We start from the raw sequence: 72,089 nt of genomic DNA, 5'->3' as shown, positions 1-72,089 counted from the left end.
CAATGGCAAAAGTTTACTTGCCTGTGGTATTGGTGATATTATTCTATAATTTGAACATTCTGTTGGGTCACTTGTCTCTGGAATGAGTACAAATATGGATCTCTTCCAGTCAGTTGTCTTTCAAATTTCTTGACATAGATGAGTGAGCGCATCAAGTGCTTCATCGGCTCCTTGAAATATTTCAGTTGGTATTCCTTCAATTCTTAGAGTCTTGTTTTTGACTAATGCTGTCACTGCTGCTTGCACTTCCTTTGGTTCTTGCTCATTTGTGACCTCTTAAGCTAGTGGAATATTGGCTAAGTACTTTTGGTACAGTGAGCCCATGCATTCTTTCCATCTTCCTTTCATGCAGCCTGCACCATTCTGTAATTTAACCATATAATCTTTTAATATTGCATTTTGAATCTTGATGTATTTTCTCGATTGCCTTCAATTTAAGATTGGCTGAGCATATTCATCCCTTTTGCTTTTCTAATTCTAGGTCTTGCATATTTTATTATACTGTTTCACTTTGTCTTCTTGAGCTTCCCTTTGAACTTCTCTGATCAGCTCTTGAGTTCACCACTTCTCCCATTTGCTTTAGATACGCTACACAATATCAAGTTTCTGAGTCTCTTCTGGCATCACTTTTGACCTTCCTTTCTTTCTTGTCTTTTTGTTAAAAGACCTTTTCATAGGGAGATAATACAGATATCACATTATTCCAGAGTCCATCACATCAAACAATATTGTACAATTGCCACCACCCACTTTCAAAACATTCCTTTCTTGAACTCCTTGACATCAGATCCCCTTTGCCCTTTGCTCCCCCACCAGACCCCCAGGGATGCTGATTCTACTTGCTGTCTCTGGAGGTTCATCAATGCTGGAGTTCACATGCTGAAAATCAGAAGCCATATAACAGAACCTCAAGAGTGCTACCCAATGACAAAATAGATCACAGATAAGACTTTCCTGTCTTTTTAATGACCTTTTGCTTTCTTCCTGAACGATGCTCTTGATGTCCTCCCACAGTTCATTAGGACCCCTGGCATTAATGTTCAGTGAATATAACATTGTTCTTGGATGTTCTTGAATTTCAAATAGGGTATACTTAAAGGTGAATAAATTTGAGTAATAGTTGGATTTCCTTGAAGGTGAATAGATATAATCCTATCAGAATAAAATTGTAATTCAGGATTGATTTTGCAATGTCCTTTTTGACAATGATTACACTCCATTTCTCTTGATTGTGTTATTTCTGGCATAGTAAATCATATGATTTTCGGATTCAAAATGGCCAATACCAGTCCATTTCAGCTCACTCGTGCCTAGGACATCATTCTTTATATTGCATTTCAGTTTTTACTTCTTCTAATTTTCCTAGATTCATACTTTGCACATTTCAAGTTCTGATCTTTAGCAAACTTTTGCAGCTGTTTCTACATAATCCTGAGTCATGTGCCTGCAGCAAAATGAAGATCCTGAAGGCCCCCTTCACACAGGCTTTACCTGACTCATGTCACCATGGTGGACTCCGCTTAGAGAAATCGGCTTCTCCTCAGTCACTTTTTGAGAACCCTCAGATCCAAGTGGCCTGTCTTCCAGCACGATCTCCTATAATAAATACTCTGCTTCCATTCATTGGACCTGTAGTATCTATGTTTTGAAACCAAGCTTAAGCTTGTCAGGGGTTCCTTCCTCCCTTTGAGGCACTGAGTTCTACTTTGTGTATTCTTAGGATTAGCGGTAGTTATCTAGTGCAACTACAGCTACACAGTTAAATCTTATCTTCTGCCACTGGGATGTTACAAAAGAGAACAAAGACCAGAAGGATCTGCTATTCCCCAAGAAAACAGAGTCAGAATAAGAACAGTTCCTTTGGACCTCACGGGCCTGTGGTGTGAACATCCTAGAATCAATAGTCAGAGAAAAAAAGCCTTTGTCTAAAACCATCACTCTCATTTCAGATTGCTACTCTCCTAAATTGTGAGAAAATAATTCTCTGTATGTCAAAACCATTCCCTTTTGGTAATCATGTTATTGTAACTCCAGATAACTACAACACAAATATTTTAATGCTGAAAATATAAATAACTAAAAATGCAGTCATTTAAGAAGACATTTTCCAAAATAGCTTGATTTTTTTTGTTCTGTATTCAATGGAATATGTAAAGATTTTTACTGTACAAAACCAAAAACTATTCACAAGCTTTATTTTTAAAAATGTAAGAATATGTACATAAACCTATTTAGATAGTGCTTTTCCAAAACAGATTCATTTTTATTCTTTTTTTAAGAAAACAGCACAGGTTGCCTGATCCCTAGAAAGTCCTGTAGGTAAACAAATACTGTAAGATAAAAGCTGCCAGAACACCGAAGATAATTTGCATTCATTGATTGTGTAGAGGTGTTGGACAAAGGCTCATTTTTTAAATAGAGCACAATTCAAAATTATAGACTACACAAATCAATATTTCTTTATAGATGTCAGATGAAGTAATTATCTTGCTTAGCTAATTGCCTTAAAGGGAAATGTCTCACTAAACTAAACCTTTGAGAGTACAAATGAAAAATATATTTTTATTCTCCCCTAACTTTGGAACCAGAAGTCTGAATAACTTAATTTAGACATTCAATGACACCATGTTTATTTTCCAGATCAAATGATCATTTTTTTCCCCATTGTGCATGCGGGTTTATTCAGAATTCAGAACACAGTTTAATTCTGCAAAGAAAGAATGTACATTTATTCTTTGCAAAGGCTTACAAGGGTGTTTTGTAAAGGCACATATGTATGCACTTAGAAGAAATAATTCATAAAGTCAGAGAGGTCGGATGCTTTCTTTTTAAAAATATAATAGAAATAAGATCCACATTGCATCATACCAATAATAACTGTTCAAGCTATATGCTGAAATGTTTGCATTTTAATACTTTTCAAATGACAAAATATCTAAGAATTAAAGGCAGTGCCAAGTAAAGCATTTTTTAAGAAATTCCAGAAATGGTCTTCTACCCTAATATTTAGGTGTCTGAATTTTTTCCTACTACTTGTACATCATGGTCACTATCTGAGCTGTGGAAATATGTGTTTTATTGCCTAGTCAATTCAAACACAAATGGTGAAAAATCATTTTTGTTTAGATTAAGGGCCATGTTTGGCAAAGTAGAGGTTTAAAGTTTGCAAGAGAGGAGCACCTTCAAAGCGATGGATTGACGCATTGGCTACAAAAATGGGCTCAAATATAGCAAAGATTGTAAAACGGGCACAGGCTGCCACAGTGAGTACAGGGAGTCCCTGTGTGTTGGGCCTGCCTTGACAGCAGCTAATCACAACAATGTATTCATCTGCTTCCCAACATTTCTATTTTCTCTGTCTGTGTCTGGGCACAGTCAAAGAAATGGGTATAAGCTGAGAAAATGAATCCCATTAAATTACTGAATGTCAACGGCTATGGTATTTGACTTTGCAACTTTTGAGTGAGCTAAATGAGTAATATTTTCTATTCTGAGTTTGTATAACAAAGGCCACTAATTGAATACAATATCTTTTTCTATGCCAATGGCCTTCTTTTCCATCTGTTTGGCTCATGGCATCCATTGATTGACAGGAAAGGGGGCCGGGGGGTGGGGACAGTCTTATCATTTAGTTATCTCTCTATTTATTTTTCTTTTATTATTTTGTCTTACCTTTAAAGTGCCCTAGAACTCTGTGATAGCTTATCTTTTCTTTCCTTGGCTTGTCTGAAATTCATCTGCAAAACAATCATTGTCCCCAGGTTTTTGTTTTGTTTTTTGGTTTTGGTTTTTTTTTTTAATCTCTCTTCCCCAGACTGAGCAAAATCATTGCCTCTTCCCTGGCACTTTAACTCAGAGGTGAGAGAGATTCACGGGTGACACAAATGGAATTGTTTTGCTACAATAGAGCCTGCTTATTTTTCCTGTTTCTCCTAGACTCCCTTTAATCCTTGTCATGCAGTAAAGCATTTTCAAATAAACAGTTCTGAGTATGTGTGACTGCCAAGTAAATAGTTAAACTTGGGAACCTTCAGAGGGAGATTTGGCAGCTTGCCCAAGGTTCAAAATACTAATATTTCTCTATTGGTTTGGAGATGAAATGCGGTGTGACCTTCTTGGAGGAGTGTCGCTATAATTTCAGATGCTACTAAGGATTCTCCCCCGCACCACCCCCTTTTTTTCTCATTTTCTCACAACCTCAAGAGTCAGCAACACGGTTCCTATAATAAGCCTCCATGACCAATAAATATCTACAGAGAATCAGAACCTTAGCAATTACTATGTTTGAAATTTGGGCACTGGGGTGCCACTAGGCTCCATTGAGAATCTTCTCTGGGGAGAAGAGAAGGCTAAGCAGTGGGGCTTAAAGATGTGTGGGCATACGACTCTTTTATGAGAATAACTTTGAATTATCTAATATTGGAATTTGCTTTCAAATTTTATGAACTATCAATTTAAGGGAAAAACTAATTAGGATCCTTCAGCTTTTGTGTTCCTCTGCTTTCACTGGTCAACCATATGATAATGAATATGAGTTCCATGAGTCTATCTCCATCGAAAATTCTAAGCCTTCAGGGACCATTTCATTCATTCCAGCTTTGTCTCAACCTTTACTGCTTCAAAACTGTCTGTGAATTCCCAGGGGAAAAGGCTCTCACAGCAGACTCCCAAACCTGAAACACTCCATGACTCAGAGTTCTCCTCAAGAACATTACTCAGGCCAGAATGAACAAGGGATGTCTGTTGACTTTAAGAAGTGCTCATGGGCAAATATATATATAGATGCATTTGAAGGTGACCCTGGAATAAAGTTATAGTTAAGCTTGTTGAATTTGGAAAAATCTCCAGCCTTGAATTATCTATTCCATTTACCTGCCACTTGTATTTTGTTCCTTCAGCTCAATAAGTTCTTGTCAAAACAAATAAAAGTAAGCCTAAAATCTTAGCCAAGATAGCCATGATTTATTGCCAATCCTTAATACCTTAGAGTGTGTGTGAAATGGCCCTCCCTACTAATTTCTTTAATGTTGAACACTGAGTATCAAAAGAAGAGTTTAATTGGTCTTAAGGGCATTACTGTTAATATTAGACTGGCGATGATCTTTTTTTTGCCATTTCAAACTGAGATATAATAACAGATTAATAACTTTTTAAAAAATCTCACTTTTCTCATCTGCTTTAACTCTTTAGAATTAGAGCCATGAACACATGCCTTAAAGCATCTATTAGAATGCATCAAACATCTAATCCAGCACTATCTGGAAGATAAACAGTTAATAAATAAATACGGCATATTTTTATTATTTCTCTGTCTCCCCGGAATGGTGACTTTGATAGGGTTTGGCAAGGAGGGACACCTCTGTGGTATGATGGTCTGACATAGTAGACCACCCTTGGTAGCATATCAAAGAGATTTTGGGAATTTTCGCAGTCAGAGGCTTCCACTAGAGAGTTAAACACATGAGCAAGCAGATGAAAGAAAAAGGAAGAAGCAGGTTGGATGCTAGCAGGGGGCGAGGTATTTCCAGGATGGACCCTGAAAGGGACCACTGGTTTACTAGTAAGTATTGTGGAGGGTTTCCTCTGCCTGGAGAAAGTGAAAGTTGAACAAGGATCCATTCCTTCAACAAACATTTATTAAGAATCCATTTTAGTTCGGTCACAAAACTAGACCTTGTGACCACAGCCATAAACAAGCAAATACAGTGGGAGATGGGGTGGCGACTCTGCCCACATTTACATTCTGGAGGAGGAGACGCCAGTTCACTAGGCTAGAAATAAGACTGGTTACAAATGCCTTCTCGGGTTAGAATAATGAGGCAAGATGGGGTAGGCTTTTACTATTCGGAAATATATCAAGGCACCTTCTAAAATGTGAGTACATCTTTATTATGCACTTAAAACACGTAAGGGGCCGTGCCAACCCTTCTATTAAACCATTTAGCTCACACAACAGAGTTATGAGGTCCATGTCATTTTTATCTCAATTATTCCAGAGAGGAAACTGACTCACAGAGAAACTAATTAACTTTCCTGAGGTCACACACCTACTAAATGGCTCGGTCATGATTCAGGTCCGGAAGGTCTGACACCATTACTCTTTACCACCATGATATGCGGTAGAGTTTAAGAGAAATAAGACTGTCCTTTACCAGACTGCTGCCGTCATCGTTTCCCCGCCCCCCCCCCCAAAGTCCATGGAGAATAGTCCATTGGCACATTCCCATTACTCTTTCACCCTATGTGGCCATTACTTTCCGAATCCATAGGGCGTGAATCATTCCAGCAAAATCTGAACCAAAGCTGGCCACCCTTTTGTACCTTACTTAACTCACACATGTTTTTTCTTTTGTTTTATTTCATTACTGAATATAAAATAATGCAGTAATGGGTCTAGTGGCAATATGACTACTTGGAAAGATTAAAAGGGAATAGTTCATTGAAATATTCTAAAATAAGCCCTTAAACCAAATACTTAATGCACTCATATTCTGCCTAGACAATAAAGAATATATTGCACTTAACCGTTTCTACAAATAGAGCCAAACTAATGTTGACTCTCTACTGTAACAATGATTGACACTGAAAGCTAAGAAAAGGGAAAAGACAAAATTCACCTAGATACACCAACTATAGAAACAAAATTGTGAAAACATGATTTTTTTATTTTTAATAATTTGTCACGTTTTAGGTGAAGAATGAGTATTACTCCAAAACTTTACAAAGAACATAAAATCTATGTGTTTTTAAAGACACAAATCACTCATCCTTTTTCTGTGTAGCTATCACAAAGTAAACATTTAGAGGGTTGGCAGAATACGAACATTTAAAAAATAACAATAAGTATACCTTACAAATCCAGTGAATATCATTAATTTGCTTCATGGAAATCAGATCATTTAGACCAAAATTACTAGCTTTGATTTGATTATCCCCATTGTTTTATTATCCAGAGTTTCAGCTTTTTTTTTACATACCTTCAACTGGAAATGAAAACCAAACTGATACTTAAAAAATTATGCATTTTCCTTCTTATTTATTTTTGCCTCATATAATGTGGATTGAATCACAATCTGTCTCCTGCAGCCACCTTGTAATCAGTTACCTCTCACAGGGAGTCTTGGGCTGTTTGATCTTTATAGTAGAGTTTGGCTCTCTTAATCATTTCTGATATTTTAAAATATTCTACTAAAATTTGAGTTTCAAGTATTGGATATAGAATTAAATGATGGTTTCAAGCTTCATCTATATGCAAAGAACAGAATAAGACATTAGAAACCCATTTATAGGAATTGAGTAAAACGGAATCTTATTTGGTACTTTTATTGTTTCAAATGCATAACTACTTTAAGTAGAGAAGTGAATTTAATCTGTCTTAAAGTACTCTTTGCAGTACCACGATTTACTCAAGTACTGTTATTTCCGGTTTTATCTAAAATATAGAATCATCAGTACCTAAGTAAATCATGGCACTGTGAAATAGTCTAGTATAAGATTAAAATCACTTATGTTTGTTCTCTTTGCCTAAAAGAGGTAGCATGCCGTAATGGATTGCTAAGGTAGCGAATCGGAATCAGCAAAACAGAAGAATTCAAGTCTCCTTCTGTTTCTTACTGTATGAGCTTGATGAAAGAACTTAACCAGCGGCGCATGCCATTGCCTACTAGTCCGTAAAAGTGAGGGTAACAATGCCTGCCTCCACTGTGAGGATTAGAAATAAGGCAAACGAGACAACACAGAGTGGATTGCTTCTGTGCCCGGAACTGTGGGGCTAAACAAACGATTCTACCCTGCCCCCAAAGCATCATTTGCATTTTAAAATAAATATAATTAAAAAAATATTTACAGTGGAAACACATTCTGTAACCAAAGAATAAAGGGGGGGGGGTTGCTTTTCCACAATCAGAGAGCACCAAGCCTCATTTGGATCTTAGAGAAAGCATAACTCAAGTTACCATGAAGGTGCATCAGGATTCAGGCCAGCTGGGTTGTATGTATATTTATCACACCTGTGAGTGTATCAGCTGCAGTAGATCTTAATTGGGAGAGTAATGTGATTCACTTTGTTAGTTTCAGCTTCAAGGTGTTTTTCACATCTTGCAAGTGTTAAATTAGTTTAAAATTATATGTACCCTTCAGAGGCTTGAAGAGGAAGAAGAGAGAGGTAGAGAAAAGATAACTGAAAGTCTGGTTTAGGGTATTTTAAAGTATATATTCCAATAACTCCAATGAATTGGGACCAGGGTATTGGCATCTGAATTAAACATGAGCATAGTCTATTAAAAATATTATATGGAAACATCACATATTTAGTAAGAAAAAATAATAGGAAGAATGAAATTGATATTGTGTTATGTAGAAATAATCTGAGCTGAGACAAAGGAAATGAACTGGCATAATAAACATCAGAAGGCTGTATTCCAGCCCAAACCAAGCTGTTATTACCTTAACAGATATACCTTTTTTAAAAAAGGAAGAGAAGCAACAACCCAATATTTCTGTTGTGTTCTATTTTGTTCAAACCAAGCCTTCAAACCACTTCATTTAAGTTCAGTGCCACGCTGAGGACTTGCATTTCCACCACACAGATACTAAACCAGAATTTATAGTTTAACAAGAATTCCAGGTGGTTCTGGGAGATCCCCAGGTGATTCTTTTGATAACATACCTGGGACTCTTGTTAAAATGGAAATTCAGATTCAGCACATCTGGTGTGGAAACAAATTCTCATCAGAGTGTTGAATTGGAATAAACTGATTCAATACTGGCTCAATTAAGAATTGATGTAAAATGTAAGGGGTAACAAAGGATAGCATTAAATGTCTTTATTTGTTGGCTTGATTCTCTTAAAATGTTATTCTTTTCTGAAAATACCAGAAAAGCAAATTTACTGTCATTAGTCCAAGCCGACTCACAGTGACCTCATGTTAGGCGATCAGAAAGCTGAGTCTTTTTCTTGTAGAGCTGCTGGTGTTTCCGCCCAGGACAATTTCTTTAAGACTTCAATCACGCCTTGTCTTAAAACAAGTATCCATCGAAGGGAAGTGTTAACTATCCTGTTTCCCCAAAAGTAAGACATCCCCCCAAAATAAGACCTACTTACAGTTTTACCTCTCACGGAAATATAAGGCATCCCCCCGAAAATAAGACCTCCCCCAAAATAAGGCCCCTCGAAGCCACCGTAACTCTGGACTCTGGACCGTAGTGGCGGGCGCCATCCCACAGCTCACTGTGGGCCACAGCGCAGGCGGAGCAGACAGGAAGTGCAAGGTCTTTCTTAATAAAACAATAAATGTGTACCGTATTCTTCTTCGTGAAAAATAAGACATCCCCTGAAAATAAGACCTAGAGCATCTTTGGGATCAAAAATTAATATGACACTGTCTTATTTTCGGGGAAACAGGGTAAGTCAACATGGCAGAAACACACCAGCCTGTGTGACTCAAGGATTCCAGGTAATAAAAATCTGAGACCAGAGGATTAGCTTGAATTACAGTTAAAATCCAGAACACCTGGTTTGCAGAAGGCTGTGGATAAAAGTGAAAGCCCAAAATCCATTTGCAAAGTCCAAAGGCAAATGACCGGTAAGTCTCCATTCAACTCCCTCAGACAATTGAACAGGTATGCAAATATTTTTTTCTCAGAGTGTACTGGAAAATGAATTACTGCAGATATAAAATTTTATTTTCCATTTTGACCCATTTTAAACTTGTTCTAGGTTTTATTGCTTGCTGCTTTCTTTCATTTTTAAATTTAAATCATTTTATTGGGAGCTCGTACCGCTCTTATTGCTATCCATACATCCATCCATTGGGTCAAGCACATTTGTGCATATGTTGTCATCATTTTTCAGTTTGCTTCTGTTTTGAATTTAAGTTTATCTTTTTTATTTTGTTGCTCGTGTTTTTTGTGGTTGTTCTGTTTTGTATGATTTACTTTATATGAAATCCAGGACGAATGAATCTACAGAGCTAGTAAGTAGATTAATAGTTCAGGAAGGCTATACTGAAGAGTCCTGGTGGCATAGTAATGAAGCATTAGCTGCTAAACTTAGGGTCAGCAGTTTAAAACCATGAGTCTCCTGGGGAGAAAGACCAGGCTTTCTACTGCTGTGAAGAGTTATTGTCTCAGAAACTCAAAGGGGCAGTTCCATTCTGCCCTAGAAAGTCCTCAGCAAATCGAATGGACTAGATGGCAGTGAGTTTGATTTGGTAGGTTTATTTGGGGTGGGAGGTTGATGGGAAATGAGGAGCTAATAGCAATGGATATATAAATAAATACAATGATCTAGAATTGATTATGATGATGATTACACAACTTTTAAAATATATTCTAATCATTGCATTATACATGAAGCAGATGATGATAAACAGTTTAAAAACAAACAACACGACAGCCAAGAGAGGGGACTTAAATAATAAAATATCATTAAAAAAGAACACTTTTACAGGCAGGGTGCAGGTAGCAACAATGAGACATATAACTTTCCTGTAGTTCTTAAATACTTCCCCTCCCCTCACTACCATGACCCCACTTCTACCTTACAAATCTGGCTAGACCAGAGGATGTACATAGGCACAGATAGCAACTGGAAACACAGGGAATCCAGGACAGATGACTCCTCCAGGACCAGTGGTGAGAGTGGCAATGCCTGGAGGGTAGAGAGACTGTGGGGTAGAAAGGGGGAACTGATTACAAGAATCTACTTACATCCTCCTTCCTGGGGGAGGGACAGCAGAGAAGAAGGTGGGGGTGGGGTGGGGGGAGACATCTGACAGTGTAATATATGACAAAATAATAATGTAATATATGACAAAATAAATAATAACTTATGAAAGATGAAGGGTTCATGAGGTAGGGGGGTGGGGAGGGAGAGGGAAAATGAGCAGCAGATATTAAGGGCTCAAGTAGAAGGCAAATGTTTTGAAAATGATGATGGCAACAAATGTACATATGTTCTTGACATAATGGATGGATGTATGGATTGTGATAAGAATTGTACGAGCCCCCAATAAAATGATTCTTTTTTAAAAGAACACCTTTAATATGGCAACTAATACTCCTTGATTGTTTTAAATGCCAGTGTGGTGTTTAATTGAATTATTGTCCTGTACCTGGTCAAAATCTTCATAATCGGATAAGAAATCTGAGACTTGGAGAAAGTGCTTTCCAACCAATGGGTTATAAATTACAACCAACAGGTTACAAGGTACACATGCATGTTGATTTCAATTTGTTTAGAAAATGTGAACAGGGTGTAAGTTGCAGCCATAATATCACATTAACAAGGAAGATTTTTAAGACTGATGCGATTGCCAATATGATGCTTCTTGAGCTTTTGAAAGAAGGATTGCAGTTTCTTGAGATGAAAGTGCAGGTGCAATGAGATATATTAAATTGCTAACTGCATGTGCCCTAAAGGGTTGCTATGGGCTCGAATCTATTCAAAAGCAGTGGTTTTGTTTGGGTTTATTTGATATCACTAATTGTTGTACTAAGAGGAAGATTTCTCACTCCTATTATTACTAGCAAATTGGTGAGTGCTTTGTCTTTTGATTTTTAAGTTAAGATTTGATGGACATACATACAACCAAACATTTACTAATAAAAGAATATTTGCATGTCTGAGTGAAAGTCAATGACATCAGTTTCTTTCTTCAAGTTGCAACATTTTTATGGAAAACCCTTTCTGAATTATTTCCCTATCTCTGTCTCCCCTAAGATTCTCATCTATTAGAATATGGGCTTCAGTGGGGTGTGTGTGTGTACATGCATAGGTATGCATTTTGTTTTGTAGATGAATGTATAAATGTCTATATATATTCTGGAGAGGACAGAGAGTAACAAGTGTTAACATATTTTCAAGTGTCCAGTAAAAAAAAATCAGTTTAGCAACCATAGGGTCCTATGGTTTAGTTCACTGGGTATTGTATGCATTTTATAAGATCTGGAAAGATTTATAAAAATAACAATAAGAATGTACAGATGTGCTTTATACAATTGATGTATGTATATGTATGGACTGTGATAAGAGTTGTCTGAGCCCCTAATAAAATGTTAAAAAATAACAGCAGTGGATTTACCAATTAATTTCAGGGGCCTTGTGTGTCCTCACACATTATGCATCTTAAAACTTCTTTGGAGAGACTAATGAATGACTAGGAAGGACATTCCCCAGATAATTTTGATGCTTATCTAGGATGAAGAACTACTAATTTAAAGTTTCAATTACATCCCACAGAGCTGTCAAGATTGTCCTGTGGCTAAGGTACAATAAGCAAGGGCCTAATAACTCAGTATGTTGTCCTAAAGAGAGGACAAATTTAATGTTAGTTTACAGTTAATTTTTTGTTGTTGTTCTTAACCAACAACTTTTCTATTTTAAAATCAAATTTACCGCAACTCTTGGAGAATCCTTTTCAGTGCCTACAGTTTTGGATGAATTCATAAGACTAAAATCTCCTTAGTATTCGTGTCCAATTGTTTCAACATAATATTAGGCAATAGACACTGCCATTGTAGTCTTAAGGAATAAAACCTTCAGGAAATAAAATATAATCTCTTTAATGTAATTAGCATAATGACACATTAAATGTTCAAGCTGACAAAAGAACAGTCTTATCAGTTTATTCAAATTCTGGGATGAGGTCGCCATCTGTGTTTTTCTCCAGGACATTGAGCATTTTTGCAAAGAATGTTATACTTGAAGTAATAGTTGAAACTGCTCCACCATTTGAAAATCAATTATTAATATGATGCTGTCAGGCTTCTGTAGTGGCGTACCTTGATTCTTGTTTCTCAAGGCTGAAAGAATTCAGGTGGCAGAAACCCTTTTGTAATCCTAGAGACTTTGATGAGGGAAAGGGAAGTTTCAGGTAACACGCTCCAAAACTCTGTGCTGTTTCTGGAAACCATAGAAGGCCACAAGAGGATGGCGCAGAGTTGGTGACTGAACGCGGAAAACCCGTGTGGAAAGAATACTGGAACAGAGTGCTAAACTACGTGTGCGGAACAAGAGCAGGAAAATCCTAGAGGCAAAGGGTGCGAGCGGGCCTTGGTAGCATGGAATGTGAGCGAGAGAACAGAGGAAAAGGGTGTCCGCTATCTGCCCGTGGCTGGCTTTTATTCCCACGGCTGGGAGGCTTGTTTGAAGGTATGGCTGACCTTAGAAGCTGAGTTTCAGTGAACGTGGGTGATGGCATGTGTCTGATGTCTAGTATTGTGTAGGGCCCAGGTTGGGTTTTCCCACAGGCGTCTAGTTAGTGTGCCCGATTTCTTTCTAACCCCTTTAGTGTGGCGTGAACAGCTAATTTTCCTGTAATGTTGGCCTCACGGAAGATAACCTCCCTTTCCCCTAATCTAGTGACCTGTTAATGTCACAAATGAAAACCAGGCTCACTGCCATAAAGTCAATGTCAACACCATTATTAATTAAATGTCCTTCCCACAAAATATAAGAAACAGGGAAAAAAGAATAACGTGTGGGCATGGGTGTTGGGCATATTTAGAACCATGTTTGAATGCAGCAGCCTTAGATACATATACCATTTTAAAGACACCCATAAAAGAGCTATTTTGCATATGACAAGCTGAAAAATTGATGTCATTCCATTTTAAATGAAAATCAGTAAAAATAAGAACCATAGAATTAAAAACAAAATGAACTTGTGTATTTAATCTGATAAACAACCTAATTTTAAAGCTGGTGAAAATGAGGATTAACAGTTTTGTCCAAATCACAGATGCAGGGCGATGGTTGGATAAATATTCATTGTTGTTTGCTTCCAGAGACACGACTCTTGACCTCTTTATTCTCTCTCTGTTCTTGTATCCTTTTCTTGTATCTGTTCTGTACCCACCCCATATGAATTTGTGAAATTATTGCTTCTAACACTGAGATTAGGAACCATTTCTCCCAAGCTACCATTTCTCAAAGTTACTGAATTGACATGCACTTCAAACTCAGAGACCTACTTCTATGGATCAAAGTTTGTGATGTCAAAGGTTTTGATCCTAGAAGCAAGAGACCAGTTTTTCGATGCCAGGTCTGTACCAGAGACACTCCCCAGGTAATGAACTCCTGAATTACGGACAATTCCTTGCCCTTGAATGTTACGTAAAACTGTCCGCACTTTGAAATGATTGATCTAACCTCTTGGCTCTCAAGGACTTCTTGACCACAATCACTTTCACTTGTTTCATGTGCAGGTCAATTCATTAAAGAAGCTGCCAACCTTTTCTAGGCACTAAAGCAAGGCTAAAGCACCACTTCATGACCCTCTCCTGACTTACCTACACATTCAAGTTAAAGACACCATTAGTGACAGGTACCTTAGTCAACTGTGCCTGCCCCTATATCAACAGGGTGGTCTTTTGAGAACTCGCTTGGCTTTGACTTTCAGATACTTGATCTGTAAAACGTCATTAGCTGAAAAGTGATGCCTGGGGAAGCTCAATCTGTATTCAGTGATGAAACAGTTTGAATATTACATGCCTTTCGTAGGGATTTAATATGAACATTAACATAGTAAACTTTTGAAAAATCCTAGAGTGACGCAATTCCTTACCATTGCTTCATCAACCATCTCTGATCATATTGCAACACAAGCTGGGTGTCCACTCATGAAGGGATGCTTTTCTAGTATTAAGTGCAGGATGGGCTAGGTGATTCTAAGTTTCATTTAGCTTTATACATTCTATGACTAAAGCTCAAAGAAGGAGACCTGCAGGGGGAGGGATTCCTGCGACATCTGCTCGTCTTTACGGACAGAAGCAAACGGAACTGGTTGATGCCGATCTTTTCTAAGACATGGCTAATAGAGCAAAGAATTCATCAGATAAATAAGTCTCTGAGATATACAGATATATGGGTGTTGTTTTTGCTCTTGTTAGGTGCCTTCAAGTCAGTTCCTACTCATAGTGACCCTAAGTACAACAGAAAGCAACCACTGCCTGGTAATAACCTTCCTCAAAATCATCCTGCTGCTTGCACCATTGTTGTAGCCATCTGGTCATGAGCCTTCCTCTTTTTTGCTGCCCCTCTGCTTCAGCTAGGAGCATGGCTTTTCCAGGGACTGGTCACTCCTGATAACACTTCCAAAGTATGCAAAATGAAGGCTGGCCAAACTTGCCACCAAGGCACATTCAGGCTGTACTCTTCCCAGCAGGTCTGTTGGTTCTTTTGGCAGGCCATGGTACTTCACTATTCTTCACCAGCACCGTGCTTCAAGCGCATTGATCCTGCCTTGTTTTTTCTCTCTGGGAATACTTTCCCTATTATGTCCAATTGACACCAGCAGATACTTTCCCCTCTTCTTTTTATCCTCCCTCCCTTATGAACCCTTGATAAATTATTAATATTTTCATATTTTACATCATCCACTGTCTTCCTTCCCCCACTTTTCTGTTGTTTGTTACCCTGGTGATGGTTATCCTGGTGATGGTTGTGACTGGTTACACCCCCCCCCCTCGCCCTACTCCCTACCCTCCTGGTATTGCTACTCGCATTATTGGTCCTGAGGAAGACCAGTAGATATCTTTCAGATGCATGTGGCAACTAATAATTATCTCAAAGGACAGCTTTGACTCATATAAAACCCAAAACCAAACTCAGTGCCATGAAGTCAATTTCAATTCATAGCAACCCAATATAGGAGAGTAGAAATCAATCAACCCTCTTCAATTCCCCCGCCTTAATTTAATAGTTTGAATTAAAAAAATATATTTTCACTAGGCTAATTATGATTCACCATTGCTTATTTTTCTTACATACTTTTCCAGGTGACCATTAAGTATTTTGATCCACTCAATTGAGTTATAATTACTCAATGCAAAGGGGGGCAACCCTAATCTACCTACATGTGATACCGCAAGAGAGTAAGTGACAGTGTTGTGCACTCATGTGTTGTCTTGACAACATTTTCCAAGACCAATGGTCCTTGCAGTACCATCCTTGGGAAATGGCTAGAACAGATGTGAGGATGGCAGCACCAGGTGGTGTTTCTTTCTGTTGTACACAGGGGTGCTGTGAGTCGGAACCAACTTGATGGCAAAACAAGGACAACAACAGAACACATGAAACCACGTGCATTTGGATGTGTTGGAGAAACAACTGAAACAACAGATGTGTTCAAAATGCAGATTTATATTTAAATGTTTGAATATTTTTGCAAAATCTCAAATCACTTGTCTTTGTTTTTCCTTTTGGAAAATCTTAATTACCTTATAAAACCACCCTCCACGTAGTCTGTACCACCCCTACCCAGCATTCCCTGTCTTTAAGCCAGGCTTGTTTGGAAGATGACTACCATACTCATTTATATATGTATTTATTCATCCTGCAGGTACTAGTCCATATTAGATTGATCATCTCATTTCCATTTTCCTTCAATTTAACTTTTAAAAAAGCCTTTTTTGTCAGATCCTAAACAGTAAAACCCTTTTCTTCAACGTACAAACACTCTGACATGGAATAGTTGTTGACTCACAGCGACCATATAGGACAGGGTAGACCTGTTCGGTGAATTTCGAAAGCCTCCTCTTGCTCGCTCTTCAACATGCAAGAGTAAATAGAACAGTTTTGCTACCAAATTTCTAGTTCATATATACATGGATTCATTCCAAATGAAATATATTTAAGCGTCAATTTAAACATGTGTTTATACTCAGTGAATGGCTGCAGATAAATTTGCTAATAATATACTTAATCTTTTTATTGTTTCTTTTTAAAATACAAAGTTGTCCAAAGAAAATCTTGGCTTCTAAGCGGATCTGCTAGACTGTAGAAGAGGGCAGGTCAGAAGGACCTAATAACTGTTCTAGGAATTCTGAAAGGCTGTAATCTTGGTATATTTTCTCAAATAATCTAGGAAGATCATGCTCATTCTTCAAAGGTAGTAAGGGCAGGCCTATAAAATTTGGGGCAGTGTGCATGTGTGTGTGTGTGCATCATGCGTGTGTGTGTGTGTGAATCTTAGCCCATCCACCCAACCTAATTTTGCCCCTTCAGAGTTCTTTTTGTTTCAAAACTCAAACAACATAGAAAAGCAACAAAATTTTTGCCCCTCAATTATGCTAAAACTGCTGTTTGGAGTGGTGTAAATAAAAAAGTATTGCTCTCTTCAGGGAAGGGAAAGAAAAATGGAAATACCACTTTTAGAAGTACATAGACCCAGATGGAGGATATGTTGAGAAACAGTAGTTTCCCAGCTATATATTTTTGTTTAATAAAGGTGTCTATGATTTCATAGCATAGGTTATTTTCACTTAACTTCATACTAATTTCAATTATGGATAACTTTATCTCATTTTAGTATTGATTTCATATTCCATATGTTTCAAATACACAGGTTTTTCATTATATTCACATATGTTTAAATGTCTTCAAAAGCATTTTCCTCTCTCACTTTTTTCTATATTGAAATAATTTATATTTCAGATTATCCAGCTGAATCCAGTTTAGATGATTCCAATTCTGTTGGCAACATCATAGTCAGGAACCATTTGAACATATGTCTTCTTCTCTCCGTCAAGCGTGATGTAGGTGCTGACCTTGTCTATCTCAATGTCATAGAACTTCTTCAGAGCCTGGTGCCTTTTGACTTGAATATCCCCTTTGAGCACATGTGTGTAATAATCTTGGGTCTTCTCCATGGCTTATTCAGCTATCAGGGGGAACTTGATGATGGCATAATGGTCAAACTTGGGTTGTTTGGGGTGCTTTTCAGGGGATAGATGGGCTGAATTTGTGGCCTCAGTGTCTCGGGCCACTGGAAGATGGACAACATTCGTATATTCTTATTTCTGTGCCTGGGGACACTTTTCTTCATGACCTTCTTAGCCTCAACGCCTTTGCTTTGGCTTCTATTTTGGAAGGACCACAGGGACCTTCTTCGTCTTTGATGCCACCTTCATATAAAAGGCTTCTTTCACTGGTTTTTAAGGAATTGGGATCTAGACACATATATATATATGTCTACATACATATGTTAATTATCTGTATGATATCATGATTATCTGGATGCATGTCTGCTTCATATACAAGAATAATAAGAATGTTTCTTTAAGAAATATAGATGTCTTAGGTTAATATAAGTGATGTTTTACTTTAAACAATCAATTTTAATTTCCTTAATAAGTATGACAACTTATCATATTTACTTTGTTGGTTTCTTTAAAACTCGAATGTGTGTTACTTGAAAGTAAAGACTGTGTGAGCCCAAATTATAGTAGAGTTTATTTTCTGATCATGCTGTTGTTCTAACCGCCCTATCTTGTGAAATAGACCCCAATTATCTTGAAAGTTCAGTCTAGTGAGAGCAGTGCTACTCAAAACATGTTTTTTAAAGAACAGTGTTCAGAAACCCCAGGCAGCAGTTCTTGTGTGCAACACACGGGATCACCAGGAACCCAAATCAAAAACATGGCAACTGGTTTGATTTGCTGGTTTGCATTACTTTTCTTCTTATTTTACAGTGAAACCATTATTCGACCATTTTTTCAGAGAATTTGATTACCAAGTGTCAAATTGCCACCTAATTTTGCCTATATTACACATGATTAGACTTCCACTAAAATAGGTCATCAGCTCACACTCTAAACATTCTTTAATAATGATAATATAGAAACCCTAGACTGCAAACATTCCAAGTGATATTCAAGATGAGATCAAAGTTGTCAAATCTACCATCTTGCCTACGTTGGATAAATCATGATGTGTGTGTGTGTGTGTGTGTGTGTGTGTGTGTGTGTTTACGGAAAAATATCACTACCAGGTTTCATGATCTAGGTCAACAAAAGTAATTGTAGAATGGTTACTATGGATATAAATCAATAGTGCAGTGGCCAGTCTAGTGGCAATCCTGATCCCGACATAGATAATTTCTGCTACTGCTTTTCACCAGTTCAATGCTGGTACATGGTGCCGCCTCTGACTAATTCATGAGTCCAGAGAGATTTGATTCATGCTCCCAGTCTTTGCATTGAAGCACACTGTGATCATGATTGTCTGGGACTGAAGCATGAATTACCGAAGAATTAATCAGTTTGGCAAAAGTGCTAACAACCCTCCAGAATCGGGATGTTTTCAAGAGTCTTACCTAGCACATAGTTTTAAGATGAAGTTTAACCCTGGTGCTGGATTGGAACATTGCCATCAGTCGTTCAAGGGTTAATGGGAACTCAGATACATGTATTTTAATATTGCATCATGTGTATTTCTATAGGACTTAGCATCTTATTATAGAACGTCACGTACACTCTTGGCCAGCCATATGTCTTCCAGTCGCTTCCTCCGCCACGTCCTCTTTTTCATTTCCTCAGGCTTCTACCTATCTTTAAATATATGAATGGCCTGATAGCTTTTATTCTGGTGATTTTTAAAAAAAAAGCTTAGCCACTCCCTCCAAAATAAGTTTGAGTCCTAACGGCAAACAGCTGGATACTGTCCTCTGGAATGCCTCTTTCATGCTATAAAGTGGCAAAGCACTAGGGAGAATGTTCAGAAATACAGGACACAGAAATATTTTGAGAAGTGTTGTTCTCACCACTTTGAAAATAATTGGAGCCTAGTTCACAGGAGTAGGCTGTTAGAACAAAAATATGACTAGAAAGGAAACCCTACGAATATCCTAACTCATGTAGTTCTCATTTTCAAGTGTTAGCAATCAGATCTGAAAGTCAGTCCACTAAAGTGCAAACAGGCGTCTCTGGGTAATGTCAACATTCATTCCCTTGACTGCTCATTGAAGGGTGTGAGTCTCCAATCGGAGCCATCGGCTTCTTAGAAGAAGGGACTGGCATCTGAAAGCTCACCAACTTCAAAACTCAGTGGGCCAGTTGTACTTTGCGATGCATGATGAGGCAGAATCAACTTGGTGGCACGTGATTTGGTTCAGTTTGAGTTTTTGTTTTGTTATTGTTTTGCTGGACTCAATCACTGTTCTTAAAATTTGACTACAACGTATGAAATTGTCACTGAACTTTCGGTAAATTGACCATCACCTGCCACTCTGCACTTTTGTGGTTGCAGATGACATAGAAACCGGGAGTAAAAGAATTTACTGGTAAGCTGCGACATGAGATCATAGTTTTCAAATCTACTGACTTGTCCCAGTTGGATCTACCACATCCTTTGAAGTTCTCTCTTTCTTTTGTTTTGGGCACAATTTCACTCTTAGGTTGTGATATTGCATCGTCATATCCCAAAATAAGAAAGGCTTAAATACATAGACAAAGATCACCACTGAATTGGCTCCCACTTCAATGGTTTTGAAATCAACAGTAGCAGAACTGAAAGCAGCATAGTGGGCATTTATGTCTCCCCATTTTTTACTTAGTCATTCTCCTAGAGTTGAGATCAGTTATTGTACTCTATGCTTTCTCTAGTGTCCACTCGCAGGGGGTCCCCCAAACTCCCTCCCACATACACACGTTCGTGTAAAAGGGGACAAAAGACACTTTTTGGGAATTTTCTTTGTTGTGATTTTACCCCTTTCATGACTTATTTTCGGATTGACTATTTTTCATTGCCCCTCCTTATTTCCCAGGAATGTCTGACTGTCCTTCTAAGATTGATTGGTGTGTTCTTGGGGCAGTCCACGGCGCTTTCGATAGTCTCAGCCAGCACCATGCGGCAAATGCATGCATTCTCCCGTGGCTGTTTTTGTTTACTGTCCGATTTTCACTGCTTACAGACCATTGAAAGTGCTATGTCCTGAGTTAGGCATTCCTTAGTCCTGAAAGTAGCATCCTTGCTTTTCACCACTTTTTAAAAGTTCTTGTCAAGTAGATTTGCCCAAAGCAGCGTGTCGTTTGCTTTCTTGACTGCTGCTTCTCTAATCACTGATTGGGACCCACGCACAAGGAAATCCTTGAAAATGTCAGTTTTTTCCTCCAATTATCGGGCTGTAACCTGTCAGTCCAGTTGCGAGGATTTGGGTTTTCTTTACATTGAGCTCTAATCCATATTGAAGGCTGCCATCCCTGATCGCCAGCAACAGCGCCTGTTGGAGTCTGAGCATTCAGTAAGCGCGGTAAACTGGGCGTTACTCGGGCTTACATGCTAATCTGCAGTGCGGTGTTTCACATGGTTTTCTTCCTGCCGGGCCTTATTTATGACCTTCCTTCTTATGTTAATCTCCAGGCACTGTGTGTTCCCAGGTCTAAAAATTTACTTTGCACTTCAGATGTTAGCATCTCCATTGTATGTGATATCTTAATGAGGGTTCCCTAGTAAAACATAGTCAGTGAGATAGATGTATGGATTTGAAAAGGTAGGTAACTATACACTAAAATGTGTGTGTGCCTTAGTATGTGTGTATGTATGTATGTATGTATCTAAATATTTACTGCAAAGAATTGTCTCATGTGATTTGTGGAGGTAGTTGTAGGAGCTCATGCTGGTAAATCCAAAATCCATAGGGTAAGCTAGAGGCTGGAAACTTCCAAAAAATTCTGTCAGAAACTCTTTAATAAAGGCAATGAGAATGGTGCAATGAGGGATTTGCCAAAATATCTATTTATAGTCTGGCAGCAGAGCACACACCTATTCATCTTAAGGCCTACAATTGATGATTGTTTTACATTATGTGATATTACATTAGGTTACATTCTGGAAAATAACTATACTACCTTAAATTAACTATGAAATTATTATATTGTATTACATTACATTAGTACTTGTTTACGGTTAACTGACTTAGTCACATGTAACTAGATTAAATCAGTTTGCCCAAACAACTGGAGCGATAGCCTAGCTAATTTGGTCCATGAAATTAATTATCTCATATGGTTTCCACGTACTTGTTCCATTTCTGAATAGGTTTGATTTGAAATGCTGATTGCAATGAAGGTTTTGACTCTGTATAATTCAAATGCACTCATTTCCTTAGTGTAATCCATCCTTTGAATTATCAGATAATTCTTTGTTAGTACATTTGACACAATGTTCTCCAAAGCCATAATAAGATCATTGTAAGTCTCTTAGCTTTTAACTCTCACCACTATAGGCTACCATCTCTCTCATAACAACTAGATCATTCCGGCCCAAAGTGATGGTTAAAGTTCCATTAGACCTTTTTCATCACAAGATGAAATAAATGGCTGGAAAATCTGTATTAATTCCCTGTAATGATACCCTTAGAACTCACATCTCGCACTCCTGTTGACATCCAATTGGTGATGATTTATTTATACAAGAAAGAAAATAGCATGGGGACTACTAAAATTTAGACTTAATTTCAATTTTCTATAAAATGACCCCTAATAGTGGTCATTATTTTTTAAAGGAATAAGAGACTAAATATTGGGGGACAAGACGGCATTTAGTGTCAGTATGTCACTCTATAAAACTCAGTTTCATGGCATAGGTCAGAATCCTGTAGTTATTTTTTTCTTTTTATTTATTTTCCCTATTTAAGAGCTTTACACAGTCAGAATGGCATCAGCATAGAACTTTGTCCTACAGGATCTGAGATGTCCAAATCCTCGTCTTCTATCTCTCCAGTATCTTCTCAGCTTGATTTAGTGTGTTCGGCCAGGTTGACTAGAGGAACAAATCCAGTAACTCTGATCTGTGTAGGAAAGAGCTTATATCAAGATGCTTTTGACATCAAGAAAACATCCCAGCCCAGTCCCACTCAAGTTCATAAGTCTGATATTAATCCAGAAGTCCCTCTTCAGACTCACATAGTCACACACAATGATGCAGAATGCAGGCATATTGTACTAGTGGGTGCAAAGTCTTGTGGATCCAATGACGGTGGATTTGCCTCCAGGACTCTGGCAGGTCCCAGTATGGCAAACCAGCAGGAAGAGGAAGGCAGAGAAAAAAGGGAGATTCCCAGGACTCTTCTTATGAGAAGGCCATGACCATAAGGAGTTACCATCAGGCATTTACCTGATTGACAGGTTAAATACTATGGCATACACTATTTCATATCGTCAAGTTTACATGAGATCACCACATTTAGGTATGTTTTTATGTCTCCAATAAGTCTTTACATTATTTGTTAGGTGAAAGTTCAGTAGTTCAGTGAATTAAAAAAAAAAAACTACCAAGTTTCTCAGTCATCCAAGAAAAAAACATCTTTCTTGGTCTCTTATGCTATTTTGAATTTGAATCAGCAGTGTATGAGAATTGAAGTGGTTTCGCATGCTCAACTAAGCATTGTCAGCTTTTCAATGTTAGCCACTCTCATGGGAATATAGCAGTATCTTGTAGGTTTTAGTTAGCACTTGCTCGTTGAGAAACGATGAACATACATTTCATGCACCTAGCCATTTCTATAAGTTTTCTGTTTAATATCTGTTCAAAGTTTTTAACCTATCCTGATTGGAGTTTTAATGTTATTTTATGATTGGGTTGTAAGAATTCTTTATATGTTCTAGGTAAGTACATGTTCAGCAACATGTATTGTGTATTCTCTGGCTGCCTTTTATGAATGATTTTTTTCAAGAAAAAAATATTTCAAATTTTGATAAAATGCAATTTATTATTTTTTCTCTTATGGTTTATGGTTTGGGTCCTGAAAAAACTTGCCCACACTCAAGTCACAAACATTTATGTTCTCTTGTAACTGTGTTATAATTTCAGCTGTTAATGTGTTATCTATTTTATATATATTTTTTATTTATGGTGACATTGATGATTACTTTCATTTTTCCTTTTAGGTATCCAATTGTCCCAGTACTATTTGTGAAAAGACTTTTCTTTCTCCAATAGCTGCTTTGGCATCTTCGTAAAAAATATCAATTGTCCGAATACAAGGGGTCTTCAAAAAATTGGTGGAAATTGTCATTACCTCTTAATTCCATTTTGCCACAAACTTTTTGAAGCCTCTTCATATGTGCAATTGTATATCTGCACTCTACTTCCTCATTGATGTGTATGCCTGTCCTCGTGCCAGGAGTGCACGACTGTGTAACTGTAGATGTCCTGATAACCGTGCTGTAACTGCCATAAGCCTAAGGTCACCGCGTACCAGCACCAACATTTTTTCTTTATTTCCCCTGGTAATTACCTTCGTTTTCTTTGGTTCTTGACTTTCCATGTTGGTTTTCCAAGCTATTAGAATAAACCTACTTCATTTTCATTATGACCAAGCTCGTTTGAACTATTAATATAAGGGAAATTGCCATAGTAACAATACTGAGTCTTCCAATCCATTTTCATGGCATATCTTTCTATATTTATGCATTTGAATTTTTTCTCAACAATACAGTCTAACTTTCCCTTAGAATTCTTGCATATATGTTAATATTATGTGTAACTAAGTATTTTAAGTTTTTGAATAATATTGTAATTAGAAATGTTTACTTTATTCCCCCATCTTGTGCTGCTAATTTATATTGTATGAACACTCAGTTATTTTAGCTTATTAAAATTGTTCCTAAAACCCTGCTAAATGCAATTGTTTGAGGTAATTATTTCTTAGATTCCTTGGACAGTGCTGTTTAAAGAGTCATGTCATCTGCTGATGTAGAAATTTTACTTCTTCCTTCCTGAACCTTGTGTCTTTCCCTTTCTGTGCTTTATTACAATGATTAGGACCTCTAATTTGATGTCTTGTTTTTATCTCAGGGGGGAACTAATCAATATTTCACTACTAAATATGGTTTTCAGCTGCAGTTTTTTAAAGCAACTTTATAAGGATATGAAAGTAGTATTGTATTAGAATATAATTTGAATGCTCATCCATCAAAATCAGAGATTGAATTTTCTTCCACTATTTCTGCATCTATTGACTTAATCGCATATATTTCTGCCTTACTCTGTTAATATGCCAAATTACAGTGACTTTTGTTTGTTAACCCTTGTATTCAGTGGATTAACTCTCCTTTATCATGAGAGAATATGCTAAAGTTTTATTACTAATTCTTGCCTTTGTGTCTGACAGGGATATTAATCTGTTCAATTCTTTCTTTGTCTTTCCTATTTTTTGTTTAATGTCTGACAGGGGTGGGTATCACAATTATTTATGGATCCATAACATAAGCTGGTAAATTCACTCCCTATGCATTTTCTCAAAACATTTATACAATTTCAAATGTTTCTTTACCTGAATATGTGTTGAGTGTGTTTTTATTGTTGAAGAGTATTTTTGTTGGACATGGTTGAGAGGTTTTTGTTTTGTCTTGCCTTTCAGGGGTCTAAGAATATTGAATCAGTATCTTATCGCTACCATTTTGTTCAAAGGTGACAGCGACTCAAATAATTATTCTCTTTAATATATATTTTTATTCTGGGAGTTTTCTAGATGCTCTCGTTCTTTGTAGCTAATTGGCTTTGTTTAGCATATAGTATTCTTCATATTAAATCTACGTGTAGATGGCTGAATTCCTTAAAATATATCAATTTGATTATCAACAAATTTACCAACATTTAAGCAATTTTTTCTTCAATATTTTTCTCTCTCCTCTCCTTTTGGAGCTCCAGTTACATGTGTATTAGACTCAAGTGTTCTCATTTCTTTCTCTTTATTTCCCTTTGTTGTTGGTGTTGTTGTTGCTTTTAGGTTTCTTGAAGTCAGTTTCAACTCACAGCCACCCAGAAACAACAGAAAGAAGTACTTCTCAGTTTGACCCTTTCTCACCATTGCTATGAGTTAGAATTGACTCAGTGACAGTGTGTGTTTCATTACTATTTTTGCAGCAACAATGTTAATACATCTTGTTAAGTGTCTTCCTCTTTTTTTTGACGGCTACACTCTGTCAAGCATGATGTTCTTCCACAGGGATTAGCCCCTCCGAATAGCATGTGCAAGTTATGTACAATAAAGTCTTTCCATCCTTGTATCTAAAGAATGTACTGGCTGAGTGAAGGGCCTGCAAGATTCCTGGAAAGGTGAAGTTAAAAGATGCTGATGTAATGACATGAACTTTTGGAAGCCCCTTTAATTCTTCCAATAGAGTCCCCCACTCTCCCTTTCTTCTGGCAGCCCATGTTATATTTACTAGTCCTTATTAATAACATGTTTTAAAGACATCAATTTTCTCCAATCTTCACATATTTTTGCATTCCCAAATATATGAAATGATTGAAACTGCTATGACTTAGGTATATGTCAGTCTTCAAAGTGAAATCTTGCTTTTTAATACTTTAAGGAAATGATTTTTTTTTTGCCTTAGTTTTCCCCAATAAAATACATCCTTGATTACTTCACTACTGCTTCAATGAGCCCTTGATTTTGGATCAAAGTAACATGAAATACTTGATAACTTCAATCTTTCTTCCATGTATCATAATATTATCTCTTGCTCCGGTTGTGAAGATTTTGGCTTTCTTTACATTAAATCATAATGAACCTTGAAGGCTGTCCTCTTTGATTCTTATCAGCAAGTTCCTCAAGTGCTCTCAGCATTCAGCAAGCAAGGGTTTATCCTCGATACCACGGATCATCAATGCCCCTGACGCTGCATTCACCTTCCTGGTTGGCTTACCAGATAGATTAAGGATGTAAAAGAAAACCACCCTCGCCCCTTTCTAATTTTAAATCACATGGTGTCCCTTTGCTCTATTTGTATAACTGCCTCCTGGTCTATCTACATATAGGCTCCATATGAGCACAATTAAGTATTCTGGAATTCCCATTCTTTGCAATATCATTCAGAGTTTCTTATGCTACACTTAGTTGAATGCATTTGCATAGTGAATGAACTACAGGAAAACATCATAATTGCAATTTTTTGTTTCCAGCCAAGACCCATCTCTAAGTAATGATCTCTTTATTTCCACATCCTCCTCTGAATCAACCTTGAACTTTGAAACTTCCCTGTTGATAAACTGCTGAAATTGTTTTTAACTATTTACAGTAAAATGGTACTTTTGCATGATATTAATTGTTCAATTATTTCAGAGCTTTATTGGGCTCATCATATACTCCTTCAAGATTTCAGCTAAAGGTTTGAATTCTTCTCTTCAGTTCTTAACATCTTGAGCAATGTCAACATCTTTGCGAGTTTCATTACAATACTTTGCTTAGTTTTCCATGGTCACCCATTGAAATTATCTGTTCAGCTCTTTTGCTTCCTTGCTACCTCCTCTTTATATAGGTTTTCAAGAGCAAATTTTAATCTCTCCTTTCATTCATTTTCCTATTTTCTTTCTTTCCTGCCTTTTTAAGAACTTTTTGTATACCTCATATGTGATATTCTTGATGTAATCTCACAACTTACCTGGTCTTTGGTAGATAGTGTCCAATGCATTCAATCTATTAATACAGTCTCTAAATTCAAGAAGAATATTCTTAAGGTCATATTTTGACAATTTCGAGCTTGTTTTAATTTTCCTCTTGATTCTGTGTATGACTAATTGTCTCCTAACCTGTTGGCCCCATAAATTGTCCCCCTGCTCTGAAATTATCCCCTAACCTGTTCTGAGTGATATGAAGTTTGTCTATTATTTCTTTCCACAAGGATAGTCTATTTGATTCCTGTTATAGCATCCAGCAAGGTTAAGGTACACAGTTGTTTATATTTTTGAAGTAAAGGAAAGGTATCCTGTTATTGAACCTAGTTAATAAATCTATTTTTTAACTTAGTGTATTTTTATTATTCTAAAATTTCTATTTTTTATTTTCTACTTATCATCTGACATTTCCTATCTTTTATCCATTATAAGCCTATTTCCTTTAACTTAAAAGTTATAGTACTACTGTCTACTTTAAAATCTTTGAACAATCAGGATTTGAGTCAAGTAGCATTGTTTTCTACATCTTTTCACTGGAAAGGTAGGTCACAGAGGTTAATTTACATTAAGGGAAAGATTATATCCTAAATTGGAGATGGACCAAAAATTAGCAGGGATGGAAAACAGCAAAATCAATTGTAAAATTTGATAATTTTTAAGTTGTTGAATGCAAAATGATGACCTGGTATTTAAGCCCCCATATAACACACAATAAAATATATATTAATTAAGTTGGATTTCCATATGTCAATTAAGAAAACTGGACTTTATGAATGCAAGATGATTTTATTTGTAGTCCTTCAAAATATATTTGTTTGTTTCACCAGTATACCAGTTAAACTCAAACTGTGAAATCCATGAAACCAAACCCAAACTAGGGCCATTCAGCTTATTCTAAATCATGTTGCTGTTGTTGTGATTGCTACCTGTTAGGTGCTGTGCAAGCTGTTCTAATCCACAGTGACCCTGTGCAGAACAGGAGGAAACACTGTCCAATCCTGTGCCAACCTCACGACTCTTCCTATGGCCAAGCCCATGTTTACAGCCGCTGTGTCAATGCATCTTGTGGAGGGGTGGGACCTGTTGTCAGGTGCTTTCATATAGCAGCCCTCTATGTAAATGAAGGGAACACCACTCAGTCCGGCACCCTCCTTACAGTAATTGTCGTCTTTGAGTCCATGATGGCAGCCACTGTGTCAATCCATCCTATTGTGGGTCTTCTTTTTTTTTTCTTCACTGACATTCCATTTCCCCTAGCAGGATGTCCTTTCCTAGTGACTGGTCTTTCCTAGTGACATGTCCAAAGTACCTGAAATAAAGTCTTGCCATCGTTGCTTCTCAGGATCAGTCTGGCTGTTCTTCTCCCATGACAGATTTGTTTGTCTTTCTGTCAGTCCAAGGTACTTTGGAGCAATTGAAAATACCATGGCGTGGGTCAGGCACACCTTAGTCTTCAAAGCAATCTCTTTGTTCTCCAACACTTTAAAGAGATCTTGTACAGCGAATTTGCCTAAAACAGCACGCTGCTTGATTTCTTGAATGTTGCTTTCCTGAGCATTGGTTGGGGACCCAAGCAAAGCTTCCATCTCTTTTCCATGTATCATAATGTTGTCTTTTGGTCCAGTAGTAAGGATTTTTGTCTTCTTTATATTGGATTGCAATTCATACTGCAGGCTGCACTCTGATCTTCATCATCAAGTACTTCCAGTCTTCTTCCCTTTCAACAAGTAAGGTGTGTCATCTGGATATTTCAGGCTAATAAGTCATCCCCCAGTCTGCCTGTTGTTTTCCTATAGTCCAGTGACTAGGATTAGCTTCTCAGCAAACAGATCTTTTATAAAATCTCTTTATTCATGTTCCTAATATGTTTTTAAGGAGATTCCCCTTGGCAGAATTAATACCTCTCTTAACCTCTCAATTATACTTTCACTATGACAATGATAAAGCATCCTTGGTGGTGTAATCAGCTAAGGATGGGCCTGCTCACCGCAAGTGCTGTAGTGGGAAACCACTACGTGGTCCCCAGAAGAAAAAGAATACTATCTTCTCCCATAAAGAGGTACAGCCTTGGAAACCCTATAGGGTAGATCTATATACATCAGAATGAACTCCATGGCAGGGATTTAGAGCAACTATAAGGAGTCCTCATGCCACCGTGGTTAAAATGCTCAGCTGCCAACCAAAAGGGCAGCAATGAGAGCCTACCAGTCACTGTAAAGGAGAAAGATGTATGGCCTTGGAAACTTTACAGGTCTGCTCTACAGGGGTGCTATGAGTGAAAATCAACTTGGCAGCAATGGGTTTCGATTTGAGCTCGTAATTATCATATTACATTATAACATGCTCCTTATGTTTTATTACCCTTATTTTTTAGCACAATGGGGGCAGGGACAGTATCTTATTTTCTCTTTCCTGAGACCCAGGCACAGAATTTTCCTCTTGCTCATTTCAGGAATGAATACATGATTGAATGGCCAGGCAAATTTTGGGTGATTTTTCTTTTGAGTGTGACATCAGGTAGTGCTGATAAAACTACTCAACATGATGAATATGGCATTCCTGGCAGTTATAGTTCCTGTAACCATACAGATTAGACACAAATACTACTCCAGAGACTTGCAGCTTTGCATAGTTACTATATCATGACTGTCAACTTCCTCAAAGACAAACTGACCTTTCTTAATCAGTGCATCATTTGGAATAGGTCGCATTGGAGTTTCCTGACAACTGTTAAGCTTGAAAACCAGAAATCTGCACATAAAGATTCCCTTGTGTGGACAGGCCATGATTTCCACCTTCCACATGCTTGTCATTAGTAGTACTTTGCTGACCCTGCACATCTTCTTTAACACGCGAGAATGCCATCATTAGCAGTTGCTGGATGACTGTCTTCAGGATTTATGGTGATCTTCACAGGCTGTGGAGTTAAAGGCGGGGAAGGAGCTTCCCGTAGGACCACAAGCACATTATGGCACCACCTTCAGTGCCAGCATATGTCCGAGGGCGCATTTCATATGGCAATGGCTGTCTTGAAACAGATTGCTCTGTCACTTAGAAGACACAGCTTTCTTTTAATGAAACATATTTGGTTTTTTTCAAGTGAGAAAAGAAATTAAAATGGCAAACAGAAATAAAAAAGAAAGACAAAGAAATTTGGCTTGAGTTTCACATTGGCAATGGTCTCATAGATTGAGCTAGACCACTGGATTCATTTGACTTGCTCAAGATACGAATGTTATAGGGTGTTGATGATCTGTGATACAAGCTTTTTTCCTTAAAAATGTGAAGCATGCAAACAGATGACGCATTTATTCATTCACTTCCTCCTACTCATGTAACTATTAGTTTCAATACATCACATCTGGGTAATGCTATTACTTCAGCCATTTTGATAGCTTAGTAAAAATTATGAAAACATCAGTTATTTTGATGTTTGCATTTAATCTTTGTGGACATGTCATACATACATACTTAAAATGGATATTTAAAAATTATAAAATTGCCAAATTACCTAGGAACTGAGTAATAGGGCAATTGTTTTTGAGGTAGTGTGTGTGTGTGTGTGTGTGTGTGTGTGTGTGTGTTAAAACCTCTATATTAAGTCTTAAGTAGGATTTATGGCCAGGTTGCTCATTATAGAGCAGAGAAAACAATGAAAATGTGTTGCAGGATCATGATTGGTCACAGATCAACTCATCAGTGTTGTAGGAAGGACTATGGCATCAGGAAACGGACCATCGGGATAAGTACAGTATTACAGATGAGAAAAGTTGACAGGATTGGTTCTAGGGTACCCTCACTACCTTTATCAGAGTACAATCATGACCATGTGTTTCTGACACCCCAATTTTCATTAAGGGCATGTCTGGTCTAGACTACTCCTTGACAAGCCTAGATTGTTTCTCCCTGGACTGGCTAGGTGAATCTTAATCTGTGTTAAGGATACTGGACTTGAGGTCAAGGCTTTTACATCACTGATATATCATTAGAAAGAGGTCAACATAAACTGACCTTGTGTCAAGCATCCAAATTGGAGTTAACATTCCCATTAAGAACCAAATGCTGAAAATTTAATCTGCAATTAGAACTTAAACTTCTGAAATGCAAATGCTGGGAATTTAAGCTCTAATGCATCCTCTCTCTGATCATGGGTTTTTAATAAAAATCATTTGATCACACTGAGATTGGTGTCCTTTCATCTACATAGATCCCTGCATGACTCCTTAAGTTGGCTGCTTGATTTAGGACAAGCCTATATGGCCCCAGATACTATTGTTTCTGCCAAGACCCAGGTAATATTCCTTCTGACGAGAAGAGACCATCTGATTCCTCCGTGTCATCTTGCTGTAGCCTTGTTTCTCCAATGATCACCTAGTGTGGTTTGTTTTTTGCTGTTTCCTTTCAGATATGCACTCATAGACCAGTCTGCCAAAATGTCCAAATAGAACTGATATCATGGGGCCCCAATATTGATTTAAAAGATTATTTTAAATACATTTAAAGGTCTCTGACAACTATCACGATGCTGGCTAAGAATCATAAAAGAAAACTAAGACACAGGGGATATCAGAGGAATATGATTTGAGTATTAACAACAATTAGCATACCACTTCCCTATTGTCTTTTATTTAAAAAAAGTCAAAATATTTCAATTATTATCCCTTACATTTTTAAATTATTTTTATTTTGTTTTATTATTCTTATTTTTACATTTTATTTTGCTCTACCTTTTACCTATTTACTTATAAGGTAAATCTGTTCTGCTGAACTATAATTTTTTAAAAAGAGATTCTGAGGTTCTTTGGTTGAACTTGGAATATTTGCTCATGAGGATCGAGGACTGCAGCTTTCAGTATAACTCAATGTAAAGAAAATCAAAATCCTCACAACTTGACTAATAGATAACATCATGATAAACAGAAAAAAATTGATGTGCCAAGGATGTTGTGTTGCTTGAATCCACAATCAATGTTCAGGGACACAGCATTTTAAGAGATCAAATGACACACTGTATTGGGTAAGTCTGTCTCACAAGATTTCTTTAAAGTGTTGAAAAGCAAAGATTTTTCTTTAAGGACCAAGGTGCCTACTTCATGGTATGTTCAATTGCCTCGTATGCATTGATAGATGCACACTGAATAATTAACATTGAAGAAGAATGGATGTATTTGAATTAGGGTGCTGGTGAAAGATACTAAAAAAAATCATGGACTGCTAAAAAAATAAGCAAATCTATTTGGAAGAAGTATAGCCTGAAAGAGTGCTCCTTAGAGGTACGTATAGTGGGAATTCATCTCACATGCATTGGATATGTTGTCAGGAGAGAGTAGTCTCTGGAGAAGGGCATCGTGCTTGGTAGAGGAACAGCAGAAAAGTAGAAGGTCATGGCCAAGATGGATTGACACAGTGGCTGCAACAATGAGCTCACACTTGACAGCAGCTGTGGGGCAGTGTTTCATTCTGCTGGACACAGGCTCACTGTGAGTCAGGACTGACTCAACAGCACTCCATGACAACAATATCACTTATAAAGTATTGCCACTGATACTGAGTTTTGTGCGCTGCTAAACTCAAGGTCAACAGTTCAAACCCACTAGCTGCTCCACAGGAGAAATGTGAGACTGTTTGCTTCTGTAAAAGTTTATAGTCTCGGAAACTTTATGGAACTGTCTTGGTTTTGGTTTTTTTTGTGTGTGTTTCAGATACTTTTTATTTCTTCAAATTTATTTATTTATTAGGAGTGACTGAAATAAAAAAATAGAATTGAGTCCCATCATCATCATGGAAATGGCTATAAGAGAAAACTGGTCAGATGAATATTATTCCTTCCCATTTTCAACCAGTAGGTAGTTGCCATTGATCTAGACAGCCAACCGTCTGCCAAGAATGCTTGAGATATGTTATATAATACAACATGCCCATTCACGGGGGACACCCACTAGGAAATAACCTATGTGTACTTCTTGATTTCATCGTACAAGACCAGCACAAAGGCACCACCCATGCCTCTGAGCACATTGGACCAGACACCCTTGAAGAACGCTTTGCTCCCTTCATCCTGAGCGATCTTCCTCCAGCAGTCCAGAGTGCTGGTGTACATGATATCAGTTCCTTTGCGCCCGGACTGCATCCTCATTCGGCGACGAACGGTGTCAAATGGGTAGGCAGTCAACCCAGCCACGGCTGTGACGGACTGTGCAATCATCCCGCTGACGAAGATGTGGGTGTTCTTGGGCTCCGGAAGCATTCCCTTTGTGGTGTCATAGATGCCGAAGTCGGCAGCCCAGTAGATGATAATTCCCTGCACAGACACGGGGAAGCCCTGGTACAGTCCCCTAATCCCATCAGACTTGGTGATTTTAACCAAGCAGTCACTGAGGCCTTTGAACTCCCGTTCGACGCCGGCTTTGCCCGCATCAGCTGCTAGACGGGTATGGGCAAAATCAAGAGGGTACACAAAGCACAAAGATGTGGCCCCCGCGGCACCGCCTGATGCCAGGTTCCCTGCAAAGTAGTGCCAGAACTGGGTCCTCTTGTCCACACCACCCAGGAAGATCTGCTTGTATTTATCTTTGAAGGCAAAGTTGAGAGCCTGGGTGGGGAAGTATTGGATGACATTGGCCAGGTTACCACGCCAGAAAGACAGAACTCCCTGCTCCTTGGGGATACGAACCACACAATCGATGATGCCCTTGTACTGCTTATCTGCGGTGATTTGCTTGCTGGCGTGCTGCATCTGCAGCAGCAGCTTGACCCGTTCGATGGGCGCTACCGCCGTCTTGGAGATAGCCGCGGCCACTCCACCTGCCAAGAAGTCCTTGGCGAAGGACACAGAGGCATCTGTTATGTTGGAAGAGAATGAGGTGACGGGCGACCGCTTAGATGGAACAGGAACCGGTTCTGACTCCGGGGCTCTGGGGGTCTTGTTTTTTATACACTTTTAGGTTTATGAAAATTTGGCAAAGATTGCAATAAACTATATTTTGTAGTACCTGTGCATATTCTGCCAGAATATATTGAATGATATAATTTCCTTGCCTAAAGGACTAACAAAATCTAAGAATGTCTACAATGTTTTCTCTTCCACTTTGGCTCCACCCCAGAACTGTAATAAGAAACCAGCTGTCCATTTGTGAGGGGTGAAACATGGAAAGCAGTATGCAAGCAGAGGACCATCGTCTGAGACAGTACCAGTAGATGAGCTCTTCAGGATGGAAGGAACTCAACATCCAGTTAGAGAGGAATTGCTTCCGCAAAGTAGAATTCTGGGGGAAAAAACAACAACAATGTCACTGCTATTGACTCAGTTCTGACTTGCAGGGCTGCTAAAATACAGAGTAGAACTGCCCCCTTGAGTTTCTAGAGTGTAAATCTTTATGGACACTGAAAGTCTCAGCTTCCTCTTACAGAGAAGCAGCTTGGTTGACACCTGGTGCTTAGCAGCCCGACCGATAGCACATTGTACAGACAGGGTCCTTTAAGTCAATACTAGTAATGTGAATAGGGCAAAGCTTTGGGGACTTTCATTTGCTGATGAGTCAAGACTCAAAATTAGAAACAACAGTTGTAAACATCCACTAATAATGGAAAATTTACTGAATGGGGTATGTATCCATGAAAATTGGAAGTCATCAGAAATGAAATAGAAGGCATAATGATTAGTAGTACCATGGCATTAGTAAGCTGTAATAATCTGGTATTGACCACTCTGAGTATTAAAATCATGTGTTTACTAGGCTGGAAAATTGAAAAGTTAAGAGGAATGGTGTTATACTCATCATAAAAAGAACATATTCAGGTATCTCTTGAAGATCAATGCTGCATGTCATCGGATAATATCTATATCCCTATATGGTAACCCAGTTCGTACAACCGTTGTTCTAATTTCCACCCCAGCAACTAAAGATAGTAATGGAAAATTGGAGAATTCGACCACGTTTTTGAGTCTGAAAATGATCAAACATGCACTCGAGATGCATTGAAAACTACTTGTGATTAAATTTCAAAAATTGGAAGGAAAGAAAGAATGATCAGTAGTTGGAAACTGTGTCCTTGGTTTTAGAAACAGAGCTGGAGATCTCATAATAGGATTTTGCAAGACCAAAGACTTCGTCGTAGCAAATATCCCTTTTCAATGAAATGACACCTGTACATGTGGAATTCACCAGATGCAATACACAGACAAAATAGGACTCTGGAAAAAGATTATGGAGAAGCTCAAGCAAGCCACCAATGAGTCAAAACAAGCCCAGAGACCAACTATAGGAGAGCCCATACATGGATCATATGCAAGTCAAAGTAGAAGTTGAAGAAAAATAAATCAATGTCGCTTGAGTGAAAGTACAGCCTTGAGTATATCACACCTGAATTGAAAGACTATCTCAAGAAAACATTTGATTCATTGAACATGAGTGACCGAGGATCAGACTGGTGGAGGCATGGCATCAAGAGCATCACACATGAAGGAAATAGGAGGTCATAAGCTAGAACATACAAGAAAGGAAGAAAATGTCAAAGTGGGTGTCAAAAGAGAATCAGCGGCATGATTTTGAAAATAGAAAACCTAAAGCTCCTGAAATAAATGATGTGGTAAAGGAAAAGAACTGAACAGAGAGTCATCAAGGCAGCTCCAGGGCACAGACTGAAGCACTATTCTGGGAAGTGCAGAGACCTAGCCTAAGCAAGCAAGCATATTCAGCATACCTCAAACTGAAAGCATCGAAGAAAACAACACTCAGAGTTGCAAAATTGAAGGCGTCTGTGAGAAAACTGTATTTTTTTTTAAATCAGGAAAGCTATGTGTCTGGATTGTATTCGTTCACCATACCTATCCAATTTACATGCTGTGGGAGCGATCAGAGAAGGTGGACAACAGGGCATCACAGTTAGAGGAAGGTGCACGATATGCTCACTGAATGACAACTGGACTGAGGGCACTTACGAAGATAAAAAACCAGCCTTCACTGCACATCGTAACTCAATGTAAAGAAAAGGAAAACATCAAAAATGGAGCAGCAGACAACAGCATCATAAATGGAGAAAAGATTGAAATTGTCAAGTGTTTAATCTACGTGGACAAACTGTTCAATGCTCATGGAACCGACAGTCAAGAAATCAAATGTCTTACATTGGGAAAATCTGCTGCATAAAACTTCTTTAAAGCATTAAAGAGCAACAAGCCACCTTGAAGATTGATATTTCCCTAGCACAGGACTTGGCATTTTCAATTGCAAAATATGCATGTGAAAGGTGGGCAATAAATATGAAGACCGAAGAAGAATTGATGCATTTGGGTTGCATTTGGATGCATTTGGTGTTGGTGAACAATATTTAAGATATCAATGACAGACACAAGAACTAATAAATATATTTCAAAAGAAGTAAAGCCAGAATGCTTCTTAGAAGTAAAGATAGCAAATGATTTTTTTAATAAAAAACTTAAAACATAAAATAAAGCTGAGGGGCAGAGGAAAAGGTGATGACTGATGAGATGGATTCACACAGGGGCTCCAACAATGTGCTCGAACTTAACTATGAAGATCACAGAGGACAGAGCAATGTTTTCTTCTGTTGTCCAAAGGGCCTCAGTGAATGAGTGCTAAATTGAAGGCATCTAAATAGCAACATCGTTAACTTTTGTATGTTGATGCTCCCCCTTTTAAAATAAGAGATACATTGCAATCATCTTCCTAATGGTCCAGGTTTTGACATAAATTGGAAGTGACTCAGTGGAGACAATGTTTCTTTGACTAATGCTTGATGATATATTTCCTTGCAGATAAAAACAATAGTGAATCTAGTATAAACCAGGTATTGTTCCAAATAGTATTCTTGCCCCTCTCTTGTAGACCAGGAAACCAAGATAGAGTAAAATCCAACAATTGACAGCACGCATTGATGGAGCCAGCCAGCTGAATCAAACTGTCTGGTGTCCGTTCTTATTGGGGTTGTGGTACTTCTTGGAAAACAGCTGCTCTGGAAATTAAAGGTATGAGCAAGCATTAATCACCAGGAATATTTTATTATAACTTCAATTTGTAATCATGTTTTATTTTTTTGCTTGCAACAACGTAATATTTTTCTCCATATGGAGAAATATGAGAACACACAAGTAAATCGAGTCATTAGTTTATTGCCTCTTTTTGTCGTTAGATAGAGATAATGTTGTTAGCGTGCTCTTTCGGGCTTTAAACGTGGCATAAGAGACTGAGGATCTGAGATCAGACAATTGGTGGGTAATTTTTAAAGCTTCACACTGGATGGGAGAGAGGTGCTGCTAAGAATCAAGACTGGCTCCTTGAATGATTTTTCACAGATTCCCATCTATGAGATTCTATTTTGTCCAATAGAGTCTTTGGGGGTAGAAAACTTTTAAATATTTGACTACCAGTTGAAAGGCTGTAGGTCAAAACCAAGGTTATACCACCCTGAACCTGCCCGATCTCCTTGGATCTTCGAAGTTAACAGGATCGGTCCTGGTTAGCACTTGTATGGGAGACAGTGTGCTTCGGAAAGTTCTACAGCTTGAATACTGTATGAAGGGGTTCCATTCTGCACACTGGGGACTCAATTTGTCGAAACAGACTCACTGGCACAAAAACAGTCATACATCAGCATTGCAAATGGACTTTTGCCTGGGTGAGGCATCCTGGACTTTGGAGCTGGTATAGGTTTTTGGAGTAGTTTCTGAAATGTGTATGCTAACAAGAGCAAGGAGTTCACTTTGCAGGAATCTCCTTAGGTTCAGATATTCTATATTTCAACGTATTTTCCAAATACGAAGCTAATCCAGGTGGGTCCTTACCAGATATCAAAGGTCTTCTCAGAAAAACAAAGTGGAGGGCAAGAGAGAGGAGCATCATTTCAAGTGAACCATATGATGAACCATCTGTGAGCATTGAGAAAACAAAGTCCAGCGAAGAAGATCCTCCTTGAAAACCGAAGCATTAGCAAAACCTTTACCCCGTCATGACAATAACAATGTCTGAAAAGGGCTGCCTATATGTATCTTTCCCTAGAGATTAAAGTATTTGGGGTGATGTTTTTATGTTTACATTACTTTTTGTCTTCTTCTGTCTGTCATATTTCTTGCAGTTTACAATAATGATTGCCTCCCACTATTACCATCCAGAGGGAGTGATGCTTAAACTCATTTTAGAATAATTTTTTACATCCCTTAAGGCATATCCAAGCATTCAGTGTGAAACATGAGCTGTGGATCAACTCAACAAAAGGCTGGAAAAACAGAAATGTATTGTTAAGTCAGTTTAAATGGGAAAAAGCTTGTTTGCAAAGAATGAATCATTCATCCCCTGACTCAAAAACCTAAATGTGTATTTCCTCCTTTTCTCAGATGAAACACTAGGTTGGGAGTTACCTAATCTTTTAATCCAGAGTGAAATCATTTAATCCTGGGGAGAATAGCCCAAAATGGGATGCATTCATAATTGTATCAATGAAAGTAAATTCCTAGTCTGTCCTCACTTGCTTCTGAGATCTTCATTTGTTCCGGATTAGTGGAAAGCTAACCTAGGTGAGTTAGTTTATTGTGCCAACATGGCATATGCGGTTAATTGAAGGGCAAAGGGATAATGGCTCAGTGAGCCTCGCCTTTCTAGTTCTCCGATCTCTTGCTTTGTGATAATCAGACCAGGGTGCAGCTGCCTTAGCAGTTTCCTGCTTCAGATTACAAGGCGCACTTCCTGCAAGACATCTCCAAGGAGAAGCTACATGGACCTAACCCAATGCAGCTCTGGATGTTGGAGCAGTCATGTGGAGACCCTGCCAGTGCTGAGATGCTTACACATTCACTGACTCAGCTTTCCTCCTGCAGTCAGCATTATTGTGTCTGCTTTGTGAGATGCAGGAGAACTTTGTGGACTGGTGTTGGACATATGGGTTAATGTTGGACTTGTGGGCTTGGGCAGCACTGGGTTAGGATATTTTCTTGATGCACACTTAACCTTTATATAAAACTCTCTCTTATACATGAGTTTCTGTGGATTTCTTTCTCTAAAGTACCCAGACTAGGTGACAAAATCTTTAGAATTAACAAATAGTAACTGGAAAAAAACTGATATAGTATAATATCAAATAGTTTGCCACAAATGTATAGTATGAAACATATTTATTGTAATTATTATTAATATTAATTGTCTTTTCAGATTGTAACATTGATGGACCATTTTACTGATTAGTACTAATAACATATTGAGAAATAAATCTTATGGCTTTGAATAATTTCAAGAAGATATGGACCAGACCATATCATTGCGTGGCAGTAGAATTAACTCTAAAATTTAATAAGCAGCCTTATAGGTATTTCATAACTGCCTTGGTTTCTCAAAGCTGCCTTAAAAAAATACCAGCTAAATCAAGCAGTTTATAAGAATAGAAAAAAAGCAAACAGAAATAGATTGTCTCATGGTTCCTGAGACTGAAGGCCAAAATCATGATGTTAAACGACTTGTTTTCTTTTGAGAGAAAGCATTACATACTTCTCCCTATATCTGGAGGCTTCTGGCAATCCTCGATATGTTTTTGGGGTTTTTTTTTTGGTATGGTAGCTACATCTGCCTTACTTGGGGTTAATTTGTGTCCCCCAAACATGTTACAAATACTAGCAAACACATCTCTCTTAGAAGAAGTACAATCAGAATGCTCCTTAGAAATATCGACGACAAGACTTTGTCTTTAGTACTTTGGATATGCTGTCAGGAGAGACCAGACCCTGGAAAAGGACGTCATGCTTGGTAAAGTAGAAGGGCATTGAATAAGAGGAAGACCCTTGACAAGATGGATTGACACAGGGGCTGCCAAACTGGGCTCTTGTGAGGATGTAGCAGGACCAGGCGATGTTTCCAGGAATCGGAATGGACCCCTGGCACTTCACAACCACCCACCTGCAATGATAATCCCCTCTAGGAATAGATTATTCTGTGTTATGTTAATGTGTGCTTTAAGTGAATCTCCTTTCAGTCCATGGAAGAAAGATGTGGCTTTCTACTCTCTAAAGCGTTACAATCTCAGAAACGCAAAGCTGTATGTCCACCCTGTCTTATAGGATCACTATGAGTTGGAGTTAACTAAGTGGCAGTGAATCTGTTTGTTGCTTTTTTTCTTTATTATTATGATTATTATTTTGGTTTTGATGCAATGCCCAGATTTGTGATATCCAAATATTCAAAAATTAAGACAGTACAACTTTGAAAAAAGTAAAAGGATAAAAATTTAAATAATGGTAGAGAACACAAAGTAATGATGACTATCAATGAGACAAAAAGTGAGTTTTTAATAAATATCAATAGCCTCAATCCCCTCTTATATAAAGAAATAAAAAAGACAATGACAAATTGACCCATTTAAATAGTAAGGAAGGATATTCCTGTAAATCACATAAAATAACTTTGAAAATTATGCATATCTCAAGATAACACCTATCTAATGTGTTATGTACTATAGTCTTGTTCCACAGCAATAGAAAACGAATACAAATTTTATGACAATTTGATATTTGAATTAAATGGACAAAGTTCATGTTGTTGCTGTTATCTACTGTCTAGTCCTCTCTGACTCCTACTGATCTCACGTACAATGGGACACATGCATCGGTCCTGTGCCATGCTTACAGCTGTTGCTATATTGAAGCCAATATTGAAAGGACTGTCTCCATTGATAGCAGTGATAGAGGACTGTATCCATTGATAGTAGTGATAGAGGACTGTATCCATTGATAGTAGTGATATAGTCTTCCTCTTTTCTTTCACCCTTCCCTTAACACACAGGATTTCTCTCAGGGACTGCTCCCACCTGATAAAATGTCCAAATAAGTAACATAAAGTCTTGCCAGTTTCCCTTCCAAGGAGCATTTTGCCTGTACTTCATGCAAGATAGATTTGCTTGTTCTTCTGATAGTCCATTGTACCTTAAAACTTTAAAAAACTTAATCGAGAAAAATAAATCACCTGAATAATTCTCAATTCTTTTAAGAATTCAAATTCTTTTAAGAAATGTTATCAATACTTTAAAACTTTCTGCAAAGAATACCCAGAAACAGATATGTTTGGTGATTTCTACCCAATGTTGAAGAAGATATAATAGCAACTTTATGCAAACTTCTAGAAATGTAAATCTATCTGAGGGAATATTTTCCCACTTACTCGATGAACCCACCATTAACCTTATAACAAAATATAGATGAGGACCTTGAAAGAAAACAAAGTAATATCGCTCATAGAGATGGGAATTTTTAACATAATTTCAGTATACCAAATCCAACAACATATGAGAGTTTTTCACAATAAAATGAATTTCACCCTAAAAATTCAAGAGAATTTTAACACTGGAAAGTCAATCAAAACAACTCACCATAGTAACAGAACAAGAAAAACATTAGGAGTATTCCAATATTTGCAAAAATCATATTTGAAAAATATAAAAAACTTTCATGATAAAAATTTGCATTGAACTAAAAATGGAAAAGAATTTTGTCAATATGTCAAAAACCATCTATAGAAATTCTACAATGAACATCACATTGGATTGGGAAAGCTTTATATGATCAAAACTATGCCAAGGATACCAACTCTCTTTACTACTGTTCAACACATTTTACTAATTCATTCCAGGGCAACAGAAGCAGAAAAATACATCAATAGCATAGAGATCGAGAGAGGAAAAATAAAATCATGGGGTTTTTTTTGCATCAATATGTTTGTTTATGTCCAATAATTCAAAGATGCTATAAAATGTTGACAAGAGGTAGTAATGAGAAAATATAGCAAGGTTAGAAGGTGGTGGTGTTAGATACCATGGAGTTGGGTCTAACCCATAGTCTTCATGCACCACAGGATGAAACACAGTCTGGTCCTGCACAATCCTCACAATTGGTCGTATGCGTGAGTCTATGATGCAACAACTGTGCACATTCATCACGTTGAAGGCTTTCCTCTTTTCACTGCCTCTCTACATTACCAAGTCTGATGTCCTTTTCCAGGGACTGTTCTCTTGGACAGCATATCCATAGTAAGTAAGTTGAAGTCTCACCATTTTTGCATCTAAGGAGTAATCTGGCTGTACTTCTTCTAAGACAAGTTTGTTTGTAATAAACACTTGTTTGTCAATTTGTTGCACTCTGGTGCCTTGTGTGTGGCTGTGATGCTGGAAGCCGTGTCACTGGTATTTCAAATGCCAGCAGGGTCGCCCAAAGGGACAGGTTTCAGCAGAGCTTCCAGACTAAGAACAGACTATGAAGAAGAAACCGACTTCCTACTTTAGAGGAAGTAGCTCTGGAAGCGTTATTTTTGGATTAGAATGTACAACACCAAAATACAGAAGTAGGTTGTGTGTTTATGTATTAGTAATGTGCAGCTGACAGTTATTTATTTTTGTTGTGGATGTTTTTTCTTACTCTTATTTGGTGCTCTTACAAGCCTTATCACAATCCATACATTGATCAGTGTGTCAAGCACATTTACACATAGGCTGCCATCCTCATTTTCAAACCTTCTCTTCTCACTTGAGCCCCTGATATCAGTTCCCCATTTCTTCCCCCTCCTTTCTCTTTCTGCTCTCCCTCACAAACCCTTGATGTTATAGATTATTATTTTCATAACGTACATGGTCCTCCGTAGCCCCTCACCCAATTTTCCATTATTCATCCCCTTGGGATTGATTCTTGTGATCAGTTCCCCCTGCCCCACCCTAATCCTCTTGGTATCTCTATTCTCATTGTTGGCCCTGAGGACGTTTATCTATTCTGGATTCCCTGTGTTGCTAGCTCTTATTGGTAGCAGAGGGCATGTTCTGTTCTAATCCAATTTGTAAGGTAGAATTGAGGTCATGATAGTTGGTGGAAGGAAGCACCAAAGAACAAAAGGAAAGTTGTGTGTTTCATCAGTGCTACACTGCATCCTAGCTGGCTCATCTCTTCCCTGTGACCCCTCTATGAGGGGATGTCCAATTGTCTAGAGATGGGCATTGGGTATCCACTCCATGTCCCCCCACAACCCCCCATTCACATTGAGTATGATTTTGTTCTGGGTCTTAGATGCCTGATACCTGATCCCAGATCCCATCGACACCTCATAATCACACTGGCTGGTGTGCTTCTTCCATGTGGACTTTGTTGCTTCTGAGCTAGATGGCCACTAGTTTATCTTCAAGCCTTTAAGACCCTAGATGCTATATCTTTTGATAACCGGGCACCATCAGCTTTCTTCACCACATTTCCTTAGGCACCCATTTTGTCTTCAGCAATTGTGTTGGAAAAGTGATCATTGCAGAATGCTGGATTGTTAGAACGAAGTGTTCTTGTGTTGAAGAAGTACTTGAGTCGATGCCCAATGTGAATCTGCAAACTTTATTCTTAACATATAGATATGAGTATGTAGTTCTATTCCCTCTCATTTTATATATTTACATGTGAGCATTATATATATATATATATATATATATATATATATATATATATATATATATATATATATATATATACACACATGTGTGCATGCCTGTGTTTAGACATCTATAAATGTCCTTTATCTCCTGGTTCTATCCTCTTGTCCCACCATCATGTTCGGCCTACATTTGGGTTTAGCAATTTCTCACTGTTACATGTCCCTTGATTGAGCCCCACTAGGCAGCCTATGCCCTTCTTTCCATTGATTTTAGTTCGCATGTTGTTCCCTTGTCCCAGGATTGGTTTCCCACCCACCCCTTCCTTCTCTCACCTCCCCTTCTCCCGTATCCCCCTGGAACCATTGATCCCATTCTTTTCAACTCCAAATTATTTATCCTGCCTGTCTTATCTAGATAGACATGCAAATATATTAATAAGTGCAAAAAGTAGGCAAAGCCAAGTAAAGCAGCAAAGGAGGTCAAAACCAACAAAACGGTAACAACAACAAGAGAACAATAATAAAATGAAAGCCACTGACAAAAATGGAAAAGCCTATAAATAGCTCAAGTTCTGTTTTTTTGGCCTTTATGAGTGTTTTCCAGTCAAGTCTGATGGGGTGCCACACTCTGCCTCCAAAGTCTGTGTTTGGTATTCCCTCAGGATTTCATCGCTTTGCTCCCCTTGCTGCTCTGTTGCGTGTCCTCAGTGTTTCACCCCAGTGTGATGGGGTCAGATTGTTCACAATTCCTGCACTGTGTCTCCAGTGTTGTCCCCCATAGTGCTAAGATTTAGTGAGGGAATATCATGTCTTGTGGTATGGCTGGCCATACAGTACTCTGTGCATTGTCTACTCAGAGAAGGAACATCATCCTTGGGGCTAGGTGGACAAGGATGTCCTCTCCTTCCTCTTAATCCCTTTTCATTTCTCCCATGTGCTCTATTCTGATGTGCCCCTCTACCCAAGCTGTAGCCCCAGTGCTGTTCTCTGTGATTGGGGCCGGCCCCGCAGACTTGGTACCTTGGTACATCCCAGTATGTTGTATTCACGTCTTAGCACATTGGGTTGAAGCCTGGTCTCTCTCTCCCTCTCCTGTGGAGATATAAACAATACTCTCCCCTTGGGTAGGTTAGTTCCCTGCTTCCCCATCCCCTCACCCCCTCCATGTCATTGTTTTCTCTCTCTTTCCCCATCTTATTTAGTTGGCTGCCATATGTATCCCTGGATTGGGTTTGACCCCTACCATAGTTGCTGTACCTCATCTGAGTAGTTTTTCCCCTATGCATGTTTGTTTGTTTGTTTTTTAAAAGCTTACCTCAGTGGAATCATGTTGTATTTCTCCTTTTGTGCTTGGCTTACTTCTCTTAGTGTGATTTCCTCCAGATCGTCCCATGTGGCAATGTGCTTCATGCATTCATTACTGCTTTTTAGGGATGCATAGTACTCCATTGTATAGATGTACCACAGTTTTTCGATCCATTTGTCTGTTGATGGAAATTTGGGTGCTTCCAACTCCATGCAATTTTGAACTGTGCCACAATGAACATTGGAGCACAGATGTCTGGCCGTAGTTTGTTTCTTGTCTCTTCTGGGTATGTTCCTAGGAGGGGGATTCTTGGGTCATATGTTAATCTCCATCTGTTTTAGATATGCCAAATCTATTTCCATAATGACTGTACGTACCTACAGGTCCACCAGTAGTGGAAAAGATTTCCTATCTCCCCAAAGTCCCTCCAACGCTTGTTGCTTTCTGATTTTTTGAGTTGGGCTATCTTTGAGGGTGTTAGATAGTTGTTTTAGTTTGCATTTATTTTATGGCTAATGATCAGGAACATTTTCCCATATGCTTATTGGCCATTTGGATTTCTGGCCCTGTGAAACTTCTGTTCAGGTCCTTTGCCCAGCTCCTTAATGGGCAGTGAGTTTTTTCTTATTGTAAGCTTGCAAAGTATTGTAGATTTTAGTAATAAGGCCTTTGTCTGATGTGTCATTGCTAAAGATGTTTTCCCAATCTGTGGACTCTCTTATTAATCTATTGGTGAATTTCTTCACTATACACAAGTGATATATCTTCATTATATCCCACTTGTCAATTTGTGACCCCTCTAGTTGTGTCCTTCCCTATTTCCAATAGCATATGTATTCCTTGTGCCAAGGTTCTCAGGTTTGTCCCAATTCCATCATTAATGGCCCTAATAGTTTGGTGTTTTACCTAAAGGCTTGTGTTTTGATTATTGAAACTCACCAATAGCTCCTGCATTTTCCACCCTAGGCTTATACTCGAGTCAATCAGTTTTTCTGGTTTCCCAGGTAATGATTAGGTATCTCAGCTTGTACTTAGGTTGGCTTATATTCCAGTATTTACATTAAGTTGTCTTTAAAATTTTATGGAAAGATAAAAGAACAAATTAAAAAATTTTTTAAACATAAGAATAAAGTAAAAGGCCTATAACTACTTGATTTTTTAAGAGTTATTATATATATGGCAACAAATGTAATATGTATAGGTGAAAGTTGATTTTACAGATAAATATTAGGATAAGTAAAATATATGGCAACAAAACCATAGCAACAATTATTAAACAAAAATATCAAGATGTGACATTTCTATTTTTTGACATGTTCTCACTCTAGATCTATACATTTTTGAGATGTATTCATTCCTGAAGGGTTTGTTTCCATCTCAAACCCTTCCTGAAAGATTTCTGCAGCCCTCCATTTACATCACATCAAAATAGCAATTTTTCCACCTTCATTGGACTCAAATCGTGTCCCTTTAAAATATTATTTTTGAATTGGGGAAACAAAAAAAAGTGTGAAAGGGTAGGACTAGACCTTAAGGTGGATGGTGTAATGTTTCTCAAAAATTATCTTCAATGCAAATTTCCTGACCTTTTTCTCCCTAGTACAGCATTTTGTGAAGCTTCTTGATAAGTCCCATGATTGTGGTGACCTTTAAGAAAATATGCCAATATTACCTCTTTGACACCATCTCGACTTTCACTTCTGTGGGAAACTGTATGCCTTGAATTCCTGGCCTAGCAAATCTCCTTAGAAATCATAGTTTTGACTGGACTTTTTTTTTTTTTGGTCCTTTTAAGTCATCTTAAGAAGACTAAGACAAAGGAGAAAAATGTATTACTGGAATGACTTATCTGCAGTCATCCCCTGAGCACAGAAGTATGTACATTTTAGGAATTAACATCTGCATGAATGAACTGTAACCCTAGTGTGGCAGTTAAATTATCTCCTGTCAACTTGTGAAGGAGTTGAGTTTACCCTGGCAATCAGGTAACAGCTTGATGATTTCATTTGGAAGTGTGATGGAGATAAAAAACTCACTGGAGGCAAGACAGTCTCCCTGTGAGACATTCCTGTTGACAATACACATGGAGTTACACTGCTGGAGCCAGAGCCCTGGAGATGGAGGAGCTAAAGGGAGACCCATGCCAGCGCTGAGAGGCTGCCACCTCCACTGTATTCACAAGACTTTCCACACCCTGGCCTGTGATCTTCCTGTATTTGGTGTAATTGCATATGTTGCATGAGTCTGAAGAGGAATTTATAGACTGGTATCGTCATATGGGCTAATATCAGACTTATGTATTTGATCTGGACTGGACTTGGATGTTTTCTTAATATACAACCACTCTTTGATATAAGACTCTTTCTTTTGCACATATGAGTATCTGTAAATTTGTTTCCTCAACCCAGAGTCACACACCTAGTAGTAGGGCTTTTTGGCCTGCAATTATACAATAGAATAAAGAGTAAAAAAAGAGAGCTATTTAAATAAGATCAACTGATTTTCAGCATGGTATGAACAATTCAGTGGGGGGCCAGTCAACAAACATTGCTGGTACAATTGCATCTCTGTTACAGATAAAATGAAAAAAATCTGTATCCAATTCTTGTTCTTTGACCACACATAAAAATTAACTCAAAGTACTATAATATGTTAATTTATAAACCATTTGAAAGAGAGCAAAGGAGAAGTCCGGTGTAGCTTTGGATAAGGCAAAAATCTCCTCGATAGAACAATAAATGTAACTCTCTTTAGAATAATAATAAATCTGAAATTGGCGATGTTAAGAATGTCTACTTTTCAATATTGGCATTCCTGTATTGCACAAATGGTAAAGTGCTCAACTACAATTCGGCTCTGTAAATCCATCCAGAGGGACCTGGTTAAACAAGCCCAGCAGTCTGCTGTATAAAAGGTTATAACTCTGAGATCCTATGGGACACTTTGACTCTGTATACATGGAGTCCCTAGGGGTTGAAATGATTGGACAACAGCAACAACCACAAAACTCTTCAAAATTTTCCATAAGTGATTTTTCAAAGCTATTGACATAAAACATTTGCACATTGTATAGCTAACAAAGGAATCGTATTTCAAACACATAATGGACTCTCAAAGCACAACAATAACTATATAGCAAAGATTCCCTTCATTAATTCCCAGCCATATGTTCACCATAAATATATCTTCACCTTTAGACTCTGTGGGCTTTTGCTAAATATCTCCTCAAAGTGATTTGAATTTTCCCTCATGGCTCTGGTAGTTACATAATCTAGTGTCAATTTGGGACTTGATAGGATTAAGAGTTAAAGGTGAAGTCGATTTCATCAATGGGATCCTAGTCAATGAGGCTTCTGTGTGGGCATGTCCTTCTCCTGAGAATTCTGGGAAATCCTGTATTCCTTCTTGGAAACAGGAGACACTATCTCACTCCTCATATCCTTGGAGATGCTCTAATGACAAGACACATGACACTATGCTGATAGACCCCGTACTCTGGGGTCTGGAGAAGCCACGCGGAGACCACTGCCAGTGCCGAGAAGCTTACAACACCACTGAATCCAAACACTTTCTACCCACTGGCCTGTGATTGCCCTGCATTCAGCATCATTGCAAGTGTTTCATGAGTCTGAAGAGGACTTTATAGATTGCTATCAGACATATGGACTAATATCAGACTTATGGGATTGGATTAGACTACGTTGGGATGTTTTCTGAATGTACAATTACCATTTATATAAAATTCTCTTACACACATATGAGTTTCTATGAACTTGTTTCTCGAGTCTATCCAAACTAACACAATGACCATATCTCAAAGTCAACATCACCCATTTTAAGTGTTTGGGGATAATTTTTCAACTTAGGTAATTATTTCAATAGCAGTTGCTTATTTTACAACAATCCAACACAAAATTTAGAAGTTTACATGATTAAGCAATCATGGCTCAGTCCCATGGGTAACAAAGTGGTGTTCCTGACAGGAAGCTCATTGGATTATGGAGCAGTGGTTGCAATTCCTCTCCTTGTGGCTCTCTACATCTGCTACTTCGGCTTCCTCATGGGATGAATGCTGTTTCCAAAAGTGATCATCCCCACAGAAAAAAAGGAGCAGGCATGGTGTTTTGATTGTCTAAGAGCCACATCTCACTGTATAACTTCCACCATACTTGCTTGATGGAAACAGACATTGAGGGCATAAAGATTCAAAAGGATGGATCAAAGACTTCCTTTCTTCATGAGAGGGGCAAGTTTCTAGGAGAACATTTAAAATTGAACCATGGATACCCAATGCAGTCCAGTCTTAAGGTAAGTTCTCTAGAGAAGAAAAACAGGTAAAACTCCTAAATGTTTGTATACAGAGAGGACAATATTAAGGACACGGCTCACAGAGTTATATAGGTGGGCCAGTTCCAAGTCTGTAGGTCTGGTATCAAGTTATATGATTCTCCTCTACTCTAAGCAGCAAAGTTGATGAGCAGGTCACATATCAGTTTTTGGTCATAAGAAATTTTTAAAGGTGTGAAATTAAAGCATTAATACAACATAACTGAAAGACTTTGGACACAATATTTTCCAATAATGTGCTAAAAATAAATGGTCATGAATATATAATGACATAATTCATTTTAAATATGTAGAGACTTTATTGAATCATATCCTAAGGAACTCAACTATATTGCATAACTCTGTCAAGCATCAGGGAATATCATTCATCCTAGTTTTTGGAAATGTTTGATCTTCTCTTTAGTTCATTGATTCTTGCCCTCCTAAAATAAAAGTTCCCATTGAAATCATATGTATTTATACACATTTGTGAAGACTCCAACACACTTTTTCCCACTAGATTTTGACTCTTCCTGAGAAACTTAAAACACCTACTGGGAAGATAGTCATGCAGGAAAAAAAGTACACTGCCAGTTGAAATGTGAAATAAAAATTTAGGTTTCACACCAGTGGAAAGAAATCCTTCTGGCAAGATGACTCTAAAGAAATGTGAGTGATGAATAGAGCAGAGAGCGCATAGCCTCTGGGCTCTGAGATATGCTGCAGCTATTGAGGTTGTTAATAACTATAGTTATGGATATGAACACATTCACTCACACTTAAGATTCTTACTCTTAGACAAAAGAGACATCGATGCACACACACGCACACACAAAAGAGACAAATGAAGATAGGCTATTTTGAAACTGAGATCATTGTGCCTCCGTTTGTCCTAGTTAAATATTTGAGCAATTAAGAACTACTAGGTAATATACTTAGTGCTTTGGAAGACTTGATAATAAAGGTTTCACATGAAGAAGTCATAGGCATTTCAGTTTTTATCTTGCTGGCATCATACTAATCCATAGTCTGTAAGAACTTACCTCTTTATTTCCTTAAAGGGACATGGTTCAATTTGGGAATTCAGAAAGCAGAAGCAAAGAAAAGTTTTATATATTTTTTAATTACTAGTTTCCTTTTCTGTTAGTTGTTGCTGTCAACTGCACTTCATGACAATTCTATGTATAGCAGATGGGAAATGTTGACCAGCTCTGTGCCCTCCTCATGATTTTTCCCCTTCCTCCCCGCTCCCCCACACTCATGATTTTTAATGTTTGAGTCCATTACTGTGATTATTGGGTTAATTCTTCTCAGTTAAGGGTTCTCTTATGGGTTACATTTAGGCTGCTAACCTCAAGGTCAGCAGTTTGAAACCACAACCATGAGATATTCTATTAGCAAAATAATGAACATTGATCAGAGGGTAAATATAAGTCAGAATTAACGAATGACACCTTAAAAACAGCAAAGAATTACAGTCTAAGAAACCCACAGAGGCTTCTATACTCAGTTCTATAGTATCACTATGAGTCAGAATCCATTCGATGACAGTGAGTGAGTCATTTTTAATGGCCTTCTACTTTACCAAGCAGATGTCCTTTTCTAGGGAATTGGTTTTTACTGATGATGTCCTCAAAGTGGGCATATTTGCTTGTAAGAGGTGTTTTGGATGTAGTTCCTGAAATTGATTTGTTTGTTCTTTTGGTAGTCCACGGTGTATTCAGTGTTCTACAATATCACAATTCAAATGTATTCATTCTTCTTCATTCTATTCTTGTTTTTGTCATTGTCCAGCCGTCCCATGCATAGGAGGCAATTAGGAATGCCATGGCTTGCTTAGATGCATCTTTTTGTTGGTAGGTGCATCTTAGTCATCAGGAAATACCTAACATCAGAAGTGAGCTAGCAAGGATAAAGAGTTGATTCAAAGAATAAGTGGTGGTATAAAGGATGAGGGCTGGTTGACTCTTGCAAGATTATCTTCTGAAAAGTCATACACATCAATTTTGCTCACCCTCGCTGTTGGAGGTGTGGGGAGAACTCGCAGAGTTCTTCATTAGCCAAAGCAGTGAACTGGAGGATGAGAACTAGCCAGAGGTCCTGGAAAGGATCCCTATGAGGCTAAAATGATCTCCTATGACACTTCAAGGATGTCAAATACAAAGTTATCTGAGGTTAATCCAGAATGTTGTTATTGGAACTGCCACTCAATCTAAGTAATCTGCTCTTCCTTCTAATTACCATCTTCTAGTTGATTACTTGTCACGTAAGTCATGGCTGTTTGCAAAGGTATAAAATCTAGTATCGCTGATGTGCTTATTTTAGCCATCCCTGTAGTGTTTCCCCTGACCGGCTGAGCATCATGATTGCGGCTCTTTATTGCTATGGCACAGTGTATTCATTGGGTTCAAGGATTGGAACTTCTCCTTTATGAAACTTGGAGAAAGTAGGGAGATTGCCCATTGCTTACCTCTATCACCCATTCCTTAAAATGAAGGTAAGTGAATCTTGATGTGGGATGCCCTACTATTCTAAGTGATACAGAGCCTCCAGGAAGTAAAATATCTCCAAATGTTAGGATAAAAAAATAATAATCATTGTGCCCTCCATATAAATAGTGAATACAGCAGCCTTTTTACCCTTAGGTAGATGACATGGATAGCAAAGTATCAGCAGTTCATATAGAAGTTCATCTAGCATGTGTGTATATCCGGTTTTATAAATGAAATTAAATGGACTTGGAATAGAATCTTATTTATCTATCATGTGTTAAGTACACACTATAAAGTATGAGACCATTATAAGTACAAAAAACAAATGGTTCATATATCATACATAAAAGATATATATGTGACTCCTGGGGGCTTAACTCTAGAGATAGGCAGGTAAAATGATTTCTAGGAAAATACTGTTCTGTTTGATCCCTTCTGGCCCTATAGCCTTTACTATATACATGTTATTTAACTCTGTTTCTCCATCACAATCTACAAAGTATTTTGTCAGTTCTTTCTCTTGAGCTCAGCTGAATTTTAAGATCAATGAACTTACTTGTCAACTTGACAGGGCTATCAGTTGTTGTAGCAATTAATTAAGCCTTACAAATTATTTTAACCCACGACTACCAGACTGTACATGGCTCTAATTGCCACTCAATCACATAGTTAAATTTGCCTGAAATTAAAGCCATGTTCCAAGATGGAGACAATTTCAACCAGTTGGCCCACTGGCTAATTTTCTGATCATTTCCTTAAGCAGAGCTTTGAAAAAGAAATATTAAAGCTTCAAAAAAAGGAAATTCCACATTTGGAAGCATTTGAAATTGCTCTTTTCTCCTTCAAAGCTCAATTTAGGGTCAAACAAGAAGTTTTTATGAAGAAAGCTATTTTTTCCCTCTGTCTTTGTGGTATTTAGCACTAAATTAGAGAGATGAACTAAATGGAGTACAGGTGTAAGAGGAGAGGATAAAAAAGAAACACATATGTAAATATATACACACAATTTTACTTACCTGGTTTCATTGACTCTGTCTTGTAAAAATTACAGTTCAGAAAAGGAAATGGTAATGTGAACAATTTTGCGGCTAATCTTTATGTTTGAATATCATTCATCGTGACTAGCCAATTTGGAAACCAACAATCTATCCACCAGTTAAAGTAGAATTAGATCTGCTTAGTAAATAGCCCGCAAGCATTCCTCACAAGGTTGACTCTCGCAGACGCATCATCTTCATGATTGGACTGCAAAGTTCTCCCAAATCACGCTCTGTGCCTGGATGTTTTAGTACAAGCTGCAGAGTATAAGCAGTATATAATCTGCCCTTGAAAGCTTTATTTGAAAATGTCATGTTTCCCTTTCAAAGCAGACACGTCATTATGTTAACCATTCTTATGCACATATGAAAGGATGGGAGTCTTGAGAGAAAGAGGAACTATATTAAAGGGGGAAATCATCTTCTTTATAAAAATATAGACTAACTTTCCTGTGCCTGAGGGTACAGTGAACCATTTAATCCGGTAAATTCTTGACACTCACATAGATTCTGTGTGTGTGTGTGTGTGTGTGTGTGTGTGTGTAACTTCTAAGTATCCCCAACAGCTTTGAAATGTAGCTATTTCACTATTCTTTTATATATGAAAAGGAAGAAGCATTAAAAAGTCATGAAATTTAGCACCATCTTATAATTGCTAAGTGGGACCACTTTTGTCCTTTCCCAGTGATTTGCCATACTGCAAAACCAATCATAAAGTCATGTTGATCCTCTGTCAAAATCTTTCAAACATTCAATATCGCTAAATCATAAAGTCTAAGGAAAGATTCATGTTTGTTTTTTTTAATCCCCCTCCCCTCAACAGCTTCATCTAGTGGAGCCCTGGTGGCAAAGTGGTTACACGTTGGGCTGCGATACAGAAGGTCAACATTTCGAAGCCACCCACTGGTTCTCAGAAACCCACCCCACTGGGGCAATTCTACCCTGTCCTAGAGAGTCGCTATGAATCGGCATCGACTCGATGGTAGTGAAGTGGTGGTGTGTGATTTTGTGTGTGTGTGTGTTGCTATTGTTACATCTTCATGCATCTAAACTGTCCACTTTACACTGTTACTAAATTGAAACCAAACTGAACACCAGTGAATCAATTCGGACTCAGTGACTCTGGAGGGTGTAGTAGCACTCCGTTATAAGGTTTCAAGGCTTATATTCAAGGCTTACATTTTCATGTAAAACTACACATACTTAAGACTGACAATCTTGTAGGAAACATTTGCACGGCAGATCTCGCTTACATGACCGCATGTGTGGTAGTAGATGACGGGATAAAAAGATGGAGAAACATCGTGGCTGCAACAATGGGTTCAAGCATGGAAACAAGTGTGAGACGGTGTAGGAGCTGACAGTGTTTCCTCCTCTCTTGCCCAAAGGGTCGCTATGCCTTGGACCCAACTCCTTTGCACACAACAGCAATATTATGAGAGTAGAGTGAGGGGAGAGAAAAGCAGAGTGAAGTGAATTCCATTAAATAAACTCAAAAGATAAAATTCTTCATTAAAAAGTCTTGCCGCTTCTACTCTGATATTTACAGAATTTTTGGCTATTTTATAGGCTTTTGATAACCATCAACAAGTTGTAACTTTTTAATAGAGACAGTAAGTTTTTTCTTCTTGCTCTCTTATTTAGATAATCATCTTTCTATTGGAAGGAATTCAGTTTGTACCCAGCATTACTAAACTTTGTGTTTATCCAATGCATTTTATAAATTTATCAGGAAATCAAGTTTTGAAGATTTCTTTATTTGGAATATATCTTAGCTGATTAAGAAGTGCGTAAGAGATATAATAGCTTCTGTGTGTGTACTCTTCTCCTGCAGAAAATTAGTTCCATTCCTGACATTTCATTCTTCATTCCCCTTTATGAGAATTATTTGAAAACAGAACTGACCTATATTCCTCAGCTCAATTTCACTGGATTAGTATTAAATCTTTGCAATCAAGTCCGTTCTGACTCTTAGAGACCCTACATAGTGTTTCTAATATCGGGTGTCAGAGACTTTGTTGTTGTTGTTTTTTTAAGGGAACAGACAAACTAATCTTTCTCCCACAGACTGACTGGTGGGTTTGAACTTCTGACATTTCCATTACTGGTTCAGGCCTAACCCAGAGTGCCAACAGGATTCCATAGCATTTCTTTTAGAGAAGCCTATTTATTCAAAACTCTAATTTATTTTTTAACCAAGTTTTTCTTTATATTTGTGGTTGTTGCTGGATGCTATTGAGTTGGTTTGGTTCTAATTCAAAATAACCCTATGTCAGACCATTCTACATCAAACAGCAGGACAGATTGTCTGGACCTACAGCATCTTCACAATTTTGATATTTAGCCCATTGTTGGAGCCACTGTGTCAGTTCATCTTGTTGAGAAGTGCCCTCTGTTGTTTACTCTCTGTTCTGAGCAAGATCTTTTCCAGGGACTGATCTCTCCTGATAATAGATCCAAAATACATGAGACCAGGTCTCACCAATACTTGCTTTCCTGATTTGAAACCATGAAGTATACTATTGTTCCATCCATACAACTGCCTCTTGGTCTAGGCACACGACCACTTGAACACAACAAAGCGCAGTGATGTTTATAGTTCTTTCTGACCCACACAGTTGATTGACTCTGTAAAGTCAATAAGACCCAAGGAAACATCTTTCTGGTATTCTCTACTTTTTGGCCAAGATCCATATATCCTTAGAAATAATATCCCTTTTGCCGTATTCTCTTCTGAATCTAGCTTGAAATTCTCTTAACTCTGTGTCCATGTAATGTGGCAATCTCTTTTCTATGCTCGTCCACAAAATCTTACTTTTGTGTCATAGTAATAACTTTGTTCAGTAATTTCCATATTCCATTTGTCACCTTTCTTTAGAATAGTCACACATATGGATCTCTTCCAGTTGGTTGGCCAGGTAGCTGTCTTCCTTTGTTATTTTGTCAATTCCTGGTTAACTGTTTTTTCACTGATGCCTTCAGTGCACCTTGAACTTGTTCCTTCAATATCAGTAGTTCTTGATCACATGGTAGTTCTTATACAAAGACTGTGTTTGTCTTCTGTCTTTTGATGCTTCCTGAATTGTTCCATATTTTTTCCCATGAAATCTTTCAATATTGCAACTCAAGGTAGACATTTTTCTTCAGATGAGATATGCTGAGCATGATTTTCCTCTTTGGCTATCAAACTCCAGGTCTTTGCAAATTTTATTATAAGACTTTTCTTTCTTAAACTGTCTATTACATTTTCTGTTCAGCTCTTTTATTTAATCTTTTCTCCCATTCACTTAACTACTTAGTCTACATGCAAGGACAAGTTTTAGAGTTTCTTTTGACATCCACATTTTTTTCTTCCTTAACTTTATTAATGACTGTGCTTGCTTTGTGTGTGATGTTCTTCATGTCAGCTGACAACTGGACAGGCATTCTGTTATCAGATTCAGTGGGTCAATGTTTTTCTTGAGTTCTTTAAATTCACATGCAAATACTCAAGATTGTATTTTGCCTTTCTTGGACTTATTTTAATTTTGTTTTCAACTTCATCCGGAAGTTACACATGAACATCTGATTACCTATTTCCACAGATGACTTAATTTTGTAAATGTTATTGAGTTTCTCCATAATCTCTTCCCACTTTGTATTCCATTTAGAGAAGTTCATGTGTGTGCTTGGTATGTAAGTTGTTGATAAAAAGGTATTTTCAATGAAGAAGTCATTAATCTTGCGAAATTCTATTCTACCTCCTGTTTAATTTCTATCAGCAAGGCCATATTTTCCAAATACTGTACCTTCCACTTTGTTACCAGTTCTGGCCTTCTAATCACTAATAATTGTCTGTGCATCTTCATTGCATATTTGATCCATTTCAGAATGAAGAAGTTGGTAGAATTCTTTAAGTTCTTTACTAGCTTCAGTGATTGATGTGTAAACTCGGATGAAGGTTGTATCAAGTGAACTGCCTTATAACTTTTTGTGTATTATCCAACCCGAGACATGTAGCATGGTTTCTAACATCACAGCAATATATAAACTACCACGGTATGGCAAACACACAGATAAGTAGTGGTGTATAATATATTTTTAAAATACTTATTTGCACAAGTTCTGGGTCACTAATAGTGCTCGCATAAAAACGCAGATACAGGGTTTCTGTGCTTGATGGGATCAATCTGTATGAAGCTTTGGATTTCCTGGATGAAAGTTGCTCACCACAATTGAAGAAGATGTGGTTTGAGAATAAACCACAGATAATAATTTTGAGGACAGTGTAGCAAATAGTTCTCAAGTCATTCTCCACCCCGCTATATGGGCTATCAGTCCAGGACAAGGGGACCACAATCATTCACTCTATGAAAGTGTTGCTTTCACTCTAATATCTGAAACCTCAAACATTCAAGACTAAAGGAATATCTACACCAGATCATTTATTAACTTTCAACATTAATAATGTGGCTCATTTTTCACCCCATTGGTACTCTAAGTAAAATACACTATTACTAGAGTTGAAATCCACGATAAATATGGATATGGGATAAATGTTTCTTTGAAAACTCCAGGAAAATGTAATAGGGTTTATGACACAACACACACGCACATGTTGCCATTGAGTCCATGTTGACCCGTAATGACTCCCTGTGGGTTTCTGAGACTGTCCTTGTGTATGGGAGTGTTAAGCCGGGTCTTTCTCCCCCATTTTTGCTGATGCATTTGAATTTTTGACCAGGCAGATTGCATCCTGGTGAAACCACGATGCCACCAGGGCACCATAAATACACCTATTTCTACAAGCTGAACCCTCATTCAACCTACACCAGATAACTAGAAAATCTGGTTCATATTTAAATGCACTACTTCTGTCCTTTTACACAACCTCCCTTTGGAAACACATTCCAGTATTTAATGACCATTGGCAATCTGAGAAACCTTCCTATGGTTAACTTAAATCACTCATGTTACAGACTAACATCCTTTATGCTTTTGTTCTTGTTAAAGAACAAGAACTGAGGAGAAGATAATCACTAAATGAGTCCCCGTTCCCCTCTACTTCTGGTGTGTGTTTTCCTTTACACGTAACTTACTGTATGAAATTCCCACAGCTCTTCAGATGCAAGCATTTAGAAACTTGGTTAAAAGGCAATATACGGTGCTTGACAATGGCCCTGGGGAAGAAAGAGATATAGTAAATGAGATCTTCCAATCCAGGATATAAAAATAAATTTCAGTTTCCATATATTTAAATATATAATATGTAGAATTTCATGAGAGTAATCCCTAACTCCAGTCCTCAATTTCTCTTTTATTACTGTAGTTTAGAACTGGTTGGTATGTTTCTTCCTATTACTAGTCCTTCCAAAACCAGATCCTTAAAATCATTACTGTAGTACAGTTCAGGATCATAACATCAGCTTGTACACAAAACATTTTATCTTTTATTTAATTTGCCAAAAGATAATTATTTTTTCAGCATGTAAGGATATATTGGATATTTATTAATAAAGATGATTAGTTTGATTATTTATGAATTATTTCCTACCATTTATAAGTCAACAGGATTATTTTTTAAGACTCACTTTTTATAGATTAACTTTTAAGAGTTCAATTTGTCATGATAGGCTTGATTTGTTGTATAAATGTGAAAGTTGCTTAGCTGGCACACAAAAAATAAATTGCTTTTCATAACTGCCTTTTGAGTTCATATTAATATGGTTTTAATAACATAATCTCATTAAATATAAAGAATGAGAAAGAAAAAAAATCTAGTGTTATATCTGCCATTTGCCTCTCTCCATCCATCCAACTAAATAGATAAATGAAAACTGCATTTATGTTACACTTTGAGTTTAAGGAAGGCAGACTTTTCATGGAGTTTATTGGAAGGATCATTGAGATCACCACCTGTAAAACAAAAGAAGAAAGGAACAGCATTGGGCTGACAGCCTTGACCCAAGGGTAGTTTGGACACAAGGGGTCACATCAGAACCGGCTTTGCTGGGCTAAAGTGATTGAGAATCCATCTTTCCATTTGATCAGGCTTGTACATAGATTGTCCTGGTAAGAGTACACTCAGTTTACTGAATCTCTACACCTGCAGAAAGTGTTGAATGGAATGAGAGCTAAACGTTTTCTTCTGAAATCTCTCCTAAAAGCTGGACAAGCGAGTCCTTCCTCTAAAGGGATTCAGGGGGTACACATGCAAGTTTGCCAAGATTTCTATTAAAGGCCAGAAATGTTGTAAGTTTTTTGCATATATGAATGAACTCATTTTGTACAACAAACATGAAAATTTTTTTTTGCTACATAAAAATATGGAAGTTTATGGAATTTAACATATTTGCTGATCATTCAATGAGTAAGTGGCACAACAAAAACAAAAACCCAACAACAACAACAAAGAAAAGCCTGTAGTGACTTCAAGGACTGTTTATTGACCTTTAGGAGTGTTTTCTGGTAGAGTCTGATGGGGCGCCACATCCTGGCCCCAAAGTCTATTTTTAGTATTACCTGAGGACTTCGTTGCTCTGGTCCCCTTGCTGTTCTGTTGAACGTCCTTAGCGTTTTGCCTCGGTGTGGTGTGGTGGCATCAGATTGGGTGCAATTCCCACACTGTGTCCCCAGTGTTGTCCTCTCTAGAGCTGTGGGTCAAAGCAGGATGTCATGTCTCATGGTGAGGCGGCTGTATAGTCTCAGTGGATTGGCTGCTCTGAGCAGGAATATCATCCTCAAGGCTTAGTGGGCCAGGAGGTAGTCCATTCTCTCTTCCTTCCCCTTCATTTGCGTCCATGTGCTCTGATCAGACATGTCTCTCACCCTGAGCTGCAGCTTCAGTGTTGTCCCCTGAAATAAAAACTTCTAGAGGGAGGGGCAAGTGTCCACACAGTTGGGATTGGGCCGGCCCCTCATACCTCTCTACTGGTTACCTACTTCATGCCAGTATGTTGGATTCACATCTTGGAGCACTTGGTTGAAGTCTGGTCCCTGTTTCCCTGTGGAGATATAAACAATATGGCCCCTTGGGTGGGTTAGTGCCGTGTTCCCCACTACCCATTTATTTTTCTTTTCTTCTTCCCCCTCCTTTTTAGTTGGCTACCATATGTATCCCTAGATTTGGTCTGGCCCCTGTCATACTACCTGGTCCTCAGTAGCTTTTCCCCTATGCCCCATTTGCATTTTTTAAGCTTAACTCAGTGGACTCCTGTTGTACTTGTGCTTTTCTCCTTGGCTTACTTCATTTAGTATAATTTCATGCAGTTCTTCCCATGTGGTGATGTGCTTCATACGTTCATCACTGCCTTTTAGTGATGCATCGTACTCCATCGTATGTATATACCACATTTTTTAATCTATTCGTCAGTTGATGCAAATTTGGGTTGTTTCCAGCTTCTTGCAATTGTGAACTGTGCTGCAATGAACATTGGAGCATAGATGTCTGACTATGGTTTGTTTCTTGCCTCTTCTAGGTATATGCCCTGTGGGGGGAATGCTGTGTCTTACAATAACTCGATTTCCATCTGTTTTAGATATCCCCAGATTGATTGCCACAGTGGCTGTACATACCTACAGGTATACCAGCATTGGACGAGAGTTTCTATCTCTCCACAGCCCCTCCAACACTTGTTGCTTTTTGATTTTTTGAACTGGGCTATCTTTGAGGGTGTTAGGTAGTATCTCATAGTTGTTTTAATTTACATTTCTCTAATAGCTAAAGACTGGGAACATTTTCTCATATGTTTATTGACCATGTGAATTTCTGCCCCTGTGAAACTTCTGTTCAGGTCCTTTGCCCACCTCTTCAATGGGCAATAAATTATATTCTTTTTTGAAGCTAGCGGAATATCGTAAGTTTTGTAATAAGGCCTTTGTCTGACATGGTTAAGATGTTTTCCCAGTCCATGGATTCACCAATCTCTTGGTGAATTCTTTCGATGTGCACAGGTATTTTGTCTTCAGTATATCCCACTTGTCAATTTGTGCCTCCTCTGTGTTTGTGCCCTTCCCTGTTTCTGATAGCTGTGCCAAATTTCTCAGGTTGGTCCCAATTCCCTCAATCATGGCCCTAATAGTTTGGAGTTTTACCTCAAGGTCTGTGATCCACCTTGAATTTCTTCTTTTAATGCCTGAGTTCAGTCCATTGATAGTCAGGGTATTATCATCATCTGTAGACTCTGTGATATCATTTTATACCTTTTGTGTTATGTGTTTTCCTACCTTCCTTTCTTATTAGTGTGTTGTGCCTGTGTGCATGTGGTTGTGGATCATTCTTGACTTCTTTCCACTCTTAAGCCAATGCTATTTTGGGTCTGTTTTCTCTTTGTTGCCCACTGGGTGAGGTTGTGCTATGTGGCAGTCTCTTATTTATGCTTGGTAACTGTTGTTCTTCTGCCCATACTAGGTTGGCAAGGATCTTTTGTAGGGCTGGGTTTCTTCTAATGCATTTTTTGAGTTTTTGCTTGACTTGGAAGACTCTTACTTCTCTATTTTGATCAAGAATTTGGCTGGGTAGAGTTTTCTTGGGTTTGCGTTATTTTCCTTCAATTTTTGGAATTTGTTACTCCACTCTCTCTCTTCTTCATACTTTCTGCTGATAGGTCTGAGCATAATCTTATTGTGGAACGTTTATATGTGATTTTTTTTCCCCTACCTGCTCTCATGATTTTCTCCTTTTCCTCAAAGTTGGATAGTTTAACTCTGTGCTTTGTGATTTCTTCCTGGGATTCAGTCTAGCTGGTTTTCTTTCTGCCTCTTGAATGGCTGCCTGGTTTCATTCATTAAACTGGGGAAGTTTTCCTCCAAGAATTCTCTCACTATTGTTGGAGTTGAATTTTTGTTGTCTCTTCCTCTGGTAATCCAGTTATTCTTTTGTTGTTCCTCTTCATAGAATCAGACAGCTCTTAGGTTTTCCTCAGCTTCTCTGATAATCTTATTCGATTTTTGTCTGCATGTTGTTAAAGTCTGCCTGGCTGTCCTCCAAGTCACTGGTGTGGTTCTCTGCTTCCTCTGATCAATTCTCGACGTCCATGATTCTGCTACTAGTTTTTGTTATCTCCTTCCTAAGCTCTTGGATTTTCCTTTGGTGAATGAACTTTATCTCCTCTATCATTTCATCCTTTTTCTGTATTGCTACCCTCATATTCTGTATGACTCCAAGCAGCATTTGAAATTTTCTTACTGTGGTAGATCAAGGTCTGCTTCTTCTATGCGCATCGTTATGTTCAGGACATCGTCTGGCACTGCCTTTTGTTTCTCCTGTTTTTTCATTGAGGTTGTTAGGGTTGATTTCTGTTTGCGTTGCATTTCATTGTTTTAGAGGAGCCAAGTGGCATTTTCAAGGGAGTCGAAGAGCACTGACTCTCTCTGGGAGGCTCATAGGAATGCTTCTTCGAACTTCCTGCAGTTAATTTCACTATGGAATTAGCTTACCACTTTATCCTCTTGTGGCTTCCCTCTCAGGGGAGTGCCCCCGAAAGCTGATGCTTTGTCTATTTTGGTGTCGAGCACTGCAAATGATGGGTGCAATTGCCCTGGTCAGGTCGATCACTGTGGAGGTTGGTCAGAGGTTCCTGCAGCATGGAACATTGGAAAGTGTTGGCTGAGCTGCCTTAGGCCATATGAGGTGCTAAGGTAGGCATGAGGACATTCCCTCAGTCCCATGGGCCCACAGAGGACATAGAAGCTCCCCCAGCCACATAGGCAGGAATTTCCTGAGAAGAAGTTGGGTGGAATATCCCTGGTGGAGGGCAAGGGGCTTTTTCCCCAATCTTGGGTTACCCTGCACAGGGTGGAGCTCACCTAACTGGGTGGAAGGCAGGCATAAATGCCCTAGGTTAAAGGGAGTGGTCTGGAGGTCCGCAGTGGCATGTGAGAGAATAGAGAAGAGACAAAGTGTAAAAAATAAATAAAACTTATCCCGCTGAGACTGTGGTGGGATAGAGAGAAGAGAAGGAAACAAAAGTAAAAATAAAGCTGAGCCCTGATCCCTGCCCATGGGGCTTCAAGGGTTTAATCCCTGCCCCGAGGCAGTGGCAAACTGTGGCTGTGTTGAGTTAAAGCCCCTGTGCCTTCTTCAAATTGTCCCGGCTCTGGCTGAGACAGTGGCTGGGCTAAAGTCAAACCCTAGCCAGCCTCCACTGTGGTAAGCAAAAAGCCCCCAGCCCCTCAAAGCCTTGGGGATCTGTGCCTACCTATCTTTATGATGCTCCTCCTGTGATCTAGCAGTGCTGAATTTTCCTCCCTCCTCTCCTGGACTGATTTCTGCAGCCCCCTCTGGTATGTGTTACTGAGTCACCATCTTCCCAGAAATCCAATCCAATTGATGTTTTTCAATCCACTCTTTATGCTATTTATCCTTCTGAATTGCATGGCATGATTTAATTTGTTTTACTTCAAATTCTTTCCTTAGTTGGTTCATCCTTTATCACTTTGTCCACTTTTCCACCTAATTCTCTGGATTTCTCAGATAGCTTTTCTTCTTTACTCTATTCCTTAAATGGTGAGGTCTTTGCATTATTACACACTTTTCTTCTCTATGCACATTCATTTTTCCCTCTAATGTATTACACTTATTCTCATGCTGCCATCAATTCTTATTTGTATCATAAAAGTCTCAGGCATCAAGTCATGTTAAAAGTAAATGGGCATTAAAAAAGATAAAAATCAGACTATAACTACTCTAATCAAGGGTCAATAGAAGAAAGGCCAAAAAATAGAACACAAAGAACACCTTTGTCGCAAATAGACGGCAAAAATACAACCTGGTAATTATGGAAAGTAAACAATTTTGATGTGAACTGAGTTAGGCCAGAATCCAATAAGAGGACCACTAGATGGCCTTGCCAAAATTATTGAAAACAACACATTCACCCTAAAATCACCCAGCCAAGGTATCAACCTGGTCTTCGCTATTCAAAAACCAGAAACAGTGGGGGGAGGGAGAGATGGATATGAATGATTAGGAATTATTTGAATTTCAAGGTATATAATTTTCAAAGATTTGGATTTCATTTGTTTTTGAAATAAGGATAGAAAGGCTCTTTTCAATAACTTTAAATGGTGTGGTATGGGTTTATAAAAGGAAAACTTACTGTATCCTTAAGCTTCATTAGAGATTTAAAAATATTTTTTGTTTATGTCAACTTTTTCACATTAAATCAGTTTCCCATTCACGTGTCTGGGCAGGAAGTGATCCATTACTGTGGTTGCTTGCCTCCCAGAGTGTTAGCTCTTTTCCCATTTCCATGCTGGGTTCCCCATCTCTCTGTATCATGGTGTACCCCTTCCTGTCTTCTCCTCTTCATTTTTGAGCAAATGTTGTCCTTTGGAACTTTCTGACCTCTGTTGTGATTACAGTGAGAGAGTAGTGGACATCTTTGATTCTCTGGTCTCAGCGCTATTTACATTGTGGTTCCTATGGTCCATTTAGACTAATTGTTCTCTTGAATCCTTGCTTTTCTTCATCCTTTTTTGCTTTCAATGGGAAGGGACCATTAATTATTTCTTAACTGATCACTCACAAGCTTTTAAAGATCTCAGATGCTACTCACCAAAGGAAGATGCAGAAAATTTTCTTGATGAACTACGTTGTACCAACTGATGTAGATGGCCTCCAAGCCTAAGGCTTTCACTTGCTAGCATCAGAATCTCTCTTGTGGAGTTGTTTGGTTATGCCTGACAACTTTCTTGGGCTATGCCCTTTGTGTGAACCATTATCTGTATCACCTATAATTAAAAATGAGAGTTCTGGTAACATAGAGGCCATGTATTTGGCTACTTACTGGAAGGTCATCCTTTCAAAACCACAAGCCACTCTATCAGAGAAAGATTGGGTTTTATACTCGATAAAGAGTTACAGTTTCAGAAGCTCACAGGAGCATGTCAATCCTGTCCTATAGGGTCGCTTTGAGCCAGCATTGACTCAATGACAGTGAGTTTGGGTTTTATCACCTGCAATTATGTATGTAAGAATAATGACAACCAGACATCAATCTGTAGATGGTTGTACTCCCTTACATCCTCTCATACTTCTTTAACAAAACGACCTATATATCCATTCATAAATTATTATTTACTAATACCTTTGCTACATGATTATCTGTTGTGTTTAGGTCCCCTCAAGTCAGTTCCAACTCATAATGACCATATATACAGTAGAATGAAACACTGCCCAGTCCTCAGCCATCCTGACAATCATTGCTATATCTGAGCAGCAGTATAGCAGCAGGGTAGTCTATTTTAATTATGGTAGTTGACCTATGTAGTCTTATAGTTTTGTCAATATCTTCCATTAGCTTAGTAATGTTGTGATGACTCTCCCATATTATGAACTTCTTTCTCTATCATCATTATTAACACATGTCTTCCATCAAATTAGTAATTTTCCCTCCCTCTTGTCCTCCCTCTCCCATCTCCCATAACCATCAAATATTATTTCCTATGAAAAATTTTTCTTTGTTTTTTTCTGTTGTTCTGTTAATACAATAATAGTGGTTTCATGCAACATCTATCCTTTTCCAATTGCTTTATTTCACTCAATATATGACCTACAAATTCATCTATGATGTGTGATATTTGATAGATTCATCATTATTCTTTATCTTTGCATAGCATTCACTTGTGTATACATACCATTTTATTTATTCATTCACGGATGGACACTTGAATTATTTCCATATTTTGCTATTATGAACAATGTTTCAAGGAGCATGGGGGTGCATATGTTTATTCATATCTTAACTCTTATTTCTTTAGATTATATAACTAAGAGTCAGATTTCTGGGTCAGACAGTATTTTTATTTCTAATATTTTTAAAGAAGAGTCATGTCATTTTCTAAAGTGGTGGTATGATTCTACATTCTCATCATTAGTGTATAAGAGTTCTAATATCCCTACAGCCTTATAAACATTTCTATTGTAGTAGTATTTTGGTGTAGTTTTAATTTGCATCTTTTTAATGGATAATTAATGTGGATATTTCTTCATGTGTGTTAGTCACCATAAGGTCGTTTGGGTGAAATGTCTTTCATATTCTTTATGAGATATTTTAATATATTCAACAGTATATATGTAAAAAATAATTAGGTTCTTCTAAGCAGTGGTTTTAGAAATAATTTCATATGCCAAGAGTGTTATTTAAATATTAAGGATATTACATAAATGTCTTTTTGAAGTTTGGGGCATGTTCAAATATACACATACACACATAGCATAAACATGTTAAAAGTTTAAACATAGATTTATCTTATATATACAAAAATAATATATATATATTTCAAGAGTCAACTGCCTTTAATTGTGTCACTTATATATCCTCTATTATAATTCCTTATAATGGTTGCAGTGCTTTCTATTACAGTATGTACACCAGTAATGGGAAAGTCAGTGTGTAACCATTATTTTTATCTATGAAAATTTGACACCTTCTAATTTTAAAACCAAGTTCAATCATCTTAAATAAAAAAATGGAGTGTGACAATTTTTAAGTTGCTAAATATTAATGTGATAAACATTCCAATATTTTGAGAGCTATTACTTTCTTTTGGCACTATTCTTCTGACATACCTCATTAAAATAAGAACCAGAAGTTTACCAAGTATTAAAACATAGAAATAATGAATCAGTAATATCAACAAAACACCTGAAATTTACTATGATCATGTTCATACTTTCTATGGAAAACTGTCCAAATGAGAGCCGTCCATGTCATCAAGGAAATATGATGTATAACTTGTTTATGAAAATTGAGATCTATACTTACCTGGCAGGGGAGATACCATGATCACGAAGGTGGTTTTCCCAGGGCGAAGCTTATCCATTGCACTCCGGATGTGCTGACCCCTGCGATTTCCCCAAATGTGGCAAACTCGACTGCATAATTTGTGGTAGTGGGGGACTGCGTTCGCGCTCTCCCCTGAAAAAAAAAAAAGAAAATTGAGATCTATTCTTGGAATTTGGATTTTACCAATCTGTGCTTGTTATACAATCTGGTGTCAACTTGTGAAGGGAGAGAGTCAAATGACTATCAATTAGGTAGCTTGATGACCTCATGTGAAGATGTCATGGAGATAAATAGCTGACTGAGGGCAGACACATATAGACTCTGCTTTATCTTCCTGCTGACAAGACATCTGGAGCCAAGCTAGAGCTCTGAAGCTGGAGAAGCCACATGGAGACCCCTGCCAGCGTTGAGATGGTTCCACTGAAACTGGATCCACCAGACTTTCCACCCACTGGTCTTCCTGCATTTGGTGTCATTGCATGTGTTGCATGAACCAAATGAGAAATTTATAGATTGGTATTAGACATATGGACTAATATGGGACATATGGACTTGATCTGGACTGGGCTGGGATGCTTGCTCAATATTCGATTGCTCTTTTATATAAAACTTTTTCTTATACACATGTGAATGTCTATGAATTTGGTTCTCTAACACAGCATGCCACAAAGCAGAGAGTATTTTCTCTAGAAATGGATTGCTGGACAACAAAGAGCAGATGCCCAATCTTGTGAAGCCATGAATAGGAATTTAACATGGCAATATAAGACATAGTTAATGAAATAACTATCCAGTGTTAGAATAAGTACTATTATTGAGTAAGGTAATATTACTCTTTATAATGAAAATATCCTAGAATTTGCTTCTTTGTTGTCTGGAAACAAATCAGTTACTTCTTCCTTATATAATCACATGTCAGAGGGGGGAAAACCAAAACAAGAAATATTTTTAGGTGAAAATATGATATAACTTTTGAAATTATTGTTTTGAGTCTACCTGAAACACCTGGAAAACTCACAGGTGCCACAGAAAAGAGAAACATTTTTGATCCATGCTTTAACTCCCTTTCCTTCATTACTTTAGGATTTTACAGTAGAGTTGCCTGTACTGTCAACATTTCAATTCCAGAGAAGTGAGTTGTCAGTTTGAAAGTGGAAATATATTGTTATATCTATTCATTGTTCCTATGTATAATGCTATCGTCTGACACAAGTTAATGTATTCAATCTTTCATTTAGTTCCATTTTTCAACAAATGCTTATTTAGCATTCACATTTTCTCAGCAACTTCTCGATGTTGACAGTATACAGATGACTGAAACAAGGTGAACAGCATGAATAGAGATATGAATTTTAGATAGCAGATGGTGTGTTTTCAGAATTATATCAGATGTGCTGAATGTGAGAGAAGATGATGTCAAATCCAAATTATGACGGACCTCTTTTGTCAAGGTATTTTGAATGTATCAATTACGATGAAGCTTAATGAAGATTTGTAAGTGGGGGAATTACCTGGCAAGTCATTAGAAAAACACTTCCGTAGGATTTATGTGAGAAAGAAACGTTGGAAAAGGAATTGAATACTCATTGAGTGCCAAGTTCTAGGGATTTAAAAGTTGATAAGACAACATACAAGTCCTTGAGAAATTTGGGTTTGTAAAGGAAGCATACTTGCAAAAAATGTTAATTTAACAATATATATACTAAAGGGAGAAACACTAAGTGATGTACACTGTGTTAGTCTGGGTACTTTAGAGAAACAAATCCACAGAAACTCACGTATAATATTGTTTTATATAAAGGTTAAGTGTGCATCAAGAAAACATCCCAACCCAGTGCTGCGCAAGCCCACAAGATCAACATTAAACCATTAACCCATATGTCCAACACCAACCCACAAAGTCCTCCTCCATCTCACAAAACAGACGCAATGATGCCAACTGCAGGAGGAAAGCCGAGTCAGTGAACGGGTTTTCCAGCACCCAGGGCTGCTTGGGGCTAGGTCCATGTGGCTTCTCCTTAGAGATGTCTTGCAAGAAGTGAGCCTTGTCAGCTGAAGCAGGGAGCTGGCTAAGGCAGCTTCACCCTGGTCCGACCACCACAAAGCAAGAGACCCGAGACCTAGAAAGGCGAGGCTCACTGAGCCATTTATCCCTCTGCCCGTCAATTAACCCCACATGTGATTATAGACCAGGTTGGCACAATAAACTACCTCATACGCCAACATTTAAGGGTGTACATTTTGAGGGTTCTAGTGAGAAAGGGATTAGTGGAGGTAGAACACAGTCAAAGCAGATACCCAAAAGTGATCTATGAATTTAAAGTTCCTAGATAAATAACAGACTCATTCGGAGTCAAGGATTGAAATTATAAAGTAGTTCACAATAGAGATAATAGTCAATGTAAGAACTGTTTTAGGGTGCAACAGAGACCCCAAGCTCAAATATCGTTTTGGGAGAAAATTTATTAAGTCTCAAATGGTGTAAAGAAAAGATGAGGACTTGTCATTTGGATGAAGGAGATCATTATTAGCATTAAGCCAAAATGGCGTCCAAGAACTTATATTGATGAAACCAGTTAACTAAGCTAGGTAACAAAGGAATATTTCAGAAATTCATAATTGGTGGCAAATCAAGACATCACCGCTAAAATTGAGACTATGCAATTGGAAACAGGATCACGAAAGAGACACATACATTAAGTTAGATAGAAGTGCTTACAAGCTTGGTTCAGGGTCCTCTGGCCAAGGTAGTCAGGACAAGACTGATAGGGTCTGACTCAGGACTATGCACACCCTAGCACTGGCCATCAAGGACACATCGAGGCATGCCCTGCCCTGCACTGAATGGAGAAGGATGGAGGTTTTCCACTTTCCAATTCATTCTACCTGAGGGCAATATTATTCTCATTCATCGTAAACTCATCAAAAGGGATTCAATGGAGGTTTAATTCATTTGGGGATTCCACAAATGGGTTTTGGGTTCTTACTGTCATCTTTACTCTTCTCTGAAGGGGAGCTGAGAATTTAAGCTCTAATACAGAACAATGAGCAACAAGAAAGGATGGCGCACTTAGGCATCTCAAAGATGAAGGTATTAATCGATCACAGGATAAAGTTATGGAGAAAGCAGTGGACGACTATGGAAGAAAAGTCGATAGAGGCTAGACTAGACCATGGCGTGTTCCTAGTGAGCTTTCCGTAGGCAGCAGGGAAACTTTATAAAGGGTTATAAAGAAAAAATAATTGAAACTTAAAATGACCTCTCTGGTTAGAGAAGTAGTTCAAAGGTTAGAGATCGAGTGCAATGAAGAAGCAATTGCTAACGATGGTCGAGAGAAGGAAAGAACATATGTATATTCTAAAGACATTTGCCAGACAGGTCTGCAGTATTTCCTTATCTTTGGAGTATGAGGTCTTAAATGAGAGAGAAGATCTCTGATAGGGGAAAATATGAAGACAAGTAGTCAAATACTGTAGGCATAAGAAAGGGCCGAAGGAGTAAGGTAGCTTATTTATTTACTTCAGATATATGCATTTGAGATGCCAATGAGATATATCCAGGAGGCATTAAAAAAACATAAAAGATATGAAGCTAGGAGAGTAACTGGATTTAATTCTTTTCTTATCGTAGTTTATAACCTTTCCCTAATCTCACGGACTTCAATGATGATTGATACAGATGAAGCCTAAGGACAAATCTTGGCAAATGAAATATGCCTTTGGAAATACAGGGTATCCACTTAGTAGCAGGTGGGATTTTGAGCAATTTGGGGCCCAGCTGCCATACGTCCAAAGGCTTGAGAGTGTATGAAACATGACTTTCTTTTTTGGCTCTTCTTTTTAAATCATTGTGCTCAGAATTTTTGCCAACTTCTGTTCACAGATAAGGTGGTTGATAAATGTCCCGTGTACTCTCTAATGGAGATGATGATACATATATTTTTATCATGCACGTAAACTATGTCTTGTTTTCTGGATTAAACAAAAAAGAAAAAAAAGGGATTTGAAATTTTCTCAAGTCAGAGTTGATCTTATTGTACCCATCATATCTAGTCTTTACAGCATGCATAACATATTACAAGCATAGTATATGCATAGCAAAATTATATTAAATCATGGACTAGGTCTTAGGAAATGTGTATATATATATGCATACATGTATACACAAATTTGGGGGGCAGGTAAGTTGAATAGGGCATTTTCTATAGAAAGCATAGGACTTTGGAGCAGAAAAGGATTTTGCTCTTCCAAAATAAAGTTTTCACCTTGGACACTGTATAGGAAATATACTTTGGAATGCCCTTTACAACAGCTTTGTGGTGAATCACAAGATTATTTCTACTTGGCTACCTCTTATAACTGCCTCTAGCAAAAGCAGAAGATAAAACATTGAAAAGGCCTTAGAGAAGGTGAAACTGTATGGGACCAACCACTGTGATCCAAGAACTCAATATCCAAGCAGTCTAATGTGCCTTTAATATTTTTTTTCTTCAAATATCACCAGGAGTCCTGGTAGCACCATTTCTCAGGCACTCAGCTGCTAATCAAGAGATTTTTATTCATAACTACTACCTATTCTATGAGAGACAAATGTGGCAGTGCACTTCTGTAAATACTTAGAGCTTTGGGTGCTACATGGGGGCAGTTATACCCTGTCCTATGTGGTCTCTATGAGTCAGTATCAATTATTTCATAGTGGGTTTATTTTGGGTTGAAATATTACTGTTTCAGACAGATCTTTGATATGGCATGAGGAACCATTCAAGAACATAAGTTGTGATGTTTTCATATGCAGAGTGTTCTGTTTGTTGAATGAAGCTAGTCAATGTCATCTATTAAAATAGAAATTGGGAATGGGTGGAAGTAGTTTGATAATAGTAAACTTTTTTGTTATATAAGGGGACTTCACAAAGCTCATAAACAAAAAGAAATTTTAAGATAATGGAGTTCTTCCACTAACTTCTTAACACCCTTTTTATAGGTTGTTTTTGGTGTTTTCTGACCAAGTTCAATAAGTAGCTATATTCCTGAAGTCATTTTATGTGTAAAAACAGAAATATAAAACATCTGCTCTCTCTTGAAAGGATAGGTAAAGTGGTGAATAATTGTAGAGCCATACTCTTAAACTAGGTAGTTTAATTTGTCATAATTATGCTTTTTTTATGGTAACATCAACATTTGATTGTCTTGTCAACAAAACATGATGAAACTTAGAACTGGATCACCTGGCCCTTTCTCTTCTCATCTCTTTCCACTTCAAAATGCTTAATAGCCAGCACTCTCTTAGATGTGCAGTTGAACACAGCACATTCAAATCTCAACATTTTCCTCTTTGTAGTTCTAGCCTTCTTCCAGAGAATTGCCTTAGTCTGCCCATCATAGCCATTCTCTTTCCTGTCCCTTTCCCTGGGCGAACAGGAAATTTTTGCCCTTCTTGTGTTGTGTCACTTTGTGGGGTTGGTGCTTGCCAGACTTCTTACAGAGAGTCTGGACAGTTTCTAGGAATGTTTACCATCATTACGGGAGCCCTACTAACATGAAAAGACATCGTAACAATGTTTAGCTCATTTCTCCT

The 72,089-nt window shown here is 37.9% G+C and overlaps 1 non-coding gene and 1 pseudogene across 1 annotated transcript; one reads left to right on the top strand and one right to left on the bottom strand.

Moving 5' to 3' along the window:
- Positions 1-33,137: 33,137 nt before the first annotated feature.
- Positions 33,138-60,059, bottom strand: LOC142457751 (ADP/ATP translocase 2 pseudogene; annotated as a pseudogene).
- A 6,426-nt stretch (positions 60,060-66,485) lies between these two features.
- Positions 66,486-66,649, top strand: LOC142460422 (U1 spliceosomal RNA). Its single transcript, XR_012786632.1, has one exon. It is a non-coding gene; the product is annotated as a U1 spliceosomal RNA (small nuclear RNA).
- The last annotated feature ends 5,440 nt before the right edge of the window (positions 66,650-72,089 follow it).

Source organism: Tenrec ecaudatus, chromosome 10 (assembly GCF_050624435.1).
Source record: "Tenrec ecaudatus isolate mTenEca1 chromosome 10, mTenEca1.hap1, whole genome shotgun sequence".
Lineage (NCBI taxonomy): Eukaryota > Metazoa > Chordata > Mammalia > Afrosoricida > Tenrecidae > Tenrec > Tenrec ecaudatus.
Note: the sequence above shows the minus strand (reverse complement) of the source record. Positions and strands in the feature narration are given on the sequence as shown.